Below are 72089 nucleotides of genomic sequence, written 5' to 3' on the forward strand. Positions count from 1 at the left end.
AAAGGTGTCTGTACAGTCATGCACAGGTAGTTTACCTTTCAGAAAGTACAAATGGTGTGTTGTGTTTCATGGTACCTCACATCACCTTCCATGTAGGATGGTCCTTGGCTACATGATGTTAATGGGCTGGCTCAGTCTTTGTAGGTCATGACCAAGGTTGAAGTGATTCAGCAGATGACCACAAAAGGGTGTATTCATGCTACAGTAGTGCATGTGACATTTACAATTGTATTGTGTTGACGCTTGAGGAATGTTTATGCTAGTTGTCAACATAAGGTGTATCAACCATTCACATATCCTAAAACTGCCAGTTACAATCTGTTTCTACACCTATTACATCCATACAGATCAATGCCAATCAGAAAAAAGTCATTTGGAGAGCCATCGCTTGGAAGGTGCGTACCCTGGCGGTCTTCCACCAGGGTAGCGTCCATTGCAGGAAGAGGTGGGAGGACCTGAGGCACTGGACCGAGACGATCCTCAAGGTCCAGCTGGGGAAGTCCTCCCAACATGGAAGGGGCGTGCACCGGACCCTGAACTCCCCCCCCAATGGCCCACATACTGGCGATGGACTACCTGGAGCTTGATGGGCAGTTGAGAGCCCAACAGCAGCCACAAGGGATTGAGTCCCGGCCAGAGTAATACATGTTACTTTGCCCACTTTGTGTGTTACAGTCAGGCATTTTACAAACAATATTGGTGGTGGTCCATGTGCCACACACAGGATAAGTTATTCTGTGTGTAGGTGGTAGTAGGTGCCTGGTGCTCTGTTTTGCCTTTTGTATTTCTGACCAAGAACACAGCAGAGTTCTGTCCACATCCAAGTTTCTATTTTGAGCAGACAATTGCCTGAGTGAAGTGGTGAATAATCTCATGTTGTTAGTTGCTCTGGGAGACAATTTCACCACACTGGCAACTTGTCTTCCTTGTGTGAGGAGTGGTGTTCCCTATCTAATGTCTTTCATGTGATGGTGACCTTATTACATGTAACATGACATGGAGTGAGCAGTACATACAGTGACTGTACACCAGTTCCCATTGGTAAATACTGGTAATATAGTGAAATGACTGTTCAAACATCATTGGTGCCATCTGCAATAATACCTACATGTTGACCAATGTGCATTTGCAAGTTGGTGGTTCATCTGCAACAGTGTTTCACAACACTCATTTACTGACTGGTGACACGCATAAGGGAGTGAGATGTAGAACTATAGAGATAATATGTGAGTGTCTACAATGATCCTTAGAAGGCAATCCGAGTGTGCAATACCAAAGAGTGCTGTGATGTGCCAGCCCATTGGGACTCTAGTGATCCCACATCTTCATGCCATAAACCTTCAAAGGTGTATTGGCTTGTAGATATACAATCTATGAATTGTGTTTTCACCTGTACCAAAAAGGAATGGGGATGTCCATGTGGCTACACGAAGATGTGTGCTTTGTGAAATCAGAGTAACTATCTCCCAAATGTTTGTAACTCAGTGTTTTTAGGCAACTTCATATGCTGCATGTGATACATAGCTACACTACTTATGTACAGCTTTCATTAGACTTTTTAGGAAGTGGACATATTATGTAATTTGTAGTCCAAAGTCTCATCAGTGTGTAATGAGCTTTTGCATGAGCCATGATTTCTACCAAAGCACTAATTGATGGTAAGTTGGTGTTTAACTTGAACATCATGACATTATTATGTGTTATGAAGGATAGGTAGATCTGTGTGAGCATTGTGTATCTATCACAATTTTATCCATCCTGCTTGGTTACATCAGTTTTACAATGGTATGATACAAGTGCCAAAGTATGCAAGGTGATCAACTATTGTAGTATAGACATATGGATGGAGTGTATCCAACTCCATCAATGCATTTGGGGCTGTCTGGGGTTATGACATGAGTGGGCCCAACTGTTTGAGGCTATGTATCATGCATGCGTATACTCATGCTAAATGTAAAGCCTATAGAGTGAACAATGAAACTGGTGTGATATGTGCACCTCATCAATGTTTTCTGTTTATTTGTGATTGTCAAGTGTGGAAATAAAGTTGCAATAAGCCCATGTTATGTGTCATTTCAAATACATCTAAAGCAAGTGAAGGAGAAGGGGCCAACATCAGTGGGAACACAGCTCGTCACAGTCGCTCCAGACCTGAGACTTCAGATACGGAGGGACCCAGTGACCAGGTGTGAGGAATGCCATTGTCATTATCATCAAAGTCACCCTCTGGTGGACAATCCTGTGTGATGGCAGACCCCACAAGATCAGTTCCACCTTCATCCTTGTCCACCCTCTGTGTTGTCCCCAACAAGCAGCCAGCCCTGCTCCCCTCTCGCTTCAGGCACCTCAGCTGCCACCCCTGTTGGCCCTGCTGCCCTGAGTAAGGAGGCTATTGACCTTCTGAGGACCATCTCTGTGGGCAGAAAGTGGTCCTGAATGCCATCCAGGGGCAAGACAAACAGCTGACACAGATGGTGGCTTACCTGGAAGGCATTAACACTAATTTCTGGCCTTCAAAGATCTTTTCAGGCTCTGGCTTCCTCCCTCATGGTAGCCTTCCTCCCATCCCAACCTTCCACCCCACCTCCTGCCCCTTCCCCATCCATATTCCCTATTCCCATTCCTATCCCAAGCACACGCACACCTAAGCAAGCACACACTTCAATAGACATAAGCACCACACACAAACACAAAACATAAAAAAACACAAACATGCAAGCACTTAACAGACACTCATCCCCCTCATCATCCCCACCACCTTCATACCCCCAGGTACCACAGCAACAGACACAGACCCCTCCACACCCACAACCATACCTCAGGCACCACAACACCCAACATGTCCACAGTACACACAGGCAAAAAACTAAAACAGTCACAGTTGCTCACACAACACATTTCAGACAGCACACACAGTTCACACTTCCACTTGCTCTACCTCGCAAACTGAAATCCATCCCGAACATCCTATCTATTTTTCAAATGAAGATGTGTTGTTTGCCCTTGCCCTTCACCCTGTGACACCAGAGCCCACGCCTCCCAAAGTCTCAAAACCCTCTCAAAAACCCAACTCAACCCACCCCTTCCACATTCCACTCCACCCCTGAAAAACTGGATCCCTATCCCACTGAACCCGGCCTAAAAACAAGAAAAAACCTTCCCAGAGCCCAACCCATCCCTTTCACATCCCCACCACACTGAAGCCAGCATAAAACGAATATTAAAATAAAAATACTTCGAAAGCCCAAACCAACCCTTCCACATTCCACTCCATCCCTGAGAAACTGGATCCCCACGCCACTGAACCCAGTACCAGGCACACAAAAACCAAACCCCTTCACAAAACTAAACCCACCCCCACTAAACCGTATCCTAGTTTTGAAGACATTGGCCCTGTCATTACTTTTCTAATGCCTTGATGTCTACTTCACTGTCACCGGGGTTTTTCCTGTTTGGTTTTGCACATTGTAGTATCTCTCACATCTAGCAACGTATATATGTAGTCCTATGTGAACTTTACAAAGCCAAAACAAGCTACTTGTGTAAGCATGGATATATTGAATCTAAACAATGTTTAACTCAGTAACACAGTCACACCAACACTTACATACAAGTGTCTTGTCTTTTAATTTCTTTATTCCATTGGTTCTATCATAGGCTGACATGATGTCACAAACATAGCAAATCACACATGACTAAAATATTCAGTGTCAGTTATTGAAATTTTCAGGTGCAGACCTGAACAACATGGAAGGAGGAGATACAGCAGACTATTTCCTATTGAATAGGCAAAATTAAATTGGTCTAGGTCATCAGCTGGAGCCATATTGCCTACCTCACAAAAGGGATCCCACATCATTTAAACCATTAAACAGACAAATGACATTACAACAATTTCTGATCACAGATTCATTCCAATCCAGTGTTTCAGCATCTGGTGGAAAGTCACAAACAAATGTCAGTGATGTGCCGCAAACACTTTGGCCTACAATAAGGAGACACATCAACGGCTACAAACTGTTCGTACTCAATGAGGATTTGGCCAATGTAAAGGGAATGATTAGGCCCCACAACAACATTATGTTAGAACACATGATGGGACACATATTGCATTAGAAGCACAACATGACACTGGACAAATCCAATTGATTGCTCTTAATTTCCGTTCTATTTCTGTGCATGCTGTCTTGGTACAGGATTTGTACACACAAAGTCTGTGAGTCATTCCCAGGAACGATCCATGTCCACTTCAAATGTCTAAACAGTATCATATACCTGCTAATGTCACAACTCAAAAATGTCCAAATGAAGATGCCATGATGAAAGTATTGAAAACAGACCAAAACAAGAAATCAGCTATGAAACCATACGTATGACACAATTCCTATAGTCGACTATTGGAGTACACAGTCTATAACAAAATCCTAAGCTAAACAAAGCACCACTAAAAAAAAACGTGTCAAAACCTTGCTCCACAAACACTTTTCATCAGATTTTACCAGAGCTTTAGATTCCAAATATTTAACCTAAACATCCTCCTCACATCATCACAACAAGAGTCAATTTAATTTCCTAAGTCATGATATCTCACAACATACTTCCACTCATGAGAAGATGTTATCGATGAGATCTTGATGTAAGTCAGCTCCTTTCTCTTCACCCCCAGAATCATATTTCGCCATTTCAGGATTCTCAACCGGTGGCACTTTAATGTCTCCACCCAGTGCAATATAAGGTGTATTCCGTCACAAGGCGATTTTGTGGAGTACGAAGCAGGCCACAGTGATTTGACACACCTTGCCGGGTAGGAAGAGGAGGGCTTCCCCCGTCATGTTCAGACATCTGAATATGGCCTTCTGGAGCCCAAAAGCCTGTTCTACTTGCCGCGTGTTCTTCCGTGGGCTTCATTAAAGCAGACTTCCCCTCCTAGATGGAAGACAGACATAAGTGCAACAATAAGTTACAAACTGTATGATGATACAACCTGACATTACCCAAACAAAGTTAGGTCAGATCATACTTACCAACAAGGTAGCCCCTCTCTGGTGGCAGTTGTGACATCAGCTGTGGTATGGTACTGTTCTGTAGTATGAAGGTATCGTGGGCTGATCCTGGGAACCGGAGGCAGACATTTGAGATAAACAGACAACTTGCACGTTGTTAGAATGGAAATGCTTCCAGTTACGTGTTCCCTCACCTGTGGTGGCACTAAAGCAATATGGATGCCATCAATGGCTCCAACCACATGTGGAATGAGACCAAATCCAAAAGAATCCCCCTTCAAATTGGCTAAATCCTCACATCTGGGAAAATGGATGTAGCTGTCAATGCGTTTCATCATTACTGCACTTCTCATAGTATACCACTGAACACTGGTTGTGATATACCACTGCATATAGCCACGGTGTTCTGGAAGGAACCTGTGGCCAGAAAATGTAGTACTGCTATAAGTCTCACCATAGATAGAATACATGTGGGATTCGTGTTTTGCAGAAAGAGGTCAAGCTCCAACTCATGACATTAATCCTGTATTGTTTACCTGTTTAAACAAAACATTTTGATTACATGCCTTTCTTCCATGGTCTGAAAGTCTGCAAATGGGCGGCTCATTAGCGCCTGTCATCTCCTCTCTCTCGCAGGGTACTTATTTGTGAGTTGAGGCAAAGTAGAGCATTTATCACAGTTCAGAGTCACATATCTGTAGAGTTAACCAAAAGTAATGTGACAAGACATCACTGATTCAGAAAGCATTACACTTAATTCACATTACTATTGTCTACTGTACAACATTCACTAATAATCCTAATTGCGGCCATCACATGAGTCTGTAACATAAATGTTCACAATATATAAAGAAATGTGATATTAGCACAATACTGATGAATTCAGATCAAAACACGACAACCGCAGTATACAGTGCACCACGCACATTTTGCATTTATGCAAAGTAAAGCACTACACATGATTAGTGTGCTGGAAATAGTGAACAATACAAGATGATGGACGGAGTGCTGAATATTTTCAAATACTCAACCCCAGTCAAGTGATCTAGGTTGAATCCATTGTTCTTTTGCTCACCGCACCACCAGTTTGGACCCAGCCATATGAAAATTAGTCTTGACCCTGCCCCTCATGGGAACAGGCCAGCCCCAACTGCTAGGCCAGGTTCTCCCAGGACTAGAATCAAGCATCCTGGGACCGGTTTCGGGGTATCACCCCTTAGCAACAAGCTAGCTTGAATCCATTTTCACAGCAAGAAAAAGACCCATGTTTGGGCATACCCATGGCCACTTAGGGAAAACAGTGCAACCACAACAAGATGATGGATAGGGTGTTGAAACTTTAATTCACTCACTCCTAGTCAAGAAATATGGATTGAATCCATTATTCTTTTGCTCACCATGTCACCCCAGTTTGGGCCCAGCCATATGCAAATACATTTTGACCCTGCTTCTCATGGGAACAGTCCAGTCCGAACTGCCTGGCCAGGTCAACTGTGGACTGGAAACAAGCATCCTGGGACTGGTTTCGGAGTATCACCCCTCAACAACCAGGCTAGCTACAATCCATTGGCACTGTGGTACTGAAAATTCTGGACCCGTGTTATAAACATCGTCGTATCATGACGATTTTGGTATCAGCAGACCGAGAATGATTAGAATACTATGCACAAGCATTTTTGGCATATTCGTGTGACAAAATCACCCTGAAATCAGAGTTTCCGTCCTGAACCCTCGGGTTCCATTTGAACGACAGCCATTTTGTAATTGCCCTCACATAGGCCAATGACTAAGGCCAGAAACGAGTCTGAAGGACACGTACACCTTTGCTGACTCCTCTGTGACCTGGGCAAGCTGACTCCACTGCCTGAAGCCAAACCTGTTCAGCCAGTTCCTTTCCCAGTGGCCGAATGAGATTAGTATCAAGGCACAACATATCATAAAACCTTTCATCACACACAAACCATGCCTAATCTTACATACACACACCTGTCCCTGTTCCTTTCTTTATGACTTGCTTTACGAGGAGGAGGTGCCCGTTTTTATTGGGGGTCCGTCGATATCTGATGAAAGTACTGAGCCTCGCCGGGTAATTGATTGAGGGCTGGACAAACTGAAATATTGGCTTGTCATCATGACTCTGCTTTTTCTTTGTAGTGAAAATATGTGAATGGTCAACTGTAAAATAAGGAATGTTTGCCTAAAGCATAATATTTTGAATAAAAAGAGAAGGCTGGCTTTGTAAGGTGGAGCAGTCTCCTGAGAATATACACCGTGTTGTACTTCTCAGATACCTGTTACCGGCTGCAGCCAATAAATACGATCTTTGACTTCACCAAGAATACTCTGTGTTTCTGTAGCCTGAAACAGGAAGGACTCGAAGTCTTAGGGTGTGTTCCCTGGCACCGCTGGGTTCTGAAAAACCCAGTACTTCAGTTGGCGCCCAACGTGGGGCGATTTCAGCGGTGCCGGTCCAAGCCAGAGGTTCGTGAGGAGCTTCGTGTGAAAATTCTGGAAGAAGGCCGCCACTTCATCGACCCCTGTATGTCGACGTGGTCCGAAAGTCTTTGCTGCGAGGTTCCCCGCTTCCCGACGGCTACGAAGGACTGCTGCCCTGACTATCGCCCTGTTTTGGACCCTTGATGATTGGTAGAGCGAAACAATAGACGAGTCTTCTGGTGACGTCATCGATACCTTAGTTAAGTATAAGTGGAGCGTCTCCCAGTCCTTAGTTTGGTTCTTAGTTTGGTATCCCCTTGGGATCTTTTGATTTGGAACTTGCAAGTCCCAAAGCCGAGGGACTCGTGTATTCACGAGGCTATCGTATTCGATAAACCTTTGAAGTTTGAAGCTAGACTAGAGAGCGAAGATGCCTGGTCCTAGCAGACTTGGAAATTTGTTTTGTCTTGGTTGTAATAGGGATTTCCGATTGGAGGACTTGTGTCCGGTTCCTCCGATTGGAACTCCAACCTATGAACTATATGTGAAACATGGCATAGGCCCCCTCACATATAATGAAGTATGGATCCGATACACCAGGAAAGATGGTGTTTTAAAATGGCCCCAATATGGTAGTTTTGACACAGAGATTCTGGATAATCTGGAGGTTAAACTTTTTAAGAAGAAAGCCCGGCCGGCGATATTTGACTCTTTCCGCCTATGGCGTAAGGAAGCCAAACAGAAGGAAATTAAATTAGCAAAGAGAAATAAGAGAGAAAAGGGTATCTCGATAATGCTAGCTGCTATGCAGTTTAAAGATAATGAAGAAGAACAGATGAGTGAGCAGTTGCACAGGCAACGTAAAATGGTGATCGATAAATGTTATCCAGTTTTGCCGCTTCTTCAGCAAGATGCAGCAAAAGAACTTGAGAAAGATCCTTTAATGTCACACTTGTTGAGTTCGCCACCCCCTTATGCGCAGAGTGCTACAGCAACTCCACAACCTTTAGTTGTGCAACCTCCGGTTATTGTGCCTCAGGTTCTTCCACAGCCGCCAGCTCCTCTTCAGTTGGCTCCTACTCCTATGGCGCAGCCCACTCAAGGGCCGCCGACTTTGCTACCTGCTCCATCTGTACTTCCTACGACTTTGTCTACTACATCGACTGCCTCTTCTGGTGTTCTTCCTGATATTGCCTCTGCGTCTCCATCTGCGTCTGCCTTGCCTCCCTCTGTTTTTCCTCCTGTTCTTTCGTCAACTTCTTCTGTCAGACAGAGAATGACTGATACTGTTGCTAGCCTTATATTTCCTCTCTTTGGGTCATCTGGTGTGACCCCTGATTCGGAGCGTAAGCAGTCGCGTAGTCAACTGCCTAATTCTCGAGAGAAAGAAATGTTTGACCGTATGGCGCGTAAATGGGTTACTTACCCTTTAAGATATGATGTGGAGTCTGTTATGGATGTCTTCCATCAATGGGAAGCCCCGAAACAAAGATACGTTTTTGAGAAAATGTGTGCTTTCCTTTGTGAGGAATTGGAGGATAATGATTTGGAAACAAATCCGCCTGATTTGTGCCGTGTATGGTTTGAGTTTGAGAAGGGCACGATTGTGGGTTCCGATGTTGAGAAAGCAGTTGCGACGTTGTTGTCCTTTAGGAATAAGGATCCTTCTCAGTCACTGTTTGAACATGACTCCTCTGTTAAAAAAAAAGTGCGACAGTACCCAATGAGAGAAGTCCCTCCGGTATGGAAGGACGCCGTTGCGGCTGATGTCGCTAATCAAATCGATGCTGTTCCAGCTCATTTTCAGCGTGTTTGGGTACATGTTCCTTGGAAGCGAGCTGAAGTTTTAGCCCTTAAGCAGACTTTACCTGACCCCCGTAAAAACCCTGCAGGGTATTATAAGGAATTATCACAGACTGCAGACTCATGCATTATGAATTTAGCCGACATAGACATGTTATTTGGGAATGTTGTTCCACAGCCTTTGTGGGGATTGATTCGCCATACAGATCATGCGCAAGATTTAAGTGACTCATGGGCTAATATTAGTGCTGCAAATGATAGACAAATTGGTGGTGCCAAGCCTGAGCCTTTGGTAGCAGAACTTTCTGCTAGGATCATTACTTACATGAAGACTTTAATGCCTGCGATGCGTGTGAATTGGGATAAATTGTCTGCGTGTGAGCAGAAGAAAGATGAAACAGTGTCTGATTTCTTCACCAGGTTTGAGGAAACGTTTATCGACCACAGTGGTCAAGATATGAGTAAAGAAGGTGGTCAACGATTGTTCGTTGACAAGTTTGTGCACAATTTGCTTCCCGAGCTGTGTAAGAAATTGAAAAGATTCAGAGAGTTCTTGGGCCGTTTCCTCTTCAGCACAAATATTTGCTACTGCACAGTACTACGAGAATAGGGATAAAGATGAGAAGGATAGAGCAGACAAGAAAACTAAAGAATTAAAGACGAAGGTTCTTTTACAACAGGCGTATCCGCCACGTGGTGGTCAGAGTAACTATCAGCAACCTCAACAGTTTCAGAGAAACTCGCAAAGGTTCGAGTTTTCTCAACCATGTGTTCCTGTAGGTCCCAATCAGTGTTCATATTGTAAAGAAGAGGGTCATTTCAAGGATGGTTGTCCTATTTTGTTACAGCGTACGAATGGTGCTTCTGGCGCAAGAGGTCGAGGTGTTCAACAAGCTCCTAGAGGTAGGGGACGTGGAAGTTTCCCCCAGAACGCGCGTTCCTTTCCGTTTCAGAATTCAATGAATAGTTTTGACCAGCAAAATAACGTGTCTGGTAGGACGGCTCAGTACTATGCTGACGACTACTATGCAGAAGATGAGAATATGGAAGGTAATGATTGCTAGGACAGCCATAGACAAAGAGAGGGAGTTGTTTCAGTTCCAGTAGATCAGAGTGGACCTTATGTTGAGGTGATTACATCAGGTGTGTCAGAGCCTTTTCTGTTGGATACTGGTGCTACAAAGAGTTCTATTATGCACTCAAAACTCCCTGGCGCACCTTTGTCTGGCGAGATGAATGTTTCAGTAGGTTTTTCTGGCGCCCCGGTTAGGAACCCGATTTCTAGTCCTACGTCCCTTTCTGTTGGACCTTGTGAATTGGAAGCACCCCTTATTCTGATGACAGGTTGTGGTGAAAACTTGTTAGGATTGGATTTGTTGAAAAGATTGTATGCGACATTATATTGTTCTCCTTCGGGAGTACAACTTACACTGGGTAGGAAAGTGATCTCTCCAATGTATTTGTCGAAGGATAAACTTCCAACCGAATTGTCGTTTCTTCCTGATATTCTTTGGGCTACTGGTCCTAATGATGTGGGTCTTTTGGAAATACCGCCATATGTTGTGACATTGAAAGCCAATGTTAAATTGCCACGCATTCCCCAATACAAGATCTCTAGTGAAGGTGAAAAGGCGTTGCTAGCGATCATTTATGATTTGATTGAAAGAGATGTAATTGAAGAGACAAGAGGCAACGTTTGTAATAGTCCTGTTCTGCCTGTTTCAAAACGTACTGACCCTTCTCAGCCACCTGTTTACAGGTTCGTGATTGATCTTAGAGAGGTCAATAAAATAGTTGTGCCACAGTTCCCAGTTGTTCCTGATATCACTGCCCTATTGACTATGATTCCAGCTTCCGCCACCAGGTTCTCGGTGATTGACTTGAAGAATGCTTTCTTCAGCATCCCGATTGCTGAGGAGAGCAGGGATATTTTTGGCTTCAGTTTAGGAGGCCGAAGCTTCCGCTTCAAACGCGCTCCTCAAGGCTACTGTGAAAGTCCATCAATATATAGTCAGGCTTTAAAAACACAGCTTGATGCAATTGTTTTACCTGATGGCGCTACCCTTATTCAGTACGTCGATGATTTGCTAATCACTGCAGATACTGAGGAGATTTGTAAAGAAGCCACCTTGTCGTTGTTGCGTCATTTGTCTGATTTACATCACAAAGTGTCTCTTTCAAAACTGCAATATTGTCGACAAGAAGTGACCTACTTAGGTCATCTCTTATCGCAGGAGGGAAGGAAACTGACCCCAGAAAGAATTCAGGCAATTGCAAAATTGAGTGTGCCAAGGACACAGAGAGAAGTACATGCTTTCTTGGGCATTACATCATACTGCAGACAATGGATACCGAATTTTTCTTTGCTGGCCAAACCTTTGGTAGCATTGACCTGTAAAGATACACCGAATCCCGTTCCGTTGTCTGAAGATTGTCAGAAAAGTTTTTCCGAATTGCGTAATGCATTGTGTTCGGCTCCTGTGTTGGGTACCCCCGACTACAGTTAACCCTTTACACTGTATGTCCATGAGAAAGAGGGTTGTGCATTGTCAGTGCTGACACAGTCTTTTGGAGACAAGCAGCGTCCATGCGCGTATTTTTCGTCGATTTTGGATCCGGTAGCTAAAGCATTGCTTCAGAGCCACAGCGGCAGCAGCTGTTTCTATTCGACAGTCTGCTGGGTTAGTGATGAATAATATGTTGATTGTGATGGTTCCACATGCAGTGGACACGTTGTTAAACAGGACCAAGACACAGCACTTAACTAGTGCTCGATTGTCAGGTTACGAGTTGACACTGTTAGCGAGTCATGTGCACATAAAGTGGTGCAATACGTTGAATCCAGCCACGTTATTGCCGATTTCAGTAGAGACAGATGATGTTGAACAGCATGATTGTTTTCTCAGGACAGAAGAAGAAACGAAAGGGAGAGTAGATCTTAAAGATACTCCTCTTGTAAAGTGTGATGGTACCTTATGGGTGGATGGTTCATGCTTCAAGCTTCCGAATGGTGATACGACTGCAGCATATGCTGTCACGACTTTGCATACGATTGTTGGAGCTGCACGTATACCACATAATTCAGCTCAAGCAGCAGAGTTGATTGCACTTACGAGAGCGTGTGTGTTATCGAAAGGAATGAAAGTGACCATATATACCGACAGCCAGTATGCGTTTGGTGTAGCTCATAGTTTTGGACGATTGTGGAAATAACGTGGGTTCCTGACTTCGCATGGAGCTAAGATTCAGCATGGTCAGTTGGTGAATGAGCTTCTTGAGTCACTGTTTTTGCCGCTACAAGTTGCGATTGTGAAATGCAGTGCACACAAGAAGGTTACTGATGATGTTGGTCGTGGCAATGCATTTGGTGACGAAATCGCAAAAGAAACAGCAAAAGATGTGATGAATCGAATGTATGTTGCAGGCCCTGCAAGATGGGTTGGTGACGTTGGAATGTGTGAAGATACGATAGAGAGTGTGAAGTCTCTTCAAGCTGAAGCTTCAGAGAAAGAGTTGAGTGTGTGGAGAGAAAGTACGGGTAAATTGGATGAAAATGGTTGTTGGGTTGACTTGTCAGAACATCAGCGATGGTTATTACCCGATGCGTATGTGCTTGGAGTGGTGACAATGGCTCATGGAATGGCCCATATCAGTGTGAAAGAGATTTGTAAGTTGTTGGCTCCAGTATGGCAAAATGCTGGAATTCCTAAATGTGCAGAGAATGTGGTCAAGAATTGCATGGTGTGTCTGAAATACAATCCTGGTAGGGGAACCCCAACTCCAGCTGGTCATTTTGCGCCTCCAACGTATCCGTTCGAGGTTTTGCAGCTAGATTTCATCCACATGGAAAGGTGCAACAATTTGAAATACGTACTCGTTGTTGTTTGTGCCTTTTCAAGATGGGTAGAAGCATATCCCTTAAAAGACAACACTGCCTTATCCACAGCTAAAGCCCTTGCCAAAGAATTCTTCCCTGGGTTTGGAATGCCGAGAATGGTCTGGAGTGATAATGGGAGTGAATTTGTGGGTCGAGTGATGAAAAAAGTATGTGAGGGGCTAGGTATCCAGCAAAAATTCCACGCTGCAAATCACCCCCAATCAGCTGGACTAGTAGAGTGCTATAATGGCACGCTAAAACTGAAATTGGCAAAGATACAAGCGAGCTCTGGTCTTAAATGGCCTGACGCTCTGCCTTTAGCACTCCTATCAACAAGAATGACTGTGCATTCGCGAGTGGGACTTAGTCCCTATGAAATTGTGTTCGGCCGCGCGGCCAACATATGGGGAGTGCCAAGGCCGACAAAATTCAGTGAGATCGAACACCCTGTACTGCTTGATTATTTGTATGAATTGACGGCTAAATTGCGGGTTTTACACCAATAGGTTCACGATACTCTGCCTCGGGTCTCTGAAGCTCCAGGACATCTTATCGATCCTGGATCATGGGTGCTGGTCAAGAACTTCCAGCGGACAAAGAATGACCAGCCCCGTTGGACCGGCCCCCACCTCGTCCTTCTCTCAAACAAGATCAGCTGTTCGAGTGGAAGGGAAAAAGAACTGGATCCACGGCGTACACTGCAAGAGGGTCCCTTTGCCTCTATCGTACGACCGGTGGGTTCAGGAGGGGATCGCTGACTCTGAGACTGAGACTGTGCCTCGTTTTCTGCCTTTTAGCGATGCACGTGTAAAAGGAACAATTTTTGAACGAGAAAGTGACAATATTTTGCAAGAAGCTGTCCCACCATCAATTCGATTGAACACTAAAGAGCCTGAACTCTTGTTCCAGAACCAGACAGTACCTGGAAAAAGCCGTTATAATTTGAGGCCGAGAACTATGGACAAATAAAAAATTATTTTTCTTTGCTATTTTTGAAAGTGCAGCTCTCTCATCTGAGAAACTTTCTTATTTTTGTTTTTCGAGCCACCATCCGGGTTCAGCTGTAGGGTTGTGGTTGCCCAAGTCTTTGGAGTGCAGCTGAAGATGTTAGGTCGACAGTTCTGGTCGGTCTAAGGGAGTTGCTCTGGACTGACAGAAGCATTCCCTAGCATAGAACACCCTACCACCGGGAGCAGCAATTAGAGAGGATGGAGTTTTTCGAGAATGAGAGACCTGCCAAACAGATGGACTTTAAAGCCAGAATGTGTATAATGATGACAAAGAAACGATTTTTGATATTATGTATTTTCATGTTGCTTAGTGTAATGACGTTTTTAATAGGATATGTTTTATTCTCTTTTCAAGTGACATTTGCACCCACTACACAGCCCATACCTCCTTCTACTGTTTCCTCGCATTCTTTTCACCCTCTGCCTGAACACGAGTCCGCTAGAAGATTAGAATTTGTCAATAATTCATTCGTTCAGCTTCTACACCAACACCAATTAGTAGTGAACACAACTAACTGTTGGGTGTGTGGTCTTATGCCTCATAATACTGATATCTGGTCCTGCCTTTCAGCCATAATGGTTCTGTGTGGGCATATAGAACGATGTTCATATACGCTCATGAAGCCAACCCCCTACGTTCTGTGAAAGATAATCCTAAGAACAGTGCTCTAGTTAAGGGTATAGTAGATATGATTAGGGAAGATATTTCCTATGAGACTATCCCGAGAGATGAGACACTAGCATATATTGGATGGAACATAACAGGATATGGAGTTACTCTGAGTGAGAACCAGTGAGCAAAGAGATCCTCCCCGATTTGGATTGTACCCCATCAGGTTCACCTATGTCTGCAAGGTAATGGCAAGAATCCCAGAGCTCAGTTAGGGAAAAGTATCTGCACTGAAACATATGTTTTTGCGTCTCAGACTTCCCCTTCGTTCCTAGCAGCTAAGGGTACCTATTTCATCTGCCATAATAGAGCCTATACATGGTTGCCCCCTGACTTCTCAGGCACATGTTTTGTTTCGTTCCTGTTGCCTTCCACCTACACGGCCGCGGCAGATTACCATAAGACAAGGATAGTTAGAGGTGTCATCAGTAAAGAAGACATTACAGGAGAAGAATTTGGAGATTTCGTAAAGGGTTTTCTGCCGTTTTGGGGGCCTATGGTTAACATCAGGAACATAAGGCAATTGACAAGGGTGGTTGAATCCACGGTAGTTGAAACTGCCGGTGCCCTTAGTAATTTGACTGCTGAGCTCCAGTCGGATCGCCTTATGACTCTTCAGAACAGGGTCGCATTAGACGTCATACTTGCAGACCGAGGTGGGGTATGTAAAGTGATCCAATCAAGTTGCTGTGTTTTCATTCCAGATAACGCTCCGACAGTCTACCAGGCCATTTCCAAACTGCATAAGATCTCCGAATCTATTCACGTGGATAAAGGAGATTGGTCATTGATGGGGTGGTTCTGGGAACTGATATCCGCCTGGGGATGGAAGATTCTGATAGTCATTGGGATGATCTTAGCCATTCTTTTCCTGTCCTGTCTGTGTGTACAGTTTGCTCCTGCAATATGTGGCCTCTGTGCTACATCGTGTGTAAGGAAACCTGTATCAAGAGACGAGCTAAGTAATAGGATGATGCTACAGCAACATCTCAATGACTTTATGAATATAGACCTGGACTCAGATTAGCGAAATTATAGGTTATTGCCTATGTAAGGGCAAAAGGAGGGTCTGTGGTACTGAACATTCTGGACCCGTGTTATAAACATCGTCGTATCATGACGATTTTGGTATCAGCAGACCGAGAATGATTAGAATACTATGCACAAGCATTTTCGGCATATTCGGGTGACGAAATCACCCTGAAATCAGAGTTTCCGTCCTGAACCCTCGGGTTCCTTTTGAACGGCAGCCATTTTGTAATTGCCCTCACATAGGCCAATGACTAAGGCCAGAAACGAGTCTGAAGGACACGTACACCTTTGCTGACTCCTCTGTGACCTGGGCAAGCTGACTCCACTGCCTGAAGCCAAACCTGTTCGGCCAGTTCCTTTCCCAGTGGCCGAATGAGATTAGTATCAAGGCACAACATATCATAAAACCTTTTATCACACACAAACCATGCCTAATCTTACACACACCTGTCCCTGTTCCTTTCTTTATGACTTGCTTTACGAGGAGGAGGTGCCCGTTTTTATTGGGGGTCCGTCGATATCTGATGAAAGTACTGAGCCTCGCCGGGTAATTGATTGAGTGCTGGACAAACTGAAATATTGGCTTGTCATCATGACTCTGCTTTTTCTTTGTAGTGAAAATATGCGAATGGTCAACTGTAAAGTAAGGAATGTTTGCCTAAAGCATAATATTTTGTATAAAAAGAGAAGGCTGGCTTTGTAAGGTGGAGCAGTCTCCTGAGAATATACACCGTGTTGTACTTCTAGGATACCTGTTACCGGCTGCAGCCAATAAATACGATCTTTGACTTCACCAAGAAGACTCTGTGTTTCTGTAGTCTGAAACAGGAAGGACTCGAAGTCTTAGGGTGTGTTCCCATGGCACCGCTGGGTTCTGAAAAACCCAGTACTTCAGCACTGGGAGCAAGGCACCCAGGAATGGGCATACCCTTGGCCACTTAGGGTGAACATAGCAAACACATGAGGATGGACAGAATGATGAAACTTTCCAAACACTCACCCCCAGTCAAGAGATCTGTGTTAAATTCATTGTTTTTACTTCCCATACCACCCTAGTTTGGAACCAGCCACATGCAAATCAGTATTGACCCTGCTCCTCATGGGAACAGTCCAGCCCAAACTGCCAGGCCAGGTCCCCCCTGAACCAGAAACAAGTCTCTGAGGACCGGTTTCAGGGTATCAACCCTCATCCTCCAGGCTAGCTTGAATCCAGTGGCTCACAGAACAAGAGACCCCCTTTAGCCATACCCTTGGCCACTTATGGCAAACATAGCAAACACAACAAGAGGATACCTGAAGTGCTGAAACCTTTCAAACACTCACCCCAGTCAAGAGATCTGGATTGAATCCATTATTCTTTTGTCCACCATGTCACCCCAGTTTGGGCCCAGCCATATGCAAATACATTTTGAACCTGCTCCTCATGGGAACAGTCCAGTCCGAACTGCCTGGCCAGGTCAACTGTGGACTGGAAACAAGCATCCTGGGACTGGGTTCGGGGTATCACCCCTCATCAACCAGGCTAGCTACAATCCATTGGCACTGGGAGCAAGGCACCCAGGAATGGGCATACCCTGGGCCACTTAGGGTGAACATAGCAAACGCAGGAGGATGGACAGAATGATGAAACTTTCCAAACACTCACCCCCAGTCAAGAGATCCGTGTTAAATTCATTTTTTTTACTTCCCATACCACCCTAGTTTGGAACCAGCCACATGCAAATCAGTATTGACCCTGCTCCTCATGGGAACAGTCCAGCCCAAACTGCCAGGCCAGGTCCTCCCTGGACCAGAAATAAGTCTCTGGGGACTGGTTTCAGGGTATCACCCCTCATCCTCCAGGCTATCTTGAATAGGGGTGGGCGGAATTTGCGAAATCCACTTTCGCAAATGATCGCGAAAATGTTTAAAATTATCGCAAACAAGCGGAAATATCGCGAAGATGCAGAATTTTTTTTCCCGCATGTTCGCGAGATTTTCTGCATGGTTGCGGGTCGCCAACTTACCCATGTGGTTGCTCGCGGGTGCGGCCATCTTGTTTTGAGTTGTCTTGCGGTGCATGATCGCGAGAAGAAAGACGTGATCGCGCAACGCATGACGTCACTGCGGGCGCGAACTGTCGCGAGACAGCGCAAATGGCTAAAAACAATCCAACATCTCATGGAGAACGCGACCGGATCAAGAAAACTTGTCGGTGAACGCAGGGATTCAGGTAAGGCGATCGCGCGAGAATGTATTATTTTACAGCGCGAGCAAGAAACAAATTATCGCCAAGCTGCGGAAAGCGGAAATTTTACATTTTCGCGCTCTCCGCGGAACGCGAAAATGTCAAATTATCGCAATTTCCGCGAACGGAACAACATTTTTGCCCAGGCCTAATCTTGAATCCAGTGGCTCACCGAACAAGAGACCCCGTTTGGCCATACCCTTGGCCACTTATGGCAAACATAGCAAACACAACAAGAGGATACCTGGAGTGCTGAAACCTTTCAAACACTCACCCCCAGTCACCCCAGTTTGGGCCCAGCCATATGCAAATACATTTTGACCCTGCTCCTCATGGGAACAGTCCAGCCCAAACTGCCTGGCAAGGTCCTCACTGGACCAGAAACAAGCATCCTGGGACCGGTTTCAGAGTATCAACCCATATCAGCCAGGTTAGCTTGAATCCAGTGGCCCAACCAGCAAGGGCCCCACATTTGGGCATAGCTTTGGCTGCTTAGGGTGAACATGACAAATGCAATAAGATGATGGACCGAGTGCTGAAACTTTTCAAACACTCACCCACAGTCAAGAGATCTGGGTTGAATCCATCGTTCCTCCCCAGTTTGGACCCAGCCGAACGCAAATCAGTCTTGACCCTTCTCCTCAAGTGTGCAGAAAATGACATGCCAATGGAGTAGTCTAAATGTAAACATGTTAGCCGTCATTTGGAGTGGTGGTAATGCACTTAACAGTCACAAATACTGTAGTTACAACAGCTAACATGGTGGATGCCTGACCTCTCATATAGGACATTTGAAATGTGCTGCCACCAACTTGAAGTGGACCGCGCAATGGGCAGCTTCATCCACGGAGGACACAACCACAGGCTAACGGTGCTGTTTGTGCCAGTCTTTGTCCAATTCCTCAGTGCATCTACACTGATGACTGTGTAGCTGGTGTACATGAACGCCGGGGTTTGAAAAATAACTCCTGACACTGTTGCTTTCAATATTTCCTTTACTTTATCTGTTGTTTGCCACCTCTGGGAGCAATCATGCCAGGCCAAGCAGGTGAGAGGGCCTGTATCTTCTCTCGAGAGGAAGTGCAGACCCTGGTTGAAGAGGTTCTTCCCCTGTATGGCCAGCTCTGTGGCTCACTAGAGGAGCAGGTGACTATCTATAATACATTTTTAACTCTGTTTAACTTCATTATTTCCATTCCCTTAGACTACAACGTGCCTTTGAGTCTCAGAGTGACAATAGGTGATAATTGTGTCAAATTTAGTGGTCCCTAATTAGTACAAGCATGTAATGGATTATGGGGCGCTGTACTGTGTTGACGTAACATCACCATTGTGATGTGTGATGTATAAAAAGCCCTATATGTTACATGTGTTGCATGCACATATCTATGCTTGTAAACATTTCCTGGTACCTATGATATATGGGTCATTCAGATAATGGTAAACGTGCAAAGAAGTGTATAGGCTTTACAGCGTGAGTTGTGCCTGTATACAGTAAGAAGCAGGTGAGGATGATGTTAGCTATGTATACAGTCAGATATATCACTTAGACCACAACAGGCTTTACCATACTATTCCCTGGGAGCTAGCTACACATCACAGACCCCTTCAGTGTGCCACACAACCTTGAGGTCACAAATTTGATGGCCAGAAAATTCACTTTTAAGTATTGAATTGGTGGGAATGTAATGTTCATGTGGGATCAGTATGCTCAGCCTTCAGAGAGCAATGCCTGCCACATCCCAGGCTGGGGCTGAGTTACTGTGGCAATACAACTGATGTTCTCAAAATGCCTTTACAAAACCAATAGTAGCTCTGATTGTTTTCACATGACCTGCATGTAAAATGGTAACTGAGGTAACCCCATGACCTAATACTTCTTCCGATTCACCCACATTGTCAATGTGTGTCATTAACTTATGACAGATCTCTTACTCCCACAGGTCAGTTGTCACTTTTCCATAAGTCGTGCTTGCACTGTACAGGCCTTATGCACATGTGACACATTAACAGTGTAGATAGTTGGTTATTTCTGACAAGATTTTATTACGTGAATCACCCGCTTTGTTACATTCAATCCAATCATCCAAGACATACAATGGTATGTTGATTGTCATCCCTGTAACAGTGCAACATATGGCAAAAGGTTTGTCCTTTGATGGCAGTACATACCACACAAACTCAATCAGACTTAGAATGATATCCGATTAGGTAGTCCACATGTCCACAGAGCCCCAGAGAGGAAGCGCTCAGTGACACACATGCCAGCCCTTTTATTGTGGCCCTAGTCTCATTATATATTCAATACTATGGTACCAGGCTCTATGGCCGGTATGCATCAAGTCAATGGGCCTGACTATAAAGTTATCTGTACTAGACCTAGGCAGAGTTCGCAGAGTTCTGATATAAACACCACAGAGTGGAACATTTTTTTGCCAAGCTACGTGGAGTTCTTCTAGCTGGCAGAGTTTGCTGGCATGCCTGTTTGCATTGCAATGGGAATGTGGTGTACATCCTTGCACTCCAAAACACGTGTGAACGGTACTACACAGTTCTCAAGTGCATTCTTGCATTCTAAATCGTGCACAAACTGCACCACATTGTCCGCATGGGTGTGGCCATCTTGATTTCTGCTCTCTGTTATGGTGCAGGGCCTAAATCTTAATCTCTTTTTAATCTCTGTAATACTCTTTTATTTTTTATATTAATGTGTTTCTTTGTGTATTTTACATTTTTGGGAAATTGTTCCATGTTTTTCATTGACTTTTTATGTTTTGATTATTATTTCTCCTTACTTCCTTATTTATTCTTTCTTTCCCCTTCCTTTGCCTTCCTTTTCCTTCTTTTCATCTACCCCAGCCATCACTATACCAAAGGGACGGCTTCATTGCAAGCAGTGCAGCCACTCAGATTTGCAGCCCCGGGCGATCTATGGAGAGACGGTGGAAGCACTAGTTTTGTTTGTGCAGCGCCACCTCCCCTCTATGATGGGTGCATTTGTTTTCCAAATAGCATGCTGCTCACGCTCAGTGGTAAATAACGTTTAGTTTACGCTGGTATATTATTGCGTGATCCAGTTTCTAGCCTCTGCTAGGCAGTTGCCCAGCGTTACCTAATCGTACTCATCATGTTGCTCGCTTTGGCTGATTAATTAAGAAAGCATTGCAACCTGTTCTCCTGTCAGGGAGTAGTGCATTCTCTCTGTGACTTTGCTTATGTAGCTTGTACAGTTCCAAGTTATTTATTCCACACCAATGTGTAGTATGCATCTATGCATTGCAAAAAAAGGGAGACTGAGTTGGTCCATCAAGGGGGTTGAAAAAAGGGAATAGAATTAAAGATCAGTCACTGCAGTGTATTAGTTCCAAATGTAGCTTTTTTTAAGGAAATTTGAAATAGGGATTTCAGGATTAGTAAAGTCAACTCAACAATAGTCGATAGACTATAGTCAGAACTAGTAGTACTATAGGGGATCTGTTTTAGATAAGTACAATGTGACCACATATGCTTGACATAAAAAAATGTGTAGAGATTAATAACTGAATCATGAATCTATTATTTTTATCTTCATAAGTGCTTACATCAGCACCCAGGAGCAAGAAGATGGATGTTGTTGAGGGTCTGGGAGAAGCTAGTCAGCTGCCGCCGACCACCAGTGAAGCTGCAGAGGGCTCTGCTGACCCTAGTAAGTCCTTTTATGATTGTTGTGGACTTCTTAGGATGGAATCTTGGGGTATTGGAATGATGGTGCTGTCTATCATGAAGATTCAGTTTGCAGGCCCAAGTAAGCTGGTATTATAAATAAAATTCACCACGTATGTTTGTTTGAAGGGCTTTCTTTTCCTGCTCATGCTCTAACACAGTTGAGTTCATGAAAGAGTGGCCTTGGCCATCATGTCCCCCTCCCCACTAATGTAGTGCGCTGCTGTCTCATTAATTTTTAATTACAGTATACAAGCAGTCTCCCATAACAGTGCAGCATGGCAGGAAAAAAGTACGAGGTCCTGCTCCGATTGCTTATACAAACCAACACCATGTCTTTCATTGACCATTATTCCACAACTGGTTTGTCTAACTTTGTGAACCAACCAATCAAATGCTCAGAGTGATATTTAGTAGATACTGCAGTGCTAACTGAACTGTAGTGCTTAATTGCCGTTGCATTTAGGGTTGAGTATCTGGCATCTAAAACATGTATAATGGTTTATTGTAGCTAAATAGAACATCGATGATGCCGGCTCCAGTGCCACTGCAGGAGGAGACTAGTCAGTTGCAGAGGGGAAGCAGCAGCTGGGACAAGCACTCATAAGTCACATAATTTTTTACAACTACTATACTCACTAGCTAGTGCCAGGGTGTCTTCATCAACATATGACCGTGAAGTGAACCCCCTCCCAGCTTTACCAGCCACAGCAGTGGTTGGGTTATAATTATGACCTCTTCAATTTGCATTTTAGAGAAATCTCACATAATGAGCATTGACGGCTTGAGGAGGCATGAAAGAGCAGAAGGTTACAGGAAAGGAAATGGTATATGAGTTAAAGAGTGAGTGGGTGTCAAGGTGCATGGGAGGATAAAGAGGTGGATGAGCGAAAGGATGGTTTGCAAAAGGGTGGCTATTTAGTGGATGGATAATGGATTGGAAATTTAGGTGAACGTCTGGATGAGGGAAAGTAAAGCACAAATATGGGGGCTATGAGTGAATTAGAATGAAAGGATGAATGAATATTTTGATTGTTTGGATGAATAAGCAAGGCAGCTTTCTCATAAAAAAAAATTAAACAAGGCAGCTCTTCTCGTTTGGAACATGCTTCTTACCTACTTTGCTTACTTTGTTTATGTAGGGTTATTATTCAAAGCTAAGGTTCTAAGTGGGGGTACTCACTGTATTTGTTAAGTGAGCCAGATGTATCCCACCCATCATTCATCATTCCTCCTCCTTGCTCATGGAATTTTTGCCACCTATGCCCAAAGTGCAGTATGGGTCAATTTGTGACTGCAGTGTTGGCTATGCAAAGTGCGTCTTCTTCAGTTAAGGCAGCATTTATAATGTTTTCGATGCATTGCGATCGGAACACACAAGGTGTGTTGTTTCTCTTTGCCCACTCAGTCACCTCTTAGTACTTCACCCATTTATTTTTTCCAAAGTTCTTTTGTCCCAACTTACCAAACTGAAAATTAGTTCTTGGCATGTTCCTCATTTCATTTTATAACCATGTGAAGTAAAGTGATTCCAGAATATATTTCACGGTTTCCCATAACAAATGTATTTTATGCTTGTTCTGATTTTTCCGTTTAAATTGTACGGTTACTAAACAAGCCAAAGATAACAAATCGATGATCAGTGTAGTGGCCCCTCTATTTTATATCAAAATAGCTCTACCCTACCTGTCTAACCCCTCTACCCAATCACCCTGCAGTAGAGTAAATCATCAAGGGTCCGATTGCCAGAACTAACTTAAGACAAAATCCTAAACTTACTACCATTTTGTTATTCACAGAAGGCACTTACTCATTTTGGTATTCACAGAAGGCACTTATTAAGTTCGGTATTCACAGAAGTTAGGAGTCCTAACCTTAGGACTCCTAAATGCCTTCTGTGAATACCGAAAGTCTTAAAGTTAGGATTTTTCTCAGTTTAGGAGAAGTAAAGTTAGGACTCCAAACTTTAGGACTCCTAAATGCCTTCTGTGAATACCCAAAGTCTTAAAGTTATGATTTTTCTGAGTTTAGGAGTGGTAAAGTTAGGACTCCTAACTTTAGGACTCCTAAACTGAGGCATTTAGGAGTCCTAAAGTTAGGAGTCCTAACTTTACTACTCCTAAACTGAGAAAAAGCCTAACTTTAAGACTTTCGGGGGCAGATTTACAAGCCCCATGAGCCTCTTTTACGCCCCCGTTGCGTCACTTTTGTGACGCAGCGGCGGCGCAAAGCCAGGGCCATGGTGTGGGGTACTTACATCTCCCAGATGCGTCACGTTGTAAAGCCCTGCGCCACATGTAGGCGTTCCGGCGCAGGGGGGCGTTACGGCGCAGGAACGCCTCCTAAAAGTGGCTGAGTGAAATCTACAAGATTTTCCTCAGCCACTTTTAAGGCCATGGCGCGTCAAAACCCTGCGCCTGCTTGAAGCAGGTGTAAGGATTGATGCAGCATTTTAAAGATAGCGCATCCCTGAGCCTTGCTGGAGCTGCGAAGCAAATCCAGCAATGCGCCGCCTTTACGGCAGAGGATGCGTCACACATCTGTCCATTTTTGCCCCATTGTGCACCGCATTGTAAATGCTGCGCATCCATGGTGGCGGAGCCATGACGCACAATAACTGGCGCATCCCTGCTGATATGTAGGGATGCGCCAGTTATTGTAAATCTGCCCCTCGGTATTCATAGAAGGCATTTAGGAGTCCTAAAGTTAGGACTCCTAACTTCTGTGAATAACGAAATGATTAAGTGCCTTCTGTGAATACCAAAATGGTAGTAAGCTTCGGATTTTGTCTTAAGTTAGTTCTGTGAATCGGGCCCCAAGTTACCTTTCCTTGCTTACTGCCCAGTGAATTCTTTTATTGGATATATGTGGTGGTGGACGAGGCCAGAGAGTAAAGTGGGATTTAGTGCATGATTTGATCTCATGGTTTGGTGTAAGTGAAAAACAGTGATGAATGGGCCAAAGTCAATCTATATAACCCGTTCCTTTCCCTGTAGTGCAGTCCATCAGATTCATTCTTCCCAACGTCTACTTACGTGAGACAGGATAATATTAATATCTGCATTTCATATGTGAGGTGTGTGACGTAATATTTTATTTATAATTCATCTGCCTCTTTGGAGTTATGGTAGAAAGAGAAATATGTTTGGAGAAGAGCAGGACCATTGGAATTAAAAATAGATACACGTCAATTACAGGTGCCTCAGCTGGGGCAGTAGCAAACTACCGGACATGCTGCCTAGCAATGAGCATGGCTTCGTTATTTTAGCACAACACACATACAAATATAGTGCATAATGCTGTACTTATTAATGAAAGGTAATTTATTTTTCAACTCACAGTGTCTGTTTATAGTTACATGAAAAGCATTTAGAAGAAAAAAATAAAACAATCACTGTTTTTTAAACTTTGATGTCATTCTGACCTTTAATACTTTTCTGCCACACAGTCAGCGATTTTTTATGCGAGGCATGTGTGTGTAAAATATAAAATTGCCCTTTTGACTCTCCCAATCATAATAACATCAAATTCCAATGGCTCTAGGAGACCAGTAATGTTCTGCTATACTGCTTCTGTGCCACCCTGTAATTTAATTTGAAACAATTGTTTACACAGTGCATTATTTACAATTTGTCTTTTTTGGTTTTCTCAATAGAGCTGTTCCTGCTGGTTCAACTGGACCACCCAACAGACAGGAGATAGTGGCCCATTAGTGAAGGCAGAGGCTGGAGCGTATCCAGCAAGAGTACCGGTGGCTGTTGATCCTGCAAGAGGAGGAGGACCAAACACATCTCAACCAGGCCGAAGTCCATCCGGCTCTCCTTAGCCTCCACTGCTGCCACCCCCTACCACAATGACAATAGGTCATTGCTGCACCGCATCATGTAGTGGCTGAACACCATCGAAGGCCAGTTCACCACGATGGAGGTGAGCCTGGATCAGCTCCGGACCGACATCCATAATGCCCTCTTTAAAGTTTTGTTTTGGTGGAAGGGACTTGTTCATTGTTGAGGCTGGGTGGAGAGGGTGGGAAGGGAGTTGGGACTGGAGTTACTTTTTCCTTGGACATTTTGGGCTTGGGTCAGTTTTGTTTGGGGAGAGGGGTGGGCATGTTGTTTGGGTGGAGAGGGTGTGTTTCTTTGTAAATATATAGGTGAAAACTATTTTATTCAATCTAAATTTGTGAAAAGAAGTAGTTTGCTTTACTTTTACTTTGCACTTAGTGCTTAGTTATAGAGTTATTCTTCTTTAACTATCTTGATTGATCATTAGAGGTAATGCTGCCATGATGACCTATATTGTCTACAACAATCTAGATAAACGATAGAAGCAGTTAGTTACTTACTACATTAACTAGTTCAATTTCATCCATACTAGTTGTCTTACCTAAGTATAGATGATGCAATAACAGGCAAGGCATCACAACTTCAAAAGCGAAGTCCCACTTCCAGTTCCACCCATGTGAGCTCCAACTGTAGGATTAATCTGAATAAAGACAACTAAATGGAAGTCGTTAGACTGGCTTAGTGAATGAATGAATGAAATTATTTTATAAAGCACACGTATGCCCGTAGATGTCTTAGCGCTGAAAAATGGCTGGACAAGGGAGCAGGTAAGTCATTAAAATGCAAAAATGTCTCTAGCAGCGGCTTATTCAACAGCTTTGGTAAACAGTCACATTTTCAGCTGCTTCCTAAATTGCACCAGGGAAGATTGAAAGTACATCGTAAGAGGTAATGATTTCCACCATTTTCCTGCGCAAATGGAAAAAGCTATACCCCCATCTTGCTTTGTTTGATCTGGGAATCATAACAAAGCATGAGGAGCTGGATCTGAGATTCCTGCTTGGCTTGTACCAGGAGAAACGATCCTGCAAGTACTTAGGGCCAGTCTGTTGGAGGGCCTTGTAGACCATGCAAATAGGTTTTAAAACAATCTCTTTTCTTTCTAGGAGCCAGTGAAGACTCTGTTATGATTGATATACAGAAATACATTTAGGGATTTTGAGCAGCAGTCTTGTGGCTGCATTTTGCAAAACCTGCAGTTTCTTTACCACACATTTCTGGGTACCTAAATACAGAGCATTACAGTAATCCAGCTTTGAGAAAATAAGAGCTGTTATCACTGTTTTCTGCAGATCAAGGGGAATAAATGGAAAAATAAAAATTCAGGATCTTGAACACAAAAAAGCCAGAAGAGGTAATTGAGTTTATTTACTCCAAAAAAGATAATTCTGTATCAAAACCTACTCCCAGATTTCTTACTTCCTGGACCGAGCTGGTAAAGTGCCTAGGCTCAACGGCCACTATGGGTCATTCCAGGACATAGTTTCTTTTCCAAAAAGCAGCACCTCTGTTTTGCCTGTATTCAATTTCAGACAATTATTCTGCATCCAAAGTGCCACTTGAGACATGCAATGACAAACATTTCTTGCCTCCTTGCTTACATCCAATGAGATAGAAACCACTATCTGAGTGTTATTGGTGTTGGAGAACACGGCTAAACCATAGCTTTCAATTAACTTGATGAGAGGGCTGATATAAACATTAAATTACGTGGGGCTGCCTGCATTCAGAAATTAGCTCAGCATAGTAAGAGCCGAATTTCCGAAAACTAGCAGATGGAGATGTTTTATGAGCAGTAAATAGTGAACCATTTTAAAAGCAGCAGAAAGATCTAATAAAATCAGTGCCACTTTTCCGCCCTTGTCAGTTGCCATTCTTAGTTCCTCAGAAGCTGCTACCAAGGCTGATTCAGTGCAGTGATTTGCTGTGAAGGGTTGAGCAGCAGGTTAACATCTAAAAAAGCTAGCATCTTCTTGTTCAATGACTTCTCAAGAATTTTAGTTGGGGAAGGGAGATGGGATATGGGCCTATAGTTTTCCATCTTCATTGCCTGATGCATGACTGGCCAAATGCATCAGGGAGTGAGATGTCGAACTGTAGAGATCATATGTGAGGGTTTACACTCATTGTTACAAGGAAAGTTGATTTTGCTTTACCAAAGAGTTCTTTGATGCGCCATCTCATTAGGACTCAAGTGATCCCACATCATCCTGTCATAGATATTCACTGACGCCCAACAATCTTCAGAGGTGTATTGGCTTGTGGGAATGCAATCCATGAATGGCGTTATCACTCTGCACCAAGCAGGCTTGGGGATGTTCATATGGCTATATGAAGTATTATGCGGTGTGAATTTGGAGCATCTATCTCTCAAACCTTTGGCCCTCAAAATTGCAAAGCTACCTTTCTTTGCTACATGTAATACATAGCAAAACTACTTCAGTATAGCTTTCATTAAACTTTTCACCTAGTGGACATATGATGAAGTTTCAAGTCAAAAGTGGTATCAGTGTGCAATGAGCATTTGCATGTGACATGTTTCTGCTGCAATATATTTTGATGATACATTGGTCTCTAACTTGACCTTCACGACCTCATAGGGTGTTAGGACGAAAGTGAATATTTGTTGAAATCTGGGCCTTGTATGAACATTGTGTAAATGTAAATATTTGTATCCATCATATTTGGTAACATCATTTTACTGTGGTATACTACAAGTGCCAAAGAATACAAGGTGATCAACTATCCTAGTATGGACATAATCAATCAATTAATCAATCAGAACATTTGTAGAGCGCACTACTTACCTGTGAGGGTCTAAAGGCGCTGGGGGTGCGGGGGTGCTGCTACTGCTCGAACAGCCAGGTCTTGAGGAGTCTCCTGAAGGCCAGCAGGTCCTGGGTCTGTCGAAGGCAGATGGGGAGGGTGTTCCAGGTTATTGCGGTGAGATGAGAGTACGATCTGCTGCCAGCGGTTGCTCGGCAGATGCGGGGGACTGTGGCAAGGGAGAGGTCAGCGGAGCAAAGCGGGCTGTTCAGGGTGTAGAAGGTGAGTCGTTCATTGAGGTACGCTGGTCTGGTGTTGTGGAGAGCTTTGTGAGCGTGGGTGAGGAGCTTGAAGGTGATCCTCTTGCTGACGGGGAGCCAGTGCAAGTCTTTCAGGTGGGTTGTGATGTGGCTGTGGCAGGGGATGTTGAGGATGAGGAGTGCAGAGGGGTTCTGTATGCGTTGTAGTTGTTTCTGGAGTTTGGCTGAGGTTCCTGCATAGAGAGCGTTGCTGTAGTCCAGTCTGCTGCTGACGAGGGCCTGGGTGACTGTCCTTCTGGTACCGGTGGGGATCCATCTGTAGATCTTGCGGAGCATGTGGAGGGTTTTGAAGCAGGAGGAGGAGACGGCGTTCACTTGCTGGGTCATTGACAATGCGGAGTCCAGGATGACTCCTAGGTTGCGTGCGTGGTTAGTGGGCGTCGGTGCAGCTCCCAGTGCGGCCGGCCACCATGAATCGTCACAGGTGGAGGGGGTGGATCCGATGATGAGGACCTCCGTCTTGTCCGAGTTCAGTTTCAGGCGGCTGTTTGTCATCCATTTGGCGATGGCCTTCATTCCTTTGTGGAGGTTGGATTTGGCGGTGGTGAGGTCTTTGGTGAGGGAGAGCATCAGCTGGGTGTCGTCGGCGTATGAGACAATATTGAGGTCGTGCAATCTGGCGATGTTGGTGAGCGGTGCCATGTAGATGTTGAAGAGTGTCGGGCTGAGTGACGATCCTTGGGGTACGCCGCAGATGATCTTGGTGTCTTTAGAGCAGAATGGGGGGAGGCAGACACTCTGGGTTCTGCCGGTGAGGAAGGAGGTGGTCCAGTCCAGTGCTTTGTCGTGGATCCCTGCGTTGCGGAGGCGTGTGCGGAGGGTGTGGTGGCAGACAGTGTTGAAGGCGGCCGAGAGGGCGAGGAGGGTGAGGGCTGCGGTTTCTCTGTTGTCCATCATGGCCCTGATGTCGTCGGTGGCGGTGATGAGCGCTGTTTTGGTGCTGTGGTTGCTGCGGAATCCGGATTGGGACGGGTCCAGGCTGTTGTCCTTTTCGAAGAAGGAGGTCAGTTGTTTCTTGACAATCTTCTTGATGACTTTCACAGGGAACGGGAGGAGGGAGATGGGCCGGAAGTTCTTGAGGTCCTTGGGGTCAGCTTTGGGTTTCTTGAGTAGGGCGTTGATCTCGGCGTGCTTCCAGCTCTCCGGGAAGGTGGCGGTCTCGATGGAGCTGTTGATGATCTTGCAGAGATGGGGTGCGATGGTGGAGTTTGCTTTGTTGAAGATGTGGTGCGGGCAGGGGTGAGATGGTGAACCGGAGTGGATGGTGTTCATGATTTTGATGGTGTCTTTGTCACTGACGTGGGTCCAGGAAAGCAGGGGGTTGATGTGGCTGGGGGCGGTTAGTCTGAGGTGTCTGTGTCTGTCGGGGGGCCTGGTTGCTGACACTGTCGTGGATGTCTGCGATCTTGCGGTGGAAGAAGGTGGCTAGGGAGTCGCAGAGGTCTTGTGATGACGGGATGTCATTGGAGTTGGAGCTGGGGTTGGAGAGTTGCGTCACGATGTTGAAGAGCTCTTTGCTGTTGTGTGCCTTGTTGTCAATACGCTCTTTGAAGGAGGTCCTTTTGGCGGTTCGGATGAGTTGGTGGTGTCTGCGGATGGTGCTCTTGTAGGCTGTGTTGCTGTCCGGTGTCTGTTCGTGGTGCCACTTCTTCTCGAGCCTACGGCAGGCCTGCTTGAATGCCTGGAGGTTGGAGGTGAACCAGATGGCTTTTCTGTCGGTGTGTCTGTTCGAGGGTTCCTTGATCGGGGCGAGAGTGTTGGCGCAGTCATCGATCCATTGCCTGAGGTTGAGGGGGGCGGAGTCGGTGTCGGTAGTGTCTATTGGTGGGTTTTGGGCGAAGGTGGTCACTAGCTGGTCTTCAGTGACTTTGCTCCAGCTGCAGTGGGGGGCCCGTTGTGTGCGGTGGTGCTTGGTAGGCTCCTCGAAGGTGAAGTGGATGCAGCGGTGGTCAGTCTAATGAAGTTCGGTGGTGTGGCTGAAGGTGACTTGGTTGCTGGCTGAGAAGATGGGGTCAAGTGTGAGTCCGGCAGAGTGGGTGGGAGTTGTGACGAGCTGTTTGAGTCCGAGGTTGGCGAGGCTGTCGAGCAGGGTGATGAAGTTGCTGTCGTTGGTGTTCTTGGGGTGGTTCAGGTCTCCAAGGAGGATGTCGTCCATGGACGCAAGGGCGTGCGTGCTGACAAAGTCAGCAATGGAGTCGTTGAACTGAGGCCGGGGGCCGGGTGGTCTGTAGATGAGGGTTCCTCTGAGGGTGGTGTTGGGGTCGGTGTGGATCTGGAAGTGCAGGTGTTCGGCGGTGATAAGCGTGTCATCGGTGCTGGTCGAGAATCTGAGGGTGTTTCTGTGGACGATGGCGATTCCTCCTCCTGTTCCATTGGTGCGGTCCTTGCGGGTGACCTTGTAGCCCTCAGGGATGGCTATGGCGATGTCGGGTGTCGAGGAGGGGTTCACCCAGGTCTCGATCAGGAAGGTGATTGCTGGAGAGGTGGAGTTGAGTAGGTCCCAGAGTTCAATGCTGTGTTTGCAGGCGGAGCGGGTGTTGAGTAGAAGGCATCGGAGGCTGTTGCGGCCTACCCTGGTGGGTGTGGTGGTTGTTTTTTTGGCTGGTGTAGCTGCAGTTCTGGCAGGAGAAGGGTCCATGGGTCCGCTTCGGGGTGGCCCGGATGCAGGTGTGTGATCGGCCGGCATTGAATGCGTGGAGGGTGATGACGTCGTAGCGGCATCGGGTGTAGTGGCGTTCGCGGGGGCCAGGGGTCTGGTGCTGGGCGCGGTCCAGGCACAAACGGGTGCAGATGGGATTGTCTTAGGCGCCCCTTCGGCGCACCAGCAGTGCTCCCGCTGTGCGAAGTGGCTGCCATAAGAAGGGGAGGTCGGAGGGAGGAGCAGCTGGGAGGCGGGAGCGGGACGAATGGGCGAGCGGGGGGGCAGGCTGCAGGGGACGCAGCGGCGGGAAATGGGAGAGCAGAACGGGCGGAGAAAACCAAGGGCACAACAATGCAAAGGAAAAACAAGGAATAAAAACAGAATACAAGCAGAATACAACAGAATACAATAAAATGTGCAGAGTCAAAACAGGAGGCAGAGAGGAAAAGGCGCTGATCATGCCACAGATACCTACGGCCTACCACTGGCCACCAGGGATGAGGCGCAGGTGGTAGCCTGCGGATGGAGGAGGGCCTCAAACTCACAGCAGTGGCAGCAGCAGCAGCGAGCATTTGGAGCTGTCTTGGGTTAAAACATAAGTTGAACCAACTGTTTGCAGATCATGTTGCATGCATGCATGTGCTTGTGCTAATTTTGAAGCCTGGTGTGATATGTGCACTTCATAAATGTTTTATGCTGATATGTGATGGTCAGGTGTGGAAACGCAGTTACAATAAGCCCATTTTACATGTAATTTCAGATTCATGAAGGGCATGTGAAGGAGAGGGGGCAAACATTGTTGGGGACACAGCTGGTCACAGTGGTTTTGGACGTGATAGCACAGACACAGAGGGACCCAATGAGCACGAGAGTGTGGAAAGTGCCACGGAGGACACAAGTACAAATTCTTCATCACCTAAATCATCCTCCAGTGGAAACCATTGAGTGGTGGTGGACCCCACAGGATTAGTTCCACCTTCTTTCTTTTCCACTATCCCCAGTTCCATTGCCACCCTCCCTGTTGTTCCCTGAACAGTTGGCTGGGTCCACTCCCCTAAGAGGGGACCGTTCTCCTTCGTTCCAGGCATATCAGCCCCTGTTAGCCCCACTGCCTTGAGTGAGGAGGCTATTTGCCTCCTGAGGAACATCTCGGTGGGTCAGACTGCATTCCTGAAAGCCATCCGGGGCAAGGCAGCCAGCTGACACAGATGGTGGCCTACTTGGAAGGCATCAACTGCGCTATGTCTGGCCTAGAGAAGTCTTTTCAGGCTCTGGCCTCGTCCCTCATGGCAGCAGTTCACCCATCCCAACCTTCTACTTCATCTATTGGCCCTTCTACAAGCAACTTCTCTATTTCCATGCTTGTCCCAAACACACTCACATCCGCATGTACACACCTAATCAGACCCAAGCACCACCCAAAAACAAAAACAGCAGAAAAAATGAAGGCATGCAACTACTGACCAGACACTTACTCTCATCACCACCACACAAACTTCAAGATACAACACCTACAGCCACAGATGCATCCCCAACCACCACCATTCCTGCAGACACCACACCAACACCCACAGACCCATCCCTAACCATTAGCATTCCCAAAGCCACCACACCAACACCCACAGTCTCATCCCCAGACACCAGCATTCCTGCAGCCACCACACCAACATCAACAAACCCATCCACAACACCCAGCATAACCAGCGCATCCACATCACACACAACCAAAAAACACAAACACTCATAGTCACCCACTCAACAGACACCTAAAAAACACACAGAAGATACCGCCAACTCACCTCCTACTTCCACTCACTCTACCTCCCAAACCCAACTCCCTCCTGAACATCCTGTCCATTTTCCCCGTGAAAGTGCATTAATTGCCCTTGCCATTACCCCTTAGAAATCGGCTCATTACCAAAGTAAAGAAATCCTCTACCAAAGCCTAATCCATTATTTCCACATCCAAATCCACCCCTGAAAAAACAGATTTCCACCCCACTAAACCCAGTAATACTGTTAAGAAGTCTATGAAACTCCTTCCAAAACCAAACCCACCCTTCCCTAAACTGACGTCCCCCTCCCAAGTACCATCTTTAAGGTGCCTGCCATGCCAAATGGACGCACCTTTGTAGTGTGGTTCCCTAGAATTGTCAGTAAGGGCGAGTTTATTGGCACAGCAGCTTTCTGTGGCATAGTTAGGACAAAAGGAGTGGCCATTGGCCTTTTTTTTAACTTGGCATGTACAAACTTGATTAGTTTGGAAGACATTAGTCCTGCCATTACTTTTCTTATTATTTGATATTTTTGGCTAGTTAGTGATGTGTGAGTACAGGTGTGTTCGTCTCATCCATGATTGCAGATCTAACCTTGGACCAGTGCTAGAGTTACATATTACAATGAGGAAATGTTGAATGGATGGATATGTTGGATGAAATCCAATTGGGGCTGACATTGATTTGGGTGTTATATTATGTGACAAGTATTCCAGCTTGGCCTGGCCAATGTCAACATCATTTAGGTTGCACTTCTCCCCATGATGTTGGTTTGATATGTATTTTTTTGGTGTTCAAATTAGATATTTGTTTATACACACATGGAGTGTGTTAAATTGTCATACCTTGGTAGAGGTTTGGATGGACATGTGTCCATTTTGATGAGTGTACCTTACACCTACTTTATCTAAATGTGTGACTAATGCTGTTAGTGCTATGCGTTCTTTCATGACTTGCATGTACATATTTTCTATACATGCATGACATTTGGTGATACCATCTGCTGTCCCTGATAGACTTCAATCCACAGGTCCCTTGCATATAGAGGTTTTAAGGCAGGTCCAAAGTGAACTGTGGCCCAGGGCCCCAGCATTTCAGGGTTTCCCATGGTAGAGGCATACCTCTTCTGAGGAGAGTGTTTATATGTACCCTTTAAATGCTTTTCACACGGATTATTTGTGATCCCATCTATCTGACATTACCTTTTAATGTGAGCTGTGTGTGAGAATCCAAGACACAGATGTAGCCGCGAAGGTGTGTTTCAGTTTAATGAAACCTCCATACAGATATAACTTTGATATCACAACAGGACGTGGAGTGTGGGCACTATGAGGATGTCACAGACATTAATAGGTGTGTTATTGATGAGAAGGTGCTGTTGCATGACACGATTTAATGCACACATCCCTAACACTGATTATGGGATGTAAACACATTTCTATTTGTGTAGACTGGGCCTGTGCAGTGTCAGTAACCTGGCGAAAGAGGGCATCATAGAGCTGAAATTGGGTCATTCATTGAAAACAATCCCGAACATGGGAACATAAAATGTGTTTGGCCCAGGGACCCCAAACCCCTTGCCAGGGTTCTGGTAGGGCATCTATTTGCTGAGTAGTTTGGCTTACCGTCTAATGCGTCCCCATTGGTGTCATTTTTAGATGTCATCAAGCAGGTACAGCAGCGGCAAGATGTGTACGATCGGCTCTATGACAGCACAGGACATACAAAGTTGAGTACACGTTAGTTTCAGCCTTATATACCTCCTTTGCTGCCAGTTGTGGTAGTTGGACTGCCACATTCATGCTAGCCGAAAGCCACATCATAATTGGGCTGGTGGTGACATTGGAGGTCCTCCCTCTGAGGGATGCATTGGCCTATTCCGCCGCAGTCAGATTTTCTGTTGTCGAAGGTGGGACCATGCTTGTCTTTCGTCTATGTAATCGTATGCATATTAATGGGGCGGTCGGACCACCAGCGGTGCGGCGGTGAATCTGACGCCGACACTACAGCGGTGGTCAGACCACCAAATTCCTGATCAGGATCTTGGAAATTATAGTGAAAGGCAATTATAAATTAAATATAAACCTCCCAAAAATTACAACAAACTACAAGTCACCAAATCAAAACCTTGTATTTTTTTTAAGTATGATCTTAAATATTTTATTAGGTCAGTGAAACATATATGTAAAATCACCAAATTATTAAACACTGATATAATACAATATATATAATAAATCAAAAAAAATAACAATAATCCACCAACCAATGTAAAAAATTCCAATAAATAACATCAAATACGTGCAACACATATTCAAAACAATTGCACTAATAATAACATACATATAGCATAAAAAATATATCACATTTTTTCCTCCACAAAATCAGTAAAAAAAAGAGCTACAGCTTTGTAGCTGGTGATCTTTTTTCATCCGAACAAAATAAAAAATAGGATCCACAAAAAAGGATACAAATTCAAAAGCAAAAAGCCCTCCAAAAAATAAAAAATTTGTAGGTTCAATGAAAAAAAACAAAAAAGTATTTAGATAAAAAGAATCACAACAGGAAACTGGATCTAAAAGAAAATCTAATCAAAAGCCATCAGTTTATAATAAACCAAAAGAGATTAACTTAAAAAAAAATGTAAAGTACAAAATCCTATATAGTTTGGGAATACACACTTGTAAAATACACATTTTAAACCCACCTGCATAATAGATCACAGTCCCAAATATAAAAAACAACACTTAGGGTGTTGCAAGGATTCTGCACATATACAGAACTACGCGCAGGAAACCAGGACCTTGGTGTATAGTGGTGTACCAACAACCCACCTTAGTGCCCAGAACCCCTATCCGACAAGCAATAGTGTTTCATTCGTTCTCCATACTACAGTGAAGCTACAAATGATTAGACATCCTAGAACATGTAACTCAGACTCTCTCAGTAATCGCGGGAGCAAGAACACTCTTTCGCCAACTCATCCATACTTGTCCACAACATGAGTAATCAGAGACACAGTATAGTTTAAAATGTTTATTTTAACTAATGTGCCCAATAATGCAGTACATGAGCCAAACCTAGCAGCAATATGCATAAACTCAATATAGTGAGCATTGATACAATTCCATATATTATGAACGGAAATAGCATTATATAAAGCTAGTGTTAAAAAAAAGGCCTACTGTGCCTTGCCACCCTCCCCGTACTAGGAACTAGTTTATAATAATTATAGAAGACCTCTGAGCTTTGTCAGGGGGACCCCGTACCTCCGAGTTTACATGCCAAGGTTTACATCTCCGGACAAGCAAAGCCATATTAAAAACACTCGATTTTCAGTAGTGCAGCTGTGACAGTGTTATGTCTAACATGTGTGGGACTGACCAACAGCAGATTAACGGAGCACATTGTTTTTAACCTTGAACACGCTGTGCAGACAGAGCCTCAGAGTACAGCAAGAGATGTGAAAGGTAGACGGTTCTCATGTGAGCGAGCACAAGCATAGGATTTGTGCAAAACAAATGAATGTAGAAACGTGTGCAAAAAGGGGCAACATGGCAGCCAAGCTTATACTAACTGATGCTAACTTAGCAATGTACGCATTGAATCCATAACCTCACTACAAGGGGCTGATTAAAAGATTGGAGGTCCAACTGCCAGATCCCCGTCGCAGCGGTCAGGAGAACGCCGCAAGCCTGCAGATTCCGACTGCCGTATTCCGAGTTGACGCGGGCCCAGTGGTGGGCTGGCAGCAGTCTTGCTGCGGCAGCATGCTTTGGCTCACAGAGTGAGCCTGAAGTTATTGCTGCTGCATTGCATAGGTGGGCCACAACCTGTGCCCCAAGCCACAATGCCCAAAGGGTGAATATAGCTCGGGCCCCTGTTTGGGCCCCCCTTAACGCCTTTCCGCCTATTTCTCATGGCAGGTCAGATCCTGGCAGAGGAGGCGGTCATGTATTGAGCTGGTTGCAGTTCGACCATTGTACTTGTAATCCGGAGGTTGGTCCACCGAGGTTGTGGTGGTTTGGCCGCCACCGCGAGTACAGAGGTCTTGGGACTGCCATACTCGTAATCAGGCCCTTAATCATCTATATATATAACATCAAATAATGTAACATAAAACATTAATACATTTACATCACATTTTTAAAAAAACAGAAAACAATGAAGTGCCAAAACACTATCAATAGCACATCTAAATGTACAAAACACACTAAAACACAATACCCACATTTTAAACATGTATCCTAAATCCCCCTGTCTTCAAAACCCTTAAAATTCAATTTAAAAAAGTCTTACCTGTTCCGTGACTAACCGCAACTTGGTTCCTGGAAAAAGGACCCAAAATTACACTAATAAACTACAAAATAGAAGTTAGCAGTAAAAGAAAAATTGCCCAAATAAAACTTTTAATAAAACGATCTCCCCATAGAATTCAATGAGAAATTTAGAGGCCCATTAGTATGTTGGGTGGTGGCGATCCGCCCGACATATTCCCGGAAAGACCGTCCGCCGGTTTTCCGCCCGGTCGATGAGTCGACCGGGAGGAAAAGCTGTTAATATGGTGGCGGTGTCTGGTAGACACCGCCATCCATATTAGATTACATGCGGGGGCATGCCTTTCCGTGGCGGCGGCATGTGGTTCTCAACATTGGCCCGAAGTGGGCCCCCAGGGATTCTGGGGGTTGGGGGTGCACATGGGGGTACCTATGGTACCCCCCTCATTTGACAGCACAACGTGGCAGGCACCGCGCAGTGCCTGTCACATTGTACTTTCAAAAGCACAACTTGCATTTCTTGCATTGCGGTGGGCGGTGATTTCAGCACCGCCCTGCAGCAATGTTAGAAATGCGCGGATGCGCCTGCCAGTGTGGCGGGCGCATCCTAATGGGATGAGCAGGACCGCCACATGCATTGCGGTCGGTCCCATTTACCGGGGGTACGGCAGGTGGACAAAGTCCGCCCACCATGGTAATGACCCCCATAGTATTAATGTTTCATAAATGTTAAAAAAATTAAAAAAATTAAATGTTAAACTTGTCAAACAATGTTCCAAAACATTTTATAAAATGTCTAAATTGCATATTAAATATTAGTATAAAATGTATTCCATTTTTTAACACATACTAAGAAATAATGCTACAATAATACTAAAAGATTGATTTATAACAAATACATATTTTAAATATTATCTTGTTAAATGATTTTGTAAAAAAAAACAAAAATTGTAAATTATAAATAAATATTAGTATAAACTATAAAATGTATTTAATACACTAATAAAAATGTTAAAATAATTTTAAAAAGTCAATAAATGTAATAAAATTGTAAGCAATGAACAATAACAATTGCAAATGTATATTATACAAATATATTAAAAATAATCTACTTCTATTTTTTCGCAATCAAAAAATAAAAAAAATATTTTTTTATGTCTCATTGTAATTACCAATATTTTTACTTAAATATATATTTGTTAAAATGTAATACTGTGTAATAAATTGAAAATTATAAAAAAAAATATGTGTGAAATCTGTTTAGTATACTAAATTAAAAAAAATTCTTATACACTAAAGGGGTGGAATTTACTATTCCATCTCCAATCTAAACCAACTTTGGGAAAGTGTTGAATACTAAAGAGGTAACATTTACTAATCCCTTTAATTTAAAACAACTTGGAGAAATTGTTGGACACTAAAGGGGTGACATTTACTATTGCCACTATAATCTAAACCAACTTGGGGAAAGTGTTGGGTACTGAAAGGATAACATTTACTATTCCCACTCCATTCTTAACCATCTTGGAAAAGTATTGGAGACTAAGGGGCCTATTAGGAACTTGGGCGGATCACAACCGCCATGCCGGCTGTGGTCTCCTGCCGCCCTGGTGGTGGCGATCTGCCCGCCCCCTGTGTCACCCCCCTCCATATTAGTATGGCGAGGGGCACCGTGGCAGACGGAAAGACCGTCCGCCGCTTTTCCGCTGGTCGGATTGCCAGCCGGGCGGAAAAAGCACACAATATGGTGGTGGTACCTTGCAGTCACCGCCATTCATATTATGATGCCTGTGGTGGAATGCCTTTCCATTGCGGAGACTCTGCCGTGGAAAGGCATGCAGTGAATGACATTGGGGGCCCCCGGGGGGGTGGGGGGTGGTTGGCTGCCCTTTTGTACCTATGGTACCCCCTTCATTGCCATACACAAGATGGCAGGCACCGTGCGGTGCCTGTCACGTTGTGCATTGCACCGCCCGCCGCAATGTTAAACACCAGAAGGTGCCTGCCAATGTGGTCGGCGTATCCTAATTGGCCTAGCAGGACCGCCGCACCTCTGGCGGTCGGTTCCGTTTTCCGTTACGATTGGCAGGCGGACAAACTCTGCCCGCCACCATAATGGGGCCCTAAATTGGTGACATTTAGTACTCCCAATCCAATCTATAATAATTTCAGAAAAGACGTTGGACGCTAAAATCTTCAAAAATTATAAATCTAATTTATTTTAGTACTTATTTGCCTAAAATATTAGAAATTAAAAATTACAATCTACTACTAAACGTTCTAACGTTTCAATAAACGAAAAAATATTCGAACACTCTTTTAAACTGCTAACCTATATATAAAAATGACAAACTTTAAATCTGTATATTATAAAATTGATACAAAACCTCAAATTTTCCTTTAATATTTCCCACCATTCATACTCTAATAAACATCTATTTACATAATTTTCAATTAATAATATTATCATTACAATATGCAAGATTAATTTTCTTAATTAATAAATCTACATTTTTACATTGTAAAACTACATTCTACTTTTTTTTTAAATCACAAAGAATACAATATTTTTTTAATTTTAATATTCTAAAAAAGCAAATATACTACTTAAAACACACTTTAAAACACGGATATATTCCAAAAATGTCAATTAAAAAATATTGTGATCAATTCCATGTTTAAAATTTAATATTATAATAAAATATACTTTAAGATTTTTGAAAATGGATTTGTACATCTCGAAAATAATAACTCACATTTTCAATTTTTAATACATGTGTTTTTTTTACTTCCCACCCTTATCCCCTAATTACGCAACATCCCGCTACTAAAAACATATTTTTATAATTAACAAACATTTAAGCAAATATAATACAAAATGTATACAACACATTACATACTAATAGACACTATAACATTATATTATTTACAACGATATTTTGTTCATTCATATTTTTTACAACAATATTGAAAACAACACTAAAAGCAATACTTTTACCTTTCATATTCCTGTCCATGATATATGTGAAGCCCCGACATTCTTGACTCAATATTTCTGCATCTCGATATTTTTTATCGAATATTTGGTTCAAACACCTTGAATTATTTGGCCTTTCAATTAAAAATATTCAGGTAATTGCTTGACACGTCAAAGGAGGGAGCTGTACAGATATACTCAATGATTTTATTTTGAAACAAACTTTATTGAGAGTTTTCAATCTATTCAGCCACATACTGTAGGGTGTAGAATACAGACAGAGGACAATACAAGGGAAAAACAGAAGATACATAGCATAGGATGTAACGGTACAATCATGACTTACATAGTCAAATGACATCTGCTATATCTAGGACTACCCCTGCCTTTCATCTATGATTGAAAGGAAGGCAATACAGCACTTCCTTCAGAGGTGTCGCAAACGTATAGCATTCGTTCCAATATAACTTCCAATTCTAACTCTATTCTAAACTCCCCACCCCATCCCTCTCCCCAGGCATGTCACTCCCAGCTCTAGATACACTCTGCAGTTAATTAAAATCCATCGCTCATGGATTTCGCCAATATGGTATGGCCCACGTTACATTGGTGAATGCCTAGCAATTGCATGATGCCGTCGGGAGCAGTGGCCAGGGATAAATGACAAGGTCACTCTTAAAGGCGATCGTCCTGGTCCGCCTCTTCTAAGGCAGGTGCAGCAGTCATGGACTCCCCATCATTATAACTGTCTGTGATTTTTAGTAGCTCTACCAGCATTTCCCATGCATGTGCCGCCTCCAGTGCCTTTTCACTGCCCACCCTTTTTGCCAGCTCTTTCGCACTATTCCATCACACTCCGTCCACCTAATGAATTCCCTTTTCCATCTATTAATGTTGGGACCCCTCTGCGTTTTACAATGCATGGTGATTTCCCGTTTAGCCAACAAGAGACCCATATCCAGAAATTTACTACTGATATTGTTTTTGGACGTGTGGGGGAACCAGTGCAGCAGACATGGCCCTATAGCCATCTCTAGGTCCCTATCTGTGGTGTTATTTAGGAAAGCTACCACCTCGGCCCAATAAGTATCCAACTGCACACACTCCATTGCATATGGTGGAAGTCTGCTCCCTCCCCCTGACAGCGCGGGCAGGCATCTGATCTAGTGTCAAAGTATTTTATGATCTTCACCGGAGTAAGGTAAGCTCTATGCAATATATAAAAATGCACTAGTTGGAGACGGGCATTTCTAGTACTCTTCCATGCCCTTTTTACAATTCCAGCCCACTGCCTTTCCTGGATCTCTACCCCCACATCTTCCTCCCACCTATTTTGCAACATGTCCAGAGGCAAGAGGTTCTCCTGTGTCATTCGCCTATACAGGCACGTGACCGCCTTAAAGGTACCCACTGCTGTCACTAGGTATTGGCATCCCAGTGACATTTTTGGCTCAACCAAGCCCTCCCTCCAATGTTTACAGATGGCCGCATTAAGCGCAGCATATAATAAAAAGTCTCCTCTCAATAAATCAAAGCACTCCTATAAGTCCTGAAAGGGAAGCATTGCGCCCTCCTCATATAAATCTCCTATGGTAGACAGCCCTTTGTCTTTCCAGCCCGCTAAACCCCTCCAGGTGCCTCCATGTGGCAATGCCTTACACATAGAAAGTGGAATGTCAGGCGCATAGGGAACTGCAATTTCTGCCCTTTTCAACTCCTTTTCCAACACTGCCGCGCCATTTTAAGGTTCCCCCGGAGGGCACCATCATGGTGAGAAGATTCTGCTCGATTTGGGATAGCAGTTTCAGCTCCAAGTCTCTGTCATTCATCTCTCCTGTTCCGCGCAAGGCAGTTGCCATGCCCTCAGTCAACCATTGCAGTTGTGCTGCTAGGTAGTAAGGGGTCCATTAGGATGTAGTGCGGTGGGACCACCGCCGCGCTGGCGGTACAGAAAAATGCCTTTTTCCGCCCGCTAGCAGCGGACATCAAGTCCGCCATATTAGTATGGTCAAACATAGGCCAATTCCCGACCACCGCGATGTGACGCACACTGCCATCAAAGTGCGTCCGCCACCACGGCAGTGGGAGCCAATGGAAACCCTCCGCCGTGCGGAATGACGTCCGCCCCGGTCCACAAATTAGGATGGCTCAAGCAAGCAGACGCACCGCAGCGGAGACACCGCCCAACCAGAGATGGCGGAAACTCGACAGCGAAGCGAGAAACCAGAGTCCCGGTCCACACCACCAGGACATGACCGCAATGGACCCAGCTCTACACGTCTTTCCGGTGCTGTACCTGCTACATCACCAGGAACTCATGGACCGCCACGGACGCCGCCACAGGTACGCAATAACAAAACAAACAACACACAACCCATGGCCTGACACAGGGTCCAAATCCACATCAGACACTCTCGGGGGGATAGGGACACATCCCCAAGGGCACCCACACATCACCCACCTGCCACAAATTTACCCTGCTGCATCCTGGACACACAGCTACCGCCACCATGTAGCAATGTCCCAGTCACGTCACATCAGCGGCGAACACAAGCAAATACATGCGCAATGCAGAAGGCAGGGCCAGTGCCAGGCATGGGCAGGGCACAAAGACCACAGGGCCACAGCCACACACTAGCCCACCCCATGAAGGCACATGCCATGTGCCCCTCCTGTGCACCCCATGCACAACAACAACCCAGGGCAATACACACCCTGCACCATACAACCAACAATCATGGAGACACACAATGCAGGAGTGGCTGCACAGGAACACACAACACACAGCACAGTAGCACAGGGCCAGGGAAACACATACTACACCACACTCAGGGAAAAAGCAATGAGGACAAGCAACAAATGAACACACGCAAGGAAGCAACATCCAAATGGACACACAGCCTGCACAGCCATACATACATATCACAGACTGACACACACACACATTCACACCCCACATGCCAACAGCAATGGAGCACAACAAATAGGGAAACCAAAGTGGGCTGTACACAAATGGAAGGCCATGGAGACACACAACAAGCATGTGTACATCACATCAACACAAGGAACAGAGCACAACACCCTCCCACCATCAAAGCACACATGGCTGGCACAGTCAGTGAAATCAAACCACAGACAGCTCAGTGCAACCACACAGGGAGACAGCAAGGCAAACCATGTAGAGGCACGAGGATGAAAGGATGAAAGGATGAAAGGATGAAAGGAAGGCCCTGAACTCAAACTGGGAACAGCCACACATACATACAACTACTTCACAGGAGTACACAAGCAGCACCACACACAGGGACCATCTACAAACCTCAGGACTGACAAACACCAGTAAGAATCTACACACATACCCCCCTCACACCAGCAGCATACAACACCAGTGCAAAACACACTGAAGGCTGGCAATACTTGAAAGGCAATACGCACACAAACAACCACACACCCTGGGCTCAGCCACAAACATCACACACACACACACACAGGGATGCTACCACAAATGTGGAAACAAATACAACAGACAAACACATAACCCAACTGAAACACACACAGAGCCACAACAACAGACATGCCGTGTGCAGCTAAACTGTGGAAAGGCAATGGGAGCACAGAAACAACAGGAGTGCACAACCTCATCACTCAGGAACAATGCACAGACAACATTCCACAACATACACAAGAAGTGCACCATCACAGAACAACACAGCCACAGAAAACAAACAACAGATGCACAGGAAGAACAATCACATAGCAAACATAGCACGACATCAGGGGATGCACAACAGGCACTCACAAGGCAACATACACACAGCACAGCAAGCACAACAAGCTGTGTGTGCACAACAAGCATACCAGACACACACAAACACCAGTGACAGAACAGCAACCCACACAACACCATACAGCACAGCACAAAGACAACAGCACACCCAGGAAGTGAAGCAATAACACAAACAACACACATACATCCAACCCAACACCCAATAGATGCACAAGTCTGGGACACAAAGGTGGAAACAACTTGACCACAGGACTGGGCAGCACACACAGTTGAACTGCATAACAGCTACCATGACTGACAAACAGCATCAGAACATCACACATGACCCATTGGGGAAATGTACTGAGTGACACATTGACCCTGGACAAAGAACTGCACCACAAAGAACAGTGGCACAAATGAAGTCATGGGGAGGCACACACACATACAAACGAAGGGGACAGCTCATACCAAAGTGAAATGTACTGCATGTCAGTAGGGGACATGACAGGAGTGTACCATACACAAAGAGAGGGAGTGCAGACCCACAATGGGTAGGCAGCTGAAGCACAGATAGGGGATGGCATGACAACACACACAACATGCCACACTGGAGGCAAGAAGGCACCATGGGACAGCAAGGCATGAGAAAACACAACCACAATGGCAGTGTGAAGCAGCAGGTCTGCACAGACCCCACAAACAGCCACCAGACACAGGGATGTGCAACAAAACACAACACTGAATTGCCAGTAACACCCTCTGCATACTCACAAGTGACAAAAACAAGTTGGAGTCAGACAGAACTGCAAGGACACACCAACACACTGCACAGTGCACAACATACAACTCACACATGGGTATACAACCACAGCCACAGGAATGAACAATCAAAACAACAGGCACACAACTCCTGGGTGACACATGTGTGTAGTTGACATTACAGAGGCATGCACACATCAACACTCCCCACAAACTCACCCCCTTCACACTGCACAATACCTGGCCATCCAAGAGCACACATGGAAAGTAAGCCATGGGACTAGGATGACTGGCCATCACAAGATGACCACACACATACACCACTGGGCACACATATAGGAAGAACACACACATGATGACCCTGGACAGCCTGCCTGAAATACTGTGTGCAGAAACCCACCCTGTGCTGGCAGTGCCCCCCAACCTGACATATGTACAATAGAGCCAACATGGACTAATTAAGTAAATGACTACTGCTAAACATTCAAAATTGACACCATTGCCACCACAAGTATCTGGGCCAAGAAGAACTGAAGCCTCTGTCACCCCTGAAAAAAGAGAGCAAGTAAGCCCAAACATTGACCATGTTGAAGTGCCACACAGACCATGTGGCACAGTAAACCATTTACACACAGCAAAATAACTGTATTCAGTAACAACACTGACAAAATAGACAACTGGAGCAACTGTTTTTATTCACAAATTGCACAGATAGGCACCATGAGAAGAGAAGAGTAAAGCACAAAATGCAGAGCATGTCCATGAGAAGCTGCACAGGCAAGGGCAAAACAGCAGTGAACAACAAGGCCAGTGGCCAGGGCAGAGTGCAGAGCATGTCCATGAGAAGCTGCACAGGCAAGGGAAAAACAGCAGTGAACAAGAAGGCCAGTGGCCAGGGCAGAGTGCAGAGCATGTCCATGAGAAGCTGCACAGGCAAGGGCAAAACAGCAGTGAACAAGAAGGCCAGTGGCCAGGGCAGAGTGCAGAGCATGTCCATGAGAAGCTGCACAGGGAATGAGTGCGACTGTACCATTCCATGGCCAGCAACACAGTCAGGGGGCAACAATGTTCAGTACAGGCCCGCCTGTGTGAGACAGAGGTATGTGAGGGTGACTACCACTCAGATTTGGCTGTCAGGTAGACTGGGAGCTGGCTGTGCCTCGGGGACTGTCGGGGCACTTAAAGGGGGAGAGAGCGGAACAGCTGAGGTAGAGCGATCAGTGTCTTGGCAGGCTGGAGGGCTGCTTGGACCAGGTGGTGTAGTGGCACATGGAGGTGGAGTCATGCAGACGGGAGTCAGGGTGTGGCTGGGAGAATGTGGAGGGGTGCCCTTCCACTTCTTGGGGATCCTAAATGGCTTGACTGTCTGTGGATCAATGGGAAGTGGTATGGGCACAACAGGCACACTCACCACCACTGCTGCAGCAGGTGCAGGCACTGGCAGCCCCTCTGGTGATGTGCTGGACCCAACGGAACACTTTGCCTTGCTTCGCCTTTGCCCCCCTTTCTCCTGTTTACTAGGTGTCACCCCTACAGTCCCCTCTGGCCCCTGCTTCACTGGGCTTGGAATGGGAGTCGAGGTGGTTGGTGATACTGCCTTTGAGCCCTTCCCAGGTGTACCCTTGGCATGCACCACCTCCTTGGTGGACACAGACACTGTACTATTATCTTTGCGCGATGCCTTAGGGGCAGGAGAGTCCTTGGATGGGGATGCCACTGAGGCATGTGTGCCTGAGGTCTACTGCTTTGCTAATTGTCCCCTGGTGTCGCCTGACGGGCTTTTCTCACTGCGCTCTGGGGTGCCTTTGGTCTTCTGTGGGGATGGTGTCTGCGCACGGGACCGCTTGGGTTGTTGCTGCTGTGTGCTCCGTATGCGGTATCGTGACTTTGATGTATGTGGACCATGGTCACTATCGTCAGAAGTGGCCACTGCCAGGGGGGTGGACAAAGGGACTGGAGCTGGACTGTGAGAATGTGCCTGTTGCAGGGCAGACATCACTGTTGATGACAAAGCCTGGACTATCCAGTGCAGCCCACCCACGTCAGAATGTATGCCCTCCATGAAGGCAACCACCTCTGCCAATTTCTTGTCATGGTCAATGAAGACTTTTAGGAGAGCTGTCTGGCCTACACACAGCTGGCGCAAAAGGTCCACAGACTCAGCACTGATGGCAGCAGGGGGGACAGGGGCAGCAGTGCCAGGGGTGAAGGACACTCTTCCTCTCTTACTGAAGCGGACATGGGCAGCACCATAGGAAGTGGCTGGGAGGGTGGGCAATGGTCGCTGTGTGGTGGAAGTTGATGCTGTTCCCCGTTACCTGTGCCCTCCAACATGGATGCATCCCCGCTGGCATTGGATGTTGTGGTGCTTTGCGTCTCAGGCTGGGACTCCTCCAGCAGACTCCTGTCCCCCCCTGATGCGCTGGTGACATCTTTGTCACTGGGCTCCTGGGCAGCTGTGGTGCTAGTTTCACCCCCACTGGTGTCCGTCTCCTGTCCCTCCGTAACCACAGGTGATGCTGCATGAGAGAGAGAGATGTAGAGTCAGGTCAGTGGCAAAAGCAGAAAAAACATATGCAAGCAATGCATGACAAAAGTTGAGCAAATCTACATGTTGCACACCACCCTGTGCAATCACATCGTGCCAACTCTCTACATAGACTCAAGCAGTGCATGGAAACTGGAAACTCAGGCATGAGTGAGCCATGTGATGACCACACAGCACAACACCCTGCTTGTGGCTCTGTTCAAACAGACACACAACTAGTTCTGAGCACACCTATGGACATGATGGGGGCACACAACTTGTTGCCAATGACAGAGCTGGATGTAATAGGAGGGGACAACACAGACCCAGACTACAACATGACAGTCCACAATGGACATTAGCCCATGCCACCCACCATGTCGTACCTTGGGGACAATAGAATGCTGCGCATTGCTGTAAGATATCGAGCCCTCCCCAATATGGGTGCATGCAATGGACGCATTGATATACGCACAGTCAGATTGGGCTGAGCTTTCAAATCAACTTTGTAAGTACAGGTAGGGCAAATGCATGCCACAGGCACCCAGGCCAGCAGCCACTTACATGCCACAGCATCACACTACCAACATCACAGAGGCCAGCGCTAGCACAGACTCTGTACACATCCAGCCACTCCCATCCAAAGTCAGACTCCCAAAATACTCACCCCTGGCTTGCTGCTGATGCTCCTTCAAACGTGCATCCAGCTCAGGCTGTGTCACCGCCAAGATGCGCCCCATTAGTGGTGTCATGCTGCGCAGTGACAGATGCCCAGTGCGAAGAAGCAGCCCCAAGGTCATCTCTGCCACATTCTTTGCCAGCCGGCTGATGTCATCCCGTCTCTTGTGGCAGTGGGTGCGCCGTCGGTTTGAGACCCCCAGGGCTCGCACCTTCGCTGCAATGGGCCTCCACACGGCCTTACGCTGGTGTACCTTGAGCTGCAGGCATGGGAGACAAGAGGGAGAAGTGATCAGGTATACAGTGCCAAGTAACATCTATCAGTATAGCAGCAAGATACAACCAAATCACATATCCAACGATAGATTAATCAGAGTCTATAGTACAGCCCACATGTGACCCCTGCATGGGAAAAGCTGATATTAAAGCATGCAGGTGTGAGGGGGAACACAGTCCCTGCACATCTCACACACATGCAGGATGCCAGCACTGAAACCTGCCTGCCCACATCTCCAGTCAATTGTTGGGTTGAGCAACACATACATCACATATCAACCTGTGTTGGGGGGGGTGACCCACTGTGTCCAAGACTGCGCAGCCCTCAATGTCCCTGCCCTGTGAATAGATAACTGTGTCATGGATGACACATTGAGGGACATGATCTCACAAATACCAAATGCCCTTCACAAGGGCGGTTGTGTGCAATCTACAGTGCTGAGATGGGCCACGGCTGGAGTGCAATGTGACTTGTGTCCTTGTCTTTGTAGACGGGAACTGTGCAGGCCAGAAGGGCTCACACTGAGATGGACTACAGGGGCACACACAGCCATCCAGCCAAGCAATCACTGTCCTGACTACAGAATGAACAACCTTCTGTGTCACTGTATGGCTGACAACACAACACAGGTCACTCATACTTACATGTGCAGGGAGGGAAAGCTGTGGCATTGGGTACACACACCCTCCCACTGGAGATAGCATGTCAGGCAGTGCATTACACTATCCCACACTCCCAGGCACATACTGCATCAGTCCACTACATGAGGTGCCCCCCTGTCCTACCACAACACTGTTTAAGACTCACCACGACATTTGGGGCACCATATAGCTACTGTGTGAGCACCTCATCCACCAGGACCTCCAGCTCCTCGCCTGTGAAGGGACTGGCACAGATCTTCTCTGTCCTTGCCATCACTGTGGACGTGAGACAACAACAGGGGATTTTGGTGGTGAGTGTCCCCAGGCAGCAGTCCCTGGAGGCAGCAGCAGGTGAGGGGTCTCAGGCAGCAGTCCCTGGAGGCAGCAGCAGGTGAGGGGTGTCAGGCAGCAGTCCCTGGAGGCAGCAGCAGGTGATGGGTCTCAGGCAGCAGGCTCTGTGAGCAGTGGCAATGGGAGGCTCACTCCCACATATATAGCCCCCTGGGGTCGTTTCAAAGGTGCCAAGCTGCAGCAATTGGTGGTCCATGTCTGCCTCTTTCAAATGCATCCAATGACCGCCTCTGTGATGGCGGAGCACGCCTACCGTGATCTTCAAAATTGCTTCATGCCACCACTATCGAGCTTCCCATTGGCTCTAGGGCGAGCTCCATGGCGGTGTAACACCGCTGGAGCCCGGGGTGCGCTACCGCAATGGTGCATCTTTCAAATGCATCCAATGACCGCCTCCGTGGTGGTAGAGTACGCCTACCGCGATCTTCAAAATTGCATCATGCCACCGCTATCGAGCTTCCCATTGGCTCTATGGCGAGCTCCATGGTGGTGCAACACCGCTGGGGCCCTGGGTGCGTTACCACGATTTCAGTGGCGGAGCATGCCAACCACCATTTGCACATGTCTCCATGCCTATGAGTACTGCACTGGTGTGAATGGGGGTGCTAGTGACACACCGCCGGTGCCAGGCAGTAGCTACCGCGATATGGGCGCCATGCATTGACACGAGGCACCACCATTCTGGTGGCGGAGCATGCCAACCACCATTTGCACATGCCTCCATGCCTATGAGTACTGCACTGGTGTTAATGGGGGTGCTGGTGACACACCGTCGGTGCCAGGCGGTAGCTACCGCGATATGGGTGCCATGCATTGACACGAGGCACCGCCATTCTGGAGGCAGAGCATGCCAACCACCATTTGCACATGTCTCCATGCCTATGAGTACTTCACTGGTGTGAATGGGGGTGCTGGTGACACACCGCCGGTGCCAGGTGGTAGCTACTGTGATATGGGTGCCATTCATTGACACGAGGCACAGCCATTCTGGCGGCGGAGCATGCCAACTGCCATTTCCACATGTCTCCATGCCTATGAGTACTGCACTGGTGTGAATGAGGGTGCTGGTGACACACTGCCAGTGCCAGGCAGTAGCTACCGCGATATGGGTGCCATGCATTGACACGAGGCACAGCCATTCTGGCGGCAGAGCATGCCAACTGCCATTTCCACATGTCTCCATACCTATGAGTACTGCACTGGTGTGAATGGGGGTGCTGGGGACACACCGCCAGTGCCAGGCGGTTGCTACCGCGATATGGGTGCCATGCAATGTCGATGTCCATCTGTCACACATCAACAGTGCATAGTGTCAATATGTTCAATGGCACATCATTGTGCACACAATGCCAATGTTCAATTTACTCCACTGATAGCTACACATGCCATGTTTGTGTGTGTGAAACGTACATTTGTCTGTACCCACTCACATGTCACTTGAGGATTTGATGTTGGTGTAGGCAGGACAGTGTAGTCCTGGACTGTCCAATGTGTACACATGTCAATGTGTTGAGGTCCAGTGACAATCACAGCAATGCTCGTTTCGATGAATGTTGATCTAATTAGCATTGCCTCTCATGTCTGCTTATGAACACATTCATCATTCCAGCGCCGACTGTGGTCATTGTGTGATGGATGTGTGCCAGGTTGTAATGATGCATCAAGGTGTGACCGGTACAGCAGCTAGGTAGGAGAGAGTGGTTTTGATTAGTTAGTGTTACACATATGCTGGATGCTAGACTCCCAGGCATGCACATGTGTACTGTGGCCATATCCCTATGTGCATTCACATAGCCAAAGGTGGTGTTTGAGGTACTTGTCTTGTGTAAGTTGACACGTGTGCCCTTTGTGTAGCTGAAGGTGTCCCTCCATGTAAGCTGGTCTGTTAGTCACTCTAGATGTCAGTCATTGTTGTTGTTGTGTCATCCTGAACGTGTTATGCTGTGCACATCTCTTGGTGTATTGTACTGACATGTGTCCACTATCAACTCCAATAGGAGGAGGCCAAATTTGATTTGTCACTTGACGGTGCTGGAGGACAAGGAGGATGTTGCGATCATACGCAAATGCCGCCTGGACAGAGCCACCCTGAAAACCCTTTGTGACCTGTTGGAGCCCCACCTGCAGCCACGCAGGACATATCCAACAGCTTTCACCCCTACTTATAAGGTGATGGCAGCCCTGCATTTTTTTGCAACAGGATCGTTCCAGGAGACTGTGGCCAGCACTTGTGGGATGTCACAACCGATGTTCAGCATGGTGCTGCGTGATGTACTGTCCGCCATGATGCTATACAAGGACGGATACATCCATTTCCCCAGGGGTGCTGAATTGCCAGCTGTGAAGGGAAACTTCTATCCCCTTGGACATATCCCCAATGTTGTTGGGGCCATTGATTGCACCCATGTCTCTCTTGTGCCACCACAGGCAAGTGAGCTCACTTACCGCAATTGCAAGCATTACCACCCCATCAATGTGCAGGTGGTGTGCCTGGCAGATATGACCATCTCGCAGGTGTGTGCCAAATTCCCAGGCTCGGCCCACGACTCCTACATCCTGAGGAACAGCATAGTGCCCCAGCTGATGGCTAATCTTCTTCCAGAGCGTGCATGGATTGTGGGTGAGTATGCCTAGTCGTGTGGCATGCTGTGTGTGTGACCTGCTCCCCTGAGACTCTGCGACATTGCAATGTCTATTTGTGTTTGTCATACCTAGGTGACTGCATATCCCAACCGTCCCTGCTTGCTGAGCCCACTGCGGAATCCCAGGTCTCCGGCTGAAGTCCGCTACAATGAGGCCCATGGGAGGACACGTCGTGTGGTGGAGCACACTTTTGGCCTGCTCAAGTCACGTTTTCGGTGCCTGGACAAGACCGGAGGTGCACTGGTATACTCGCCCGGGAAGGTGTGTCAGATTGTTGTTGCATGCTGCATGCTCCACAACCTAGCCATTCGCAGGGAGATTCCCCTGCTCCTGGATGATGGTGAGGACCCAAGACCCCAGCCTGCAAACCAAGCCGTGTCCAGTGATGAGGACAGTGAAGAGGAGGAAGGTGTTGACCTGCGTGAACAGCTCATCACCCGCTACAACACTTGACGGTGGGTGGCAATATGCAACATACCCATTGTCTGATGTGATTGCTGTTGTCGTGAAGGGGCATGTGAGAATTGTAGCATCAGCCAGTTGTAGACTCAGTGGTGGTTGGAAATGTTTCTAGGACATGTCATTTAGCCCCTTGCATGCCCGCCCCTTTCCCCGCCCAGTGCCGCGCTTTGCATTAGCGGGCGGAGTTCATGACGAGCTGGACTCGTCATGGGCACAGCGCCACCGCAGCCCATGACGAGTCCAGCTCGTCATGGGCACTGAAGGGGTTAGGAACATCAACAGGACGTGAATGTTGACACTTGGGGGCTATTTTGACATGTGCATGTTGGATTATCCTGGTGTTAGGTTTTGTGTGATGTCTGTGATGCCACACCCAGACCAGTGACAGTTGTTCTGTTGTGTTTCCCTAGGTGCCTTCGACTTCTCCTTGCCTACATACAGCCCATGATCTTGGTACATTGTGATCATGTTGAAGACTGTACACCCTGCAATAAAGACGGAGCAGACACAACAACATGTGTGTGAGGATATTTTATTTACTATGGTGAGATGCAATGGGGGTGTACATTTCCATTGCGGGGGAGTGAGTTGACAGTCGTGGTAGATGAGATGGTCGAGTAGTCACCACATTGCTGTGGTGACCCAGTTCAACAGGCAGATGCCATTCACAAAGCAGTGTGAGGTAGGACAGTCCAAAGAGTCAATGCAGTGGTGGAGAGGGTTGCCATCATGGCTAGCTCCGTGACTTGCGTCTGGCAGGTGCTTTGCCTCCAGATACTCCCAGGGTCTTCTTGGGATGACCCCTTTGACGTTTGGCGGGGGGGCCCTGCTGCAGGGCCAGTGGGGTCTGAGGACTCACCCCTCTCTGTGGGCGCAGGGGAGGATGGTGAATTGTCAGTGTGCAGCCCACCAGCGGGAGGTGGAGGAGTTGTCTGGGGCGCATGGCTGTCCCTCAGTACCGCCACTTGCTGGCCCAAGAGGTCCATGATTTGTCCCATGCATCTGTCTATGCACCTCATCAGCAGGATGAGCTTGTGCAACAGATCGTCCAACCGGACCATCCATCCCTGGCCCCTGTTCGTATGCACCCAGGACTCTTGTGATGTGTTCCAGGGAGTGGGTCTCAGCCTCCTGGTGTCCCTGGGTGACCCTGCCCCTCCCACCTGCCCTGCTGCCACGGACCTGTTGCCTCACCACTGTGGGCACCCGCATCCTCTCCCTGCCCTCTTCCATGGGTGGTGTGTGCGGGGCATCCTCTCGGACAGGGAGGGTGTTGCCGGCAGCCCTGGTGGTGGTGGTGGTGGTAGCTGTGGCTGCACAGGCCGTGAGAGCAGGGGCCTGCTGTGGATTTGTTGTTGCTACAGATGTGGTGGGGGCGACGCTGGGGTCCTGGGACCTGTTGCTCCCTGGCATACCAGATGGGCCGGCCTCGAGCTCATCGTCCACGGAATCCTGGAAGTCAACATCCGAGAGTCCTTGTACCGGGTGGAGACTGGCTCTGCAGGTTGCTGGTGTTGTCCTCTGTAGTGAGTTCTTGGTCACCTGTGGGTCAGATGGGAAATGGTCATTGCAGTGCACCCGGCAAGCTGTGGGTTAGCTGTGTGTTATTCACATTTTGGACACTTCACAATTGACATATCATGACATTGTTGACTGTGTGCAGTACTGTGCTCCCTGACATGATACAGTGGTACAAGCATTACTTGTCCATGGTGCGAGGTGTCAGGGCATACCATGCGAACAGTATCCAATTGAGGTTTACTGGGACTTGTTGCCATCTAGGGCCTGGCACAACATGTGTTTAATTGTGGACTCATGGTTTAGTTGTCTGACCTAGTAGACGTCACATCTGGCCATGGACTGGCCATTGTTATCTCCTACATCCCTTTGTCCTGCCATGTGCATATCTTGATTTGTGCCACCACACATGCTTTCATATTTTGAGAATGGTCCTTGTTGCACTTGCCCCATGGTGATTCACAGGTAACTAGTTGCTGTGCATGAATGTGCCCAGGCTTTCTTCTACTTGTGCATTGGTGTGTCACACTTTGGTGGTTGTGACAGTTTCCTTGGCTTACCTGTGTGCACACTGTGCTTGGCAATGGGGTAGGTATGGCTCTTTGTGCAATGTGAGGGCTGATGTTGTCATATGGCACCATTTAATTTGGGGAAAATGTGTGGGTGCATGTACTGGCTACCTACCTGTGAGTTTGTTTGTTGTACTGCAATGGCTTCCAACTGATCCTGGGTGGGTGGGGGAGGGATCCATCCTGCTGAGGTGTGGGACACAGGGAATGTTGGGAGTAGTAGTGCAGCACTCTCAGCCACAAACACCCGCCCAGGGAAGATGGCTACCTACCTGTAAGTTTGTTTGTTGTACTGCAATGGCTTCCAACTGCTCCTGGGTGGGGTGGGGGAGTGCTCCATCCTGCTGAGGTGTGGGACAGGGGGCATGGTGGGAGTAGTAGTGCAGCCCTCCCTGACACAAACACCCTCATTGTGAAGATGGCTACCTACCTGTAAGTTTGTTTGGTGTACTTCAATGGCTTCCAACTGCTCCTGGGTGGGGTGGGGGAGGGATCCATCTTGCTAGGCTGTGGGACAGGGGGCATGGTGGGAGTAGTGGTGCAGGCCCACCACCCCCAGACACCCTCATTGTGAAGATGGCTACCTACCTGTGAGTTTGTTTGTTGTACTGCAATGGCTTCCAACTGCTCCTGGGTGGGGTGGAGGAGGGATCCATCTTGCTAGGCTGTGGGACAGGGGGCATGGTGGGAGTAGTGGTGCAGGCCCACCACCCCCAGACACCCTCATTGTGAAGATGGCTACCTACTTGTGAGTTTGTTTGTTGTACTGCAATGGCTTCCAACTGCTCCTGGGTGGGGTGGGGTGGGGGAGTGCTCCATTCTGCTGAGGTGTGGGACAGGGGGCATGGTGGGAGTAGTAGTGCAGCCCTCCTTGACACAAACACCCTCATTGTAAAGATGGCTACCTACCTGTAAGTTTCTTTGGTGTACTGCAATGGCTTCCAACTGCTCCTGGGTGGGGTGGGGGAGGGATCCATATTGCTAGGCTGTGGAACAGGGGGCATGGTGGGAGTAGTAGTGCAGGCCCCCCTCTCCCAGATACCCTAATTGTGAAGATGGCTACCTACCTGTGAGTTTGTTTGTTGTACTGCAATGGCTTCCAACTGCTCCTGGGTGGGGTGGGGGAAGGTATCTATCTTGCTAGGCTGTGGGACAGGGGGCATGGTGGGAGTAGTGGTGCAGACCCACCACCCCCAGACACCGTTATTGTGAAGATGGCTACCTACCTGTGAGTTTGTTTGTTGTACTGCCATGGCTTCCAACTGCTCCTGGGTGGGTTGGAGGAGTGCTCCATCCTGCTGAGGTATGGGACAGGGGGCATGGTGGGGGTAGTAGTGCAACCCTCCCTGACACAAACACCCTCATTGTGAAGATGGCTACCTACCTGTAAGTTTGATGAGGGTTGTGTAATGGCTGACACATGCTTCTGGGTGGGGTGGGGGAGGGATCCATCCTGCTGAGGTGTGGGACACAGGGAATGTTGGGAGTAGTAGTGCAGCACTCCCAGCCACAAACACCCTCCCAGGGAAGATGGCTACCTACCTGTAAGTTTGATGAGGGTTGTGTAATGGCTGACACATGCTTCTGGGTGTGGTGGGGTGGGGGAGGGATCCAGCATGCTCAGGTGTGGGACAGGGGGCATAGTGGGAGTAGTAGTGCAGGCCCCCCACCCCCAGACACCTTCATTGTAAAGATGGCTACCTACCTGTAAGTGTGTTTGTTGTACTACAATGGCTTCCAACTGCTCCTGGGTGGGGTGGGGGAGGGATCCATCCTGCTCAGGTGCGGGCCAGGGGGGCTGGTAGTTGTTGTAGTGCTGTCTACCTGTACACATGCCCCCATGGTTATATTGTTAGCTATGTTTGTGGTGAATGGGAGTGGGTGAATGTTGGATCTGTGAGCCATGTTTGTGTGAGTGTGGGGTGCAGATGGATGGTGTGTGTCCTAGGCGGTGTAGCTTTGTAGTTGTGCAAGGCAGTACATAGCAGAGTGGCAGTAGTCATTTATTTGTACTTACCAGCCTCCACTCCCCTGGCTACTCCTGTGAGACTCTCTGGATGCAGTATGGCAAGCACCTTCTCCTCCCATTGTGTGAATGTTTTTAGTGGAATGGGAGGGCCACCGCCAGTCCTCTGAGCCAGGTCGCGGTTCTTGCTCCTCCTTTCCTTGACCACCCTCTTCAGGTCATGTCACCGCTTCATGATCTCCTTTTTTGATCTTGGGGTGGTCCCTACTGCATTGACCCTTTGGACTATCCTAGCCCACATTTGTGTCCTTGTGGCTAATGGTGTCTGTTGGACCAGGGTACCAAAAAGCTGTGGTTCCACTCTGACTATCTCATCTACCATGACCTTCAACTCACTCTCAGTGTATTTGGGCATTTTCTGTGTGGCCATGGTGTGTGGTGTGCAAAGTGATTGTGGGTTCAGGGGTGTGAGTGGTGATTGTGGTTGTGCTGTGTATGGTGTGTGTTGTGCAGGGGGGTTAGTTGTGCTGGTTTGGAGGTGGTGGTGGTGCTGTGTGTGGTGTGGCTGGTGATGTTGTGTCCTTTGCCTCTCCTGTCAGCTGGGGTATGTTTCCCTTCTCTCAAGGAGTTTTGCAAGGGATTGTGGTCAGTGAAGGGGCTGGTTTTATACACAGCTATGTGGGTGTGTCCAATTGGGGTGTTGCTGAAAGGTGTGTTGTCCTGGGATTTGTATTTTTCGTTTTGCCATGTGGTTGTGTCATTGGGGTGTGTTTTGTGTATTTGGGAGGCACGTCTAGTTTTCTGTGTGCACTTTTTGGCCTTCTTGTGGGGTTTTGGGTTCGTCCGCCATATTTTTTACGGTTCGTCCGCTGCGGTGGCTGTGCTTCAGCTCTTCCGCTGGCTCTCCCATTCATCCCAATGTGCGACCGCAGCGGTCGGAGATAGCGGTACGTACCGCTGGACAATCGGGGATATACGTGGGCGGTGTCTACGCTATACATTCGGCGGGTTGTTGTTTTTCCGCCGCGATGCCGACCGCCGCGGACGGATTTTGGCCATCTCCATCCGCTACAGGCGGTTATTCTGGGCCAAGTACCGCCGCAGTCGTTTTTTTAGGCGGTTAATGCTAATTTGTCCGCTGGTTTTCCCATGGGGCCGGCGGGCGGTTGTTTTCCACTTCCATGGTGGTCGGGGTGTTTTTCCGCCCTACATCCTAATGGAACTCAGAGTCTCAAAGTCCGGTACTGCCCATCCACCCTCCGATCGTGGGTGCATCAGAGCCCTCAAGGCCACCCGTCACCTACCAACACCCCACAGAAAGCCAGTTGCCATGGATTTGAGTTCCCAAAAATAATTGGCAGTGTCCCAAAATAGTACAAAAGCCGCTGGAGGGCCACCATCTTGAGTAAAGCCACCCGTCCAGCCACTGACAGTGGGAGCGCTCCCCAGAAATCAAAACAACTCTTCAGATCTCTAATGGCCCTGCCAATATTGCCTTCTAATATATCTTCCTCGGTATGATAAATTCTGACTCCCAAATATGTCAGGCATCTGTACTCCCATGTCACCCCGTCCGTAACTTGCGGTCCGGACCTGTTTCCAATGGTCGGAAACAGGCTGGACTTCACCCAGTTCACCCGAAGTCCCGCTACTGCACCAATGCCGCAAAGGAGATCCCTCGCCCCGCGGAGGCCATCATCTGAATCTGCTAGAAACATTAGCAAATTGTCTGCATATAAAGCTATATGATGAGGTCGCCCATTCACGCACATTCCCTGGTAATGTTGCCCTAACCTGGCCTTGGCTGCCAGCGGCTCTATCGCCAAAGCAAACAATAGGGGGGAGGATAGTGGAAACCCTTGTCTCGTGCCCCTAGTCACATCACAAGGGCCTGAGATCAATCCCCCTGTTCTGACTCTCGCTGTATAGTGCTTCCATTATAAGGCCGTCCACTGTATAAATTGGTCTCCTCTCCCAAATGTATGCATTAAGTGGATAAAGTAGGGCCATTCAAGGCTATCGAATGCTTTTTCGATATCTTCTGCAAAAATCGTAGCCTTATCTTTCGGGTAGGAGTCAGCCTCCAATATCTGCAGCAAGCACCGAATGTTAAAAGCAGTATTCATAGTCGGGATGAACCCAGCCTGATCCTCATGCACTAAGGCCACCATATAGGAAAGGAGGTGGGTGGCCACAATGCGGCTTAGGATTTTGTAATCCACGTTAAACATGGAGAGTGGGCGATACGCAGATTGATCCCAGGATGGTCTCCCAGGTTTAAGGACTGGAATTACTACAGCCTCCCGCATTGATGCGAGGAGTTGGCCTAGCTGCTTCGCAGCATTGTAGAGCGTCACTACCCTTGCCGCCAGTTGTTCGCTATACGTAAGGTAGAACCCTATCGGAAGCCCATCTCTCCCTGGGGTCTTGTTCCGTGCCATATGTTTAAGGGCTCCTCTTACTTCCCCAATCTCGTTATCTCTCCCCAATAGTTCCGTTCGCTCGTCCTCTAAATGGGGCAGTCTGACTCTTTGGTAAACCCATCCAAATCTGTCTCTGACAAAGCGGATCCACTTGTATATAGGTCTGCATAATACTTAAGAAAGAGTTCATTGATGCCCTGCTTGGTACAGGGAGGCGCCCCATGGTGGTCTCGAAGCTCCAGGATCGTGGTGCCCCTTTCCGTTGGATTAGCTAGCCAGGCCAGGAGAGCCCCTGACTTGCCCCGTTCCGCATGAGCCCGTGTGTTAAAAGCTTTATAGTCAAAACAACGTAAGCACTCTACCTGCGCCGCTACTGCCTTCTTTGCCTCCAGGAGTTCTTCGTGTTTATCTAGTCTTTCAGGACGCTCCCACTCTATGTCCCAGAGTCGTTCTGCGTCTTGCACCTCCCTCAGAAGCACACTACGTACCGCCACCACCTCTGAAATACAGCAACCCCTGATGACTGTCTTAAAAGCCTCCCACTCCACTAATGAAGTCATCGGTGTACCAGCGTTTTCCCAGAAGTATTGAGTAATAGTGGTGCCCACCACGTCGCGAAAAACCTGGTCCTCCAAGGCCTATGGATGCAGACACCATGTAGGTATTGCAGCCCTTGCACGAGACCATTGTATTCGAATCAGAATGGGATTTCGATCTGATAGTGTCCTAGCAAGATATTCACTACTCTGTACACCGGCATGGACGTTTGTGGAGCTTAGTAACGCGTCCAGCCGTACATGGAGATCATGCGAGGCAGAAAAATAGGAATAGTCTCGGTCCCCTGGATGTTGGGCCCTCCAAGTATCTACCAGCCCCCATCATTCCTGCCAATTTCATCATGACTCTGTTATTTTATAGGTGGGGGCACAAGGAAGCGGAGTGTGCGGCCGATCCAGTGCAACATCAGTGATACAATTAAAATCCCCCCGAGTAGTACAGAGCCCATAAGAAAGTGTGCCAGTTTCCTTGACAAACACAAGAAAAAGGCGGGCTATTCTATATTAGGGGCATAAATACACCCCAGGACTATCTCACGACCATCCAGTTTTCCCGTAACTATCACATAACGTCTCTCTGGGACCATGAGTTGATTCAAACATTGAAAGGGCACTCCTGCCCGCACCCAAATTAATACTTCCCTGGCAAACGCTGAGTAAGTAGTATGAAACACATGGCTGCGCCATCTGCACTGCAGTGCCACCCCTTCCTGCGCTTGCAAGTGCATTTCCTGTAGGAGTGCAATCTGAACCCCTCTACGGATTAGGTATGCGTGTATTTTGTGGCATCTCCACATTGAATACATTCCCTGAACATTCCATGATATACATTTTAGGTCATTGGCGGAACCCATTGCAGTAATTGTGTCAGTCCCTCAGAAAGATCCTCCCTAGTGACATGCCTGGCCCTATCTAACCCCTTTAAGAACAAAAAAAAACACCTTCCCCTCCCCAGGATAGTTACTATCAAACTAGCATCCATCCAAACTGTTGAACAATACACAACTCCTCTGGTAGCTACAGAGGTATAGGGGAGCATTGCTGAATCGATGTACCCACTCTTATGTATAGCGCATCAGCCCCATATAGTCAAAGATAGTCGGGTGTCTTCATCAGTCACTGTGGAGCCAGACCGCGTTCCAACCCCTTCAACCATTCCGGCTGTACCACTGCAGGTCAAATAATATCGTCCGCAGTGCGTGGCGTCACTTCTAGCATCTGCACATTGGCACTCTGGGATGTATCCGAGTCCTGATCCGCTGACGCTTTTGAAGAGCCAGCCTCCTCTTCAGGGGCAGGGCTACAACCCTGCGTAAGAGCCACCACTGCCTGAAGCACGTCAGCCCTTTCTTTTTCAGTTTGCGAAGGTGTCAGCATTTTCGGGGTCCTCCTGTGGGGCTGTTGGTTGCAACGCTTTCCTGGGTCCCCGTGATTCCGCTTGATGGCACCAGAGTTCTCACCCGGCGGCCCACAACGTTATTGCTTTCTAGCCAGTCCCAAGCATCTCCTGGAGAATCGAAGTAGTGCATTTGCCACTCCAGAATATTATGTAAGCGGGCCAGAAACATCAAAGAGTACTGGATTCCCTAATTTCTGAGCGCCCTTTTAACCTCTACTTAAGACGCTCGCTTCTTCTGCACCTCCAGTGTGTAATCCTGGAATAACGTGACCCTGTTGTTGGCCACATTGAAAGGGCCCCCATCTCTCACTCTGGCAAGGAGTAAGTCTCTGTCACGGAAATGGAGCAGGAGCGCCACCACTGGCTTCGGAGGCCTCTCCGGGGCTCAGGATTTAGCTGGGACTCTATGGGCTCTCCGGGGCCACTACGCTTCTGAACCAAGCCTCCAGGAAGGACACCATATCTTCTCCCTCGTCTCCTTTTGGCAAACCCCCGACCCTGACGTTATTCCGTCAGTTGCACCCTTCAGCATCCTCTGTTCTGCGTTCAAGTAGGCCTACCCGATCCGTGATGGCCCGGAGTTGCTGCTCCATAACATTTTGCGCCGGCCTCCTTAACCCTCTCCAAGAGTTTTTTATGTTCTTCTCTTAAGAGGCCAAGTCCCGCCGTCACCGTGTTGATGTCCTGATGCAGGGTGGCTTTCGTGTCCGCAATGGCCTCCAGTATTTTGCTAAGCTGCTGTTGCACAGGATCTCCCTTAGAAGCCTGCGACTGTTCAGAAGCACTATCTTCAGATTCCTGGGAAGCCCCAAGCTGACATCCTCTGGGTTTGCCCATGCTGATGCAGTCCTGCTCAACAGCGGTATTCATATCACCACCTTACTGCCTGCGAATCTTAGCAAAGTGCTCTCAAGGAGGGCACCAGCAGCACACAGATGCCCTGTCCCCGCTGGCCGATGGCGATGTGATCCCCACAGTCTTTTTTGCGATGGCTGGTCCTCTCACTATCGGACCTGCAGCCACCACAATGTGCTGAGTCAGTTCAGTTCCAGTGATAAAGTGCCATCAAGCCGCATCCTCCTGAAGCACCAATCCCTGCACGGACGCCTCGCTGATGCACCTTCTTGCACTCTGCTCATGCTAGGTAGCAGTTTACAGTTTCACTAGCGGCAGGCCCAATGCAGATGCAGTGCGCACTAGTAATTACCCCATTGTTCTGCTGTCTCTCCTCTGTGGCCTATACTATTTCTTCCACTGTTGTCCTCTTCCAAATCAGGCTTTGTTTCCGCTGAGGTCAGGGTGGCCTCAACACAAGTTCCGAGGCATTCGGGCACCGCAGGCTTCATGGGGCCCACACATGCATTCCTCCCCGCCGCACCGGGCAAAGCGTCCCCTGGCGAAGTCTTTGACCCCAGTCCTGGTTCTGCATTCCAGGGGTCCCACTGGCTGCCGTCAAGTCTCTCAGCTCTCCCGCTCAGCCGAATGTACCTTGTTAGTGCCGTTACATGCTCCAGTAGATCCTCACTTTCACTCAGAGTATAAGTCCGCCCAGCAGCCACCTCAGGGATTCAGGATGCAGCCTCAAGTGTCTCCATAGTGCCTTCTCCGCCCGTCGACCCTACATTTGCTGCTTGCCCCTCTGCAGATCTAAACTGGGGAACAGCAATCAGCCGGTGCATCCACGAGTGAGTGCCTCAGGCCGGCCTACACGATCAGAACAAAACTCAGTGGCCTGTGTTCCCGGCAGCCTCCCTCACCTCCATTTTACGCTGTTCCGATCTCCCCAGCTTGGACTCAGCTGCCGTCTTCAATACGTGGTGCTGGTGACCGGCAGAATCTCTCCAGGTCCGCTCCTCATACTCCTGACTCCGTAGAGGGTGCCAATTACGTGTTAGGCAACCACGGTCATTGATTTATGCAGGAGAAATGTGAGGCTGATGCGGAGCTCTCTGCTCACGCGTCCGCCATCTTCCCCAGCCAAGCCATGCCCCAACAGACATACTCAGTGTTGATGCAAATTATGAAGTGCCCAGAGGGTTTCTTGCTTACGTTTAGCTCACCAAAATATTTTAAAAAGGTGTGACTAAAGCGCTTAAAAAAGCTATAAAATCATGTTATAAAATAAGGATTAAGGGGCTCATTTGGATGGCGTAATGATCGCCACCGCTGGGCCGGCAGTGGCGATCGTTACACCATCCTATTGTGAAATAACCCCATCCATATTACGATGGCTGGGGGGAATTGCGGCAGACGCAAAGTCAGTCCGCTGTTTTTCCGCCGGTCGGCAATCACTACGATTGCCGGCCGGGCGGTACAGGCCCCTAATATGGTGGTGGTGCCTATAGCAGGCACCGCCTGCCATATTATAATGTGGCTTGCGAACAGGTCTTTCCATGGCGGCGATGCCACCATGGAAAGGCTGGCAGGGATTGGCTTTGGGGGCCTTTTGCTGGCCCCCGGTGGGGTGGGGTGGGGGGTGCACTTGGTGGGTACCCATTGTACCCCCCTGCAGTCCCTGCACCAAGTGGCAGGCACCACATTGTGCCTGACAAGTGGTGCACGGAAATGCTGTGAATACACTTTTACCATTGCGGACGGTGCAGCAGCCAGCAGCACCGTCTGCAATGGTAAAAGGACAGGATGCACCGCCAGTATGGCGGGCGCATCCTAATTGGGCCGGTGGGACCGCCGCACGTCTGGCGGTCGTTCCAGTCACCGTTATGATGGCGGGCAGACTAATGTCTGCCCGCCATCATAATGAGCCCCTAAGTGTGGAGTTTCATATTAGTCTGCACAGGCACCAATATGGGAATCTCAAGGGACACCTGTATGTCTGAAAGATGCTTGAAGTCAACCACTTAAATTTGCAAATTATAGATGATGTGGTGATCAAATTGTTGACGGTGGGCTGAGATCTCGGGAGCAAGTCTAGGATAAAACAGATGGGAGTTCATATAGATTCACATATCTGCAACTCAGCTCTTGGTTTGCACCATTAAATCAAGAGAGATGTGTGGAGGATCGGATGCTGTCAAATACATGCAACACATATTCAAAAAAATATGCACTATTAATGACATACATATAGCATAAACAATATATCACATTTTTCACCTCCACAAAATCAGTTAAAAAAAAAACTACAGCTTTGTAGCTGCTGATCTTTTTCCATCCCCACAAAGTAAAAAATTGGATCCACAAAAAAGATACAAATTCAAAAGCAAAAAGCCCTCCACAAAATCCAAAATTTGTAGGTTCAATGAAAAAAAAAAAGAATTTAGAAAAAAAGAATTACTACAGGAAACTGGATCTAAAAGAAAATCTAATTAAAAGCCTTCAGTTTATAATAAATCAAAACAGATTTCCTTTAAACAAAATGTAAACTACAAAATCCTATATAGTTTGGGAATACACACTAGTAAAATAAACATTTTGAACCCACCTGCATAATAGATCACAGTCCCAAATATAAAAAAACAACACTTAGGGGCCAATTACAAGATTGGTGGTCCAACCGCGAGAACCCCATCGCAGATGTCAGGAGAACGCCGCAAGCCTGCAGATTACTGACTGCCTCATTCCGAGTTGACCGCCAGCCCAGTGGTGGGCTGGCAGTATCCTTCCTCCGGTAGCATGCTTCGTCTCACAGAGTGAGCCAGAAGTTAATGCCACTGCACGCACAACTGTGCAGGCATAGGTGGGGCACAACCTGTGCCCCAAGCCGCAATACCCAATGGGTGAATATAGCTCAGGCCCCTGTTTGGGGTCACCTTGACGCCCTTCTGCCTAACTTCTCATGGCAGGTCAGATCCTTGCAGAGGAGGCGTTCATGTATTGGGCTGGTTGCAGTTCGACCTTGCACTTGTAATCCAGCGGTTGGGTCACCGAGGTTGCTGTAATCTAGCCGCCACCGCGACAGAGCTCTTGGGACTGCCATACTCGTAATCAGGCCCTTAATCCTCAGAATATACATAACATCAAATAATGTAACATAAATCATTCATACATTTACATCACATTAAAAAAAAAACGAAAACAACAATGAAGTGCAAAAACACTATCAATAGAACATTTAAATGTACAAAACACACTAAAACAAAATACCCACCTTTTAAACAAGCATCCTAAATCCCCCTACCTTCAAAACCCTTAAAAAATATTTAAAAAAAGACTTACCTGTTCCGTGACTAACCACAACTTGCCCAAATAAAACTTTTAAAAAAACTATCTCCCAATAGAAATCAATGAGAAATATAGTATTCATGTTTCATAAATGTTAAAAAAATTGTAATACATTTTTTTAAATGTTAAACTTGTCAAGCAATGTTCCAAAACATTTTATAAAATGTCTAATGGGCATATTAAATATTAGTATAAAATGTATTCAATGTTTTAACATATACTAAGAAAATAATGCAACAATAATACTAAAAAAATAGATTTATAACAAATACATATTTTAAATATTATCTTGTTAAATGATGTTGTAAAAAATGTTTTAAAAAATCGTAAATTATAAATTAAATTTTAATCTAAACATTAAACAGGTATTTAATATGCTAAAACATATTTTAAAATTATTTTGAAAATATATTTAAAAAAAGTTAATACATGTAATAAAATTGTATGCAAATGTATATCATACAAATATATTAAAAATAATCTACTTCTATTTTTTCACAGTAAAACAATAACAAACATGTTTTTCATGTCTCATTGTAATTACTTATATTTTTACTTAAAAATATATTTGTTAAAATGTAAAACTGTGTAATAAATTGAAAAATATAAAAAAACTTAAAATATGTGTGGAATGTTTATTATAGTAAATGTAAAAAAATTCTTATACACTAAAGGGGCGGAATTTACTATTCCAGCTCCAATCTAATGCAACTTGTGGAAAGTGTTGGATAATAAAGAGGTAACATTTACTATTCCGACTCCAATTTAAACAAACTTGGAGAAAGTGTTGGACACTAAAGGGGTGACATTTACTATTGCCATTATAATCTAAACCAACTTGAGGAAAGTGTTGGGTACTAAAAGGGTATGATTTACTATTCCCACTCCATTCTTAACCATCTTGGGGAAAGTGTTGGACACTAAATTGGTGACATTTAGTACTCCCACTCCAATTCGATATTAATTTCAGAAAAGACGTTGGACGCAAAAATCTTAAAAAATTATAAATCTAATTTATTTTAGTACTTATTTTCCTGAAATATTAGCAATTAAAAATTACAATTTACTACTAATCTCTGGATATAACCATAACGGATATTCAAACCGGGTCCTGTACTGCTAAAAGGGCTCGGACTTCCAAAGCTCATACTGAGGACATTACTAGTGAATCACCGGTTAAGAGAAGAAGGGATGCGAGTACACTGAAACTCAAACAACAGCAAAAAGGGCCACGACATCTTAGACCTAAGGGTACTGGAGATTCAGAACAAGGGATAAGTCACCCCATAACCAGCCAGCAGCAATCTATGCTACCATCTTTGTCTGATGGGGAGGACTTTTAGAATAGGATGGAGAATATTATCACAGTTTTACTAGCCCCTATTCAACTTTAACTTTCAGAAATTGAAGTGAGGCTATCTAAGCTAGAGGGTTTGGGTGAACTGGTCAGGCCACATGTAACACGCAAGAGGGCGGTGGAGAGGGTCTCACTCCCCTCAGCGTTGGCTGGTGGAGATACTTCTTGCAAACCCCCTTACCCATTCAAGCTGAACTTGAACATCTTAAGGATAAAGGCACTCTTTCCCCTGTTCCTGACCACCACTCTCAACTCCCCACTCTCCAAAGGATTGTGAATTGCCCAAATCAGACTGAACAGAGATGCTCATGGTCTAATCCATCACACGTTACCATGAACAAGCCTTCTAGTACTTCGCATGTATCTAATTTAGAGGAGGAAAATGTTGGTATTGTACAGGAGAGGGCCAACAGCACGGGGGAGGCTCATGACCTGTTTCACACCCTGCACCTACCATCCTCAGCGGCTCCATTGGTACTGGTCCTTGGGACTGTCCCCCCCCTCAGCTAATTGACAAATCTCTTCACTAGCTGTCTTTTCATACTTCTGCTGTGAGGGGTGAGGGGCTATGGTTAGCTGACCATATCATCATGGCAAGGAGGGTAAGGTGGGTGGGGATGGCCCTAAAATCATTAGAGGGGGATTGTGTGGTGATTAATTTTAACAACCAAACAATACTGGGATCTCTTTTTTACCAACTCCATAGAGTCCCTCCCAAGGGTACTCAGATTCTCCCCCTCCCTCTCGGCTATTTCTACCACCCCTCGCCCAGGATGGTCCCAAATGCTCCGTTGTTGTTCAGGAGGATAATGCAAACCCGACCCCAGCGGAAAATCTTGGTCTACTGCTTACAAACTGATTTCCACCCCTCTCGGGATGGATTCCTGTGATTGACTGCCTTCTTCTCCACCCCAAGAGCATCTATTAGTAAATACATCACCCAAAATTAGCAAAATACCTAGGATTTCCAAATGGGAGATGGGGCAGTTAAATTCATTCCTTCTAGCAACCTGGAACGTGGCGGGTATTGCAAATAAATTGGGTAATGACCAATGGGTAACAAATCTGGCAGGAATCGGATTTAATTTCTTTTCAGGAAACCTGGGCTACTGATCCCATTTTTGTTAATGGGTATCATTCCTTTCAATCGAAGGCAGTTCAAACCCTAGCAGGGAGGGCAAAGGGGGGTTTGTTAACTCTGATCCCGAATACATTGGAACTGAAAGTAAAACAGTTTATAGAAAATAACCCTCTCTTCCATGTTCTTATTATTGATTTGCCACTTCAAGGGTCCTGGCTTTTGATTAATTTTTATAATAATAATTTTGGGCCCAATATTCATTTAGCTGTGGACGAGGTGGAGAAGGAACTGGAAGATATTATAAAAACACAAAAACGAAAGGTTCCGATAAACATCATCTGGCTGGGGGATTTTAATATCCATCCCTGTAAATACAGCTTAGATAGGGTATGTGGTATGACTGATCTTGGGGGAAATTTATTACATCATTTCACCCACAGTGTTTATTGTAACAGCCTTAACCGTGTACTCTCGGCTAGGGACTTGGTGATTGTAACAACTACTCCTCTTCCACTGAAACCCTACCTAAAACCTTTCAGCGCCTATATCATAAATCAACCATAGACTTCTTTTTAAGTTCAACCTAGTTAAACGATAGTTGTATCAATGCGGATGCCCTTTTCACAGCATTTAGCAATCATGCTATTTTAAACTGTGAATTCCGCTCTGCCCGCAGGGAAGAGCCTAGACATCAGGAAATAGCTCCACCTATAATCACTAGAAGAACTGGTTATCAATAGGCCTGGGCCAAAATTCCGTTCCGCTCGCGGAAATTGCGATAATTTGGCATTTTCGCGTTCCGCGGAAAGTGCAAAAATGTAAAAATGTCAGCAATCCGCATCTTACCGGTAATTTTTTTCTTGCTCGCACTGTAAAAAAATGCATTCTCGTGTGCGTGCGATCGCCTTACCTGAATCTCCGCATTCGCCGACAAGTTTTCCCGACCCGGTCGCGTTCTCCACGAGATGTTGGATTGTTGGTAGCTATTTTGCGCTGTCTCGCGACAGTTCGCGCCCGCATTAACGTCATTTGTCGCACGATCACATCATTTGTCGCGCTATCACGTCTTTCTTCTCGCGATCATGCACCGCGAGAGTATGAGAAGATTGAGATCTCGAACACGTCATTCTCCACCGCGAGCGAGAGCGTGAGGACGCGGGCACGTCTAATCGAACATGAAAAGGAGAAAAAGACCCAGAACACGTCATATCCAACGCGACACGGAGCGAGAGAACGCAATCAAGTCATTTTGAAAACGCCATCGACATCTGGTGGAAGTAATGTGAAGCTCGAGAACTCGAACATGTAATATTTTCAATTTGGAGAAGAATATCAGCTCTAGCAGCATGAAACCTTCTGCAAATGATGATTTTGGATGAAAACAACTCCTCAGATTGACATTTGGCTGTCCTGTTTTGTGCTAGGAGTCCTTTTTTAAAAAGGTGGGGAGAAGGAGGAAGTGCCACAGAATCTCCAACTTCCTGTTCCTGTCCAGCAGGCTCCTCCCAGTGCTTTGTCCATCTCCTGCTATTTCTGCCTTTGGATTTTGAGCTGGAAAGATCACTCTTTTTGTCTGCTGCATCATTGCAATTGGATTTGAGGATTTTTTAATTGGATATTTTACAAGTAAGTGGTTGTTGTGTCTGTTTGATTGGGGGCATTGCAGTTGATTTTTGGTAACTATCATCATTCCTTTTTTTAAAAATGTTGTGGGTAGTAGTAGTCAGTAGTAGGCCCAAGCTAGTCATGGCCTCATGAGTGTGTGCATGATGAAGCAACTGTTCCTTTGGTGTTTTTTTAATGTATTTCATTTAGGGCCTGGATGGCATTGGCATTAGTTGGGAAATGTGTTTTTTGGGGGGGGATTTCTGATGTTGTTGGGCCTGGCCATGTGGCTGGTGGCCATTTGAATCCTAGGCCTGCAAGCTTGCCTGGCCTTGTCTGCCAACAGGCCTGCTTTCATCCAGTAGGATCAGAACAGGTAGCCACAGCTTTATTAATCAAGTGTTTTCTGTGTGGTCTATTGAATTTAGACATCATTTAGGGCATGGATGGCATTGGATTGAATTGGGGAAGTGTGTTTTTTTGGGGTGGGCTTTCTGATGTTGTTGGGCCTGGCCATGTGGCTGGTGGCCATTATGAAGCCTAGGCCTGCAAGCTTTCCTGGCCTTGTCTGCCAACAGGCCTGCTTTCATCCAGTAGGATCAGAGCAGGTAGCCACAGCTTTATTAATCAAGTGTTTTGTTTTCGGTGTGGTCTGTTGAATTTAGACATCATTTAGGGCATGGATGGCATTGGATTGAGTTGGGGAAGTGTGTTTTTTGGGGTGGACTTTCTGATGTTGTTGGGCCTGGCCATGTGGCTGGTGGCCATTTTGAAGCCTAGGCATGCATGCTTGCCTGGCCTTGTCTGCCAACAGTCCTGCTTTCATCCAGTAGGATCAGAGCAGGTAGCCACAGCTTTATTAATCAAGTGTTTACTGTGTGCTCTGTTGAATTTAGACATCATTTAGGGCATGGATGGCATTGGATTGAGTTGGGGAAGTGTGTTTTTTTGGGGTGGGCTTTCTGATGTTGGTTGCCTTAAAGACATGCTTTTGTTGTGTGTGTCTGATGTGTGTTGGTGTGCAATGCATGCACCCTGCAGACCTTTTTGGGGCCTGTGAATGTTCGTATTTGCATTTTGTTGCATTAAAAAGGCAGAGCAGTGTGCTTTAGCATGCATCCTTTACCTGGCTTTTATAGGTCTTTTGTCAGCTCCTGGTGTTTCCCAGGCCCCCTGCTTGTTTGTGATTTGTGAGTATTCATGTGGCTGGTGGCCTTTTTTTGTGTTGGGAGTTATTAGTGTCCTGCTTTTGCCATATAGGCCTGCATGGTTTTCCTATTGGCTTACTGCATCCATCCATCCACCCCCTTTGCCAGCAGCCGCTCCATGGATGCTGAGATGCTCAAATAATTTAATGCCAAATAGGGTCCACCCCACTTCCATTACATTTTTATTTTGGTGGTTCTTATTAACTTTCCTATCCTTCCTGAGAGTGTAGTGTGTGACTGTACACAGTAGTATAACATAGCCCTTGTTGAAAAAAAGTCATAAATGGCTAGACTATATCTTTTGTTTGCACTAGTACAGTGGTAAGTAACTGAACCACAACAACAAATGCAACATTTCATTGATGTTCTTCTCCTGGCTTATTTGCTTTTAGGTGCACAAAAAGCCAGAGGAGGAGGTGTCATCAGCATCACCCGGCTACCCGTTGTTCTGCCAGCCAGCCAGACGTCCTGCTGCGCATCACGTCCACGTGTGACCAGAACTTGTTGTGCATCTGCATCCTGCCTGACATCTGAAGAAGATGGCCCAAAAAAAAGGTACCAGGTCCAGTACCAAGAAAGTTGCCGGTGAGAAGAAGGAGCAGAAAAAGGAAGTGCCATTAACCACGACTGGTGGTGTGCCGGCCAATGTTTTTTTTGGCACCAAAAAAGTTACGCCTGCAGCAGCGTTGTCCGGGAACGAGGCTGGGAGCAGCACCTCAGCACCAGCGGTCCAACCCCACCAACCTAGGCCCAAGGGCTTTAGTGTCGCAGAGGTAGCCAGTCTATTAACGAGCAGTGATGTTGAAATGTCATTATCGCAAAGTAGCACACAATCAACGCAGGTGCAAACTCAGCAGATAAGTGTGCAGCCGTAACAAGAACAGCAGCAGCCACAACAAGAACAGCAGCAGCCGCAACAAGAACAGCAGCAGCCACAACAAGAACAGCAGCAGCCGCAACAAGAACAGCAGCGGCCGCAACAAGAACAGCAGCGCCCACAACAAGAACAGCAGCGGCCGCAACAAGAACAGCAGCAGCCGCAACAAGAACAGCAGCAGCCGCAACAACAGCCCACCATATTAGTTGTTGCTCCTGACGTAGGGACATTTCAGGAAATCGAGCTTCCTGCAGACAAAGTGGAGCAAAGTCAAACCACTGTTTCAGAAGATCTATTGTCTTCCAGACCACCAGCAAGGAAAAGGAGGCTTAGTCCATCATCTTCTTCTTCAAGCCCCGCTTCTGATGATCGTGATGCCACTTGGCATCCACCAGCTCAGTCTGAGAGTGATGCACGCCACAAGACAATGCTTCTGAAAAGGAAGGTCCCAGAAAAACTTTGAGTTATGGAGGTAGATGTAGAAGAGGGGGGTGATGTTGATGAAGACGAGCCAGTCATCACGCACATCACTCCCGCCCCAAAGGGATTGGAGACCAACATTCTCACCCTATCCAGAAAGGCTGCCCATGAGCGGGATGTAGCACGGATATCACCAACACAGGTTACACCACCACTACCTCCAGCTGCCATATTTTCCAAGGCTCGGCAGGGACCTACATCCAGCTCAACCATCTCAGTAGGTAGTGGTAGTAAAAGTCACAGTGTAGCTGCACAGGGTCACATTCCAAGCACACCCTCCAGTTCATCTGGTATTGAAAGTGGCACATCCAGCAGTGCCAGAAAGTTCTCCTCCCCAGTTTGGGACTTCTTTTCTGTTAGCACCAAGGAGGAGAACGTTGCTATATGCTCAATTTGTCGACA

This window comes from Triturus cristatus, chromosome 7, assembly GCF_964204655.1.
Source record: "Triturus cristatus chromosome 7, aTriCri1.1, whole genome shotgun sequence".
In the NCBI taxonomy this organism is placed as follows: domain Eukaryota; kingdom Metazoa; phylum Chordata; class Amphibia; order Caudata; family Salamandridae; genus Triturus; species Triturus cristatus.